The following is a 70,688-nucleotide window of genomic DNA, read 5'->3' on the forward strand; positions in this document are numbered from 1 at the left end:
TTTTGAAGCAACCTGCATTGGATCCCTCAGAGTTAGGCAATTATAGGCCTGTCTCCAATTATAGGCAATTATAGGCCTACTTCCAATCTTCCGTGGCTGGGCAAGGTGATTGAGAGGGTGGTGGCTTCTCAACTCCAGTCAGTTTTGGAAGAAACAGATTATCTGGACCTATTTCAAACCGGCGGGCTTTCGGGCAGGCTATTGGGTGGAAACTGCCTTGGTCAGCCTGATGAATTGTCTCCAATTAGGAAATGACAGGGGGAGCGTGACCCTGTTGGTCCTCTTGGATCTCTCAGCGGCCTTCTATACCATCAGTCATGGTATCCTTCTGGGCCGCCTGAGGGGGTTGGGTGGGAGGCACTGCTTTGCAGTGATTCAGCTCCTACCTTTTGGGTAGATCCAGATGGTGTCGATTGGAGATGGTTGCTCTTCAAAGTGAGAGCAATTGTATGGAATCCCATAGGGCTCCATTCTATCTCTAATGCCTTTTAACATCTACATGAAACCACTGGGAGAGATCATCAGGAGATTTGATGTAGGGTGCTATCAATATGCCAATGACACCTAGATCTATTTCTCCATATCAACTTCATCAGGAATGCTTGCTTGGAACCTAAATGCTTGCTTGGAATCAGTAATGGGCTGATTGAGGGAGAACAAACTGAAGTTGAATCCAAACAAGACAGAGGTACTTGTTGTGGGAGGCCGTAACTTAGGAAGTGGTTTAGATCTGCCTGTTCTGAATAGGATTGCACTCCCCCTTAAAGATCAGGTATGTAGCCTGAGAATATTTCTGGACCCAAACCTCTCCCTGATATCTCAGGTTGAGGCAGTGGCCAGGAATGCTTTTTATCAGCTTTGGCTGATTTGCCAGCTATGTCTATTTCTCGAGACAAACAACCTTAAAACAGTGGTGCATATGCTAGTAACATCCAGGCTTGACTACTGCAATGTGTTCTACGTTGGGCTGCCTTTGTATGTAGTTTGGAACTGCAACTGATGCAGAATGTGGCAGCCAGGTTGGTCTCTGGGGCTACCCGTATAGCCCACATGACTTGTATTTTAAAAGAACTTCACTGGCTGACAATTAGTTACCGAGCAAAATACAAAGTGCTGGTAATTACCTATAAAGCCCTGAACATCTTGGGCCAAGGGTATGTAAGAGAGCACCTTCTTCTTCATGAACCCCACCGTCTAGTAAAATCATCAAGGGAGGTTCGGTTGCGGTTGCTACTGGCTCACTTAATGGTGACTCAAAAGTGGGCCTTCTCTAGGGTTGCCCCGAGGCTCTGAAACACAATCCCAAACAAAATCAGAACCTTCCCATCTCTGGGTGTTTTTAAACAACTTTTGAAAACTCACCTGTTTCGTCAGGTAGTGCAGGACGTTCTAAAATGTTAAAGTTTTAAAGTTTTATTTATGGTAATTTTAATCTGTTTAATGTGGTTTTTAGGTTTGGACTGGATTGTAAACTGCCCTGAGATTTGATATAGGGCAGTATATAAATGTGACAGACGAATGCATAAATAAAGGTGTGAGAAACAGACCTGGTGTTGCTTCACCATGTGCCCAGGCCCTGCTTCAAAAATGCCACACGTGGTGTTGTGGAAGATGTAAGTGGAGCAGCAAGTTAGATGTCTTGTAAGCAGCCATGCATCAGCCCATGTCAAATGTCGCAAATGTATCAAGCATGCCATGCACTCACATTCCAGACTGGTCACATGAGTTGTCCAGGCCCTCAAGGCTGTTTACATCAGTATCCCCAGATCAGCACTTCTGGCTGACCCAGAAACAGCCCAGCTCAGTGACACCACTCAGACCTAAACCCAGCATTTTGGAAAGATGCACTGGGAGGAGCGGTGTGGGCCTAGCACGTTGTTGGGCTGGAAAAGGAATCGCTGCTTCCCTCTGCAAGAGGGAAACTCACCACCCTATCAGAAAAAAGCTGCTGCAAAAGCTGACTGCCAGGGGCAGATTAACCTCTTTGCCACCTATAGGCAAGTAAGATTTTTGCCGCCATGGGGAGGGGGGGAGCCCCCCTTTTTGTCTCAAAAAATCGCGGCTGCCACGGCGGGATGGAAGCGGTATAGGTGGTTGGCTGCAGAGAGGGTGGATTGGGGTGAGGAGGGGAGAGTACCCCCCTTTACCTTTTAAAGAAAGTAAGTGCTGCTATCCCTGATTTTGCACGGCAGTGCAGTGGCCTCCGGCCCCTCCCCTCCAGTAACAGGGAGGGTAAATTGTAAAGGGGGCATCAGTAGCTCTTCAGAGAGCTCTCCCCTGCATTTCAGGCTGCGTTTGCTGCCTGAACACCCTTTATTTCTCTTCCTCTCCCTCCAGCAAGGGAGAGAAAGCGGGGGGGAACTGTGTTCAGGAAGCAAACGTCTCGCTCAGGCTCTTTAGAGCGCAGGCCATGCCCCCTTTGCGTGTGACATCATGCATAGTGGGGGCATGGCCCAGGCTAGTGGCAGCAGCAATTTTTTGAGACAAAAAGGGGGGGGGTTTGAGACAAAAAGGGGTTGAGACAAAAAGGGGGGAGACAAAAAACACCAAAAAGCAACAATGAATACAAAACAGAGCAGCCAGAAAGAAGAGACTGGCAACCCCTAAGGGGTAAAAGCCTGAACAAATAAAAGTGTTTTCAGTTGTTGTTTTTTAAAGCAACCAAAGACGCCAGCAAATGGACACCCAAGACAGCATTCCAGAGCCTTGGGGCAACAACAGAGAAGGCCCTGTCCCACATCCATTACAATTGAGCCTTCCTCAATGTCGGCACACAGAGCAAAGCCCCCTCTGATGACCTTGTTGGGCGGGCAGAAACATTTGGGAGCAGACAGTCCTTCAGATATCCAGGGCCCAAACAATTAAGGGCTTTAACAGTAATAACCAGCACATTAAATATCTCAAAGGGCAGAAATGGCAGCTGGCAACTAGGCTACGTTCAGCCTTCTGAATAGGGTTGCCAACTGTCCCGCATTGTGCGGACGACCCGAATTGCAGTGGGGAAATGTGCATCCTGTTTGGGATGAGCTTTCTCCCACTTTTAATTTTTTTTTTTAAGAAAAACTTTTAAAAAAACTTTTAAAGCCATTGCTCTGTGGCGGTCACCGTCCCTTCTCCGCCACCGCCACGCCGCAGCAGCAGGAACAGCCAGTCCCCAGCCACCGCCAAGTAAGTGTGCCCAGCAGCTGCCACCTCTAGGGGCAGGGAATGCAAGTCCTGGCCCAGGTGGCCCCGGCCCCCAGCCCCCCTCAGTGTCCCGTTTTTGGCCACCACAATGTTGGCAGCCCTACTTCTGAGGCAAGCATAGTTGCAAAGTCCGCCACACTTCGTCTCAAGGGATGGAGAATGCACAGAAGTAGGAGAAGGGGTTTCAGTCTCTTCTCTCCATCCCTCTGTCAGGGCTATCTTTCATCAACCCATGACAGATCACCTTGCCCTAGGTGTGCTCGTGTCTCCAACACATCCCTTTGTCCCTCCCAACATCTCAGGTCATTTCAAGCAGCACCTGAGCAAGGAGTGGGACTGGGGAGGGAACAGCCAACAGGGCTTGCCAGCAGGCCACTGGTGGAGGGGTAAGCTACTAGCCATCACCGCCCCAAACACTCACTGCTAACAAAAGCACACTGTCCGCCAAGAGAGTCGCCAAAAATGCATCGTAGGAGTCTTCAGTCATGCTGAAAACTTCTTGCAAGGAGAGAAAACCCAGAAGCTTGTTTATCTTTGCAGATCACCATCACATAACCACAACTGCCAGCCCAAGCCGTGAGGAGCCTTAGTTACTAAAACCGTGTCTATTTCCTGCCCTTGAATGCACAGGAGGTCATCCCAGGTTCCAGAAAGTGGTTGGAGCCCTGCGGCCTAGTGTCAACTGACTGTGGTGGTTAGCACTTCTGGCGGGCTGGGGCCCTGTCTGCTTGGTATGCTGATGACTTTAACCTAAAGCCAGTTTGCACCCTCTCCTTCCTCCTGGCTCCTCTGTTACCCAGAGCAACAGCGGAGCAGTGGTTAGTGTCATGACCTTCTCTGGGCCCAAATGCCTGAGAAGTCACGGGGCGGCACACATATCTGTGCCACCTGTTTGAGGGGGGAAAACAAGACACCACTCCCTCGTCTTCCCACACATACCAGAGCAGGCAGAAAAATCTTGCCACTCCAGATAAAACCACAGCTATTCCACTGGAGCTGCCTGCTATCTTTTAGGCATGGGGGGAGAGAAGGAAGCAGGGGTCAGTGCTGCAGGGGTGTGCACGAACAGTTCGTGCAGAACCAATTCGCCTCAAACCAGGCCAAGTTCGGGCAAACCAGTTCTGCCCAGTAAGAGGGAGGCCAGGCAGGGGCAGGAAGAGGTGCTGGCGTGGCTGCCGGTGCATCTGCTGTCCGCGCCAAGCACACTTTCCCTTTAAAAAATATATTTATTTATTTATTTATTTATTCGATTTCTATACCGCCCTTCCAAAAATGGCTCAGGGCGGTTTACAAAGAGAAATAACAAACAAATAAGATGGCTCCCTGTCCCCAAAGAGCTCACAATCTGAAAAGAAACGTAAGATAGACACCAGCAACAGTCATTGGAGGTACTGTGCTGGGGGTGGATAGGGCCAGTTACTCTCCCCCTGCTCAATAAAGAGAATCACCACGTTAAAAGGTGCCTCTTTGCCAAGTTAGCAGGGGGATTTTACCTCCTTTTACCAAGCCACCGGTTCTCGCCTCCACGCCTGCATTACCAGTGGCTTGGTAAAAGGAGGGGTGATCGTGCTTCAGGTGGCCAGCATATTTGCACTGCTTCAGGGCCTTGTTGAAGCCCTTCCATAAGGTCAGGTCGCTCCAGTTCGTAGCACACACCAAGAATTGCAGCCATGCCAGCAGGGTAAGCAGGTCTTGACATCTCTCGCTATCCCCGCCCAGCCACCTCTTCTCTCCTGAAGGCCCCCCCCCCCAGCCCCTGTACTTGTAAAGGGGAATCCTCACTGTATTCCCCATTACAGGTATATCCCCTGAACCGGCCTGCGAACCGGTTGGGCCCGGTTCGATCGCCAGGCAAGAGCCAGTTTGGCTGGACCCGAAACCGGACCGGATTCAAACCGAACTGTCCAAACTGGTTCCATGCACATTCCTACAGTGCTGTGACCCAGACATTTAGGGTTTCCAAGAGGTTATTTGTATCAGCCAAAAACTGACCTGGCCTGGGCACACATTGAATTCAAAGTGTGTTCAGAGTAAGAAACACCACCCAGCAAAGAAAGCAGGCCTCCAATGGCTTGTTTGTATCAGGGCCTAAGCCATTTTCAGCCTGTGAGGAGGAGGAGACGAAAGGAAAATGGTAAACATATACATCTAACTTATACTCTCAGACAGTGGCCCACTCAGATCATCAGTGCTGTCTCCTGTGACTTGCAGCTGTCCTCCAAGGCATCACATAGAGGTCTTCCCTACACCTGCTTCTTTTAACTGGAGATGCCAGGGACTGAATTTGGTACCCTCTATATGCAAGGCACGACCTCTGCCACTAAGCTACGGCTAGGGGATGACCCTTCCATGAGGCAGGGTGAGGTGGTTGCCTCAAATGTAGGTGTGAGGAGGGGTTCAGGGGGCAACAAGTGCCAGGCCTCCACGGAGGCCACCCAACTAGTCACAGCCCCTGCCCTTCCTCATCCTGCTGGGGTACCCTGTTCATTTGCCTCTCGTCACCCCATGGAGATGCATCTCTTCTTCCTGACCCTAAGGTTTTTAGTGCCCTCAGCAAAGCCTGATTTTTGCAACCCCTCCCCAGCTGAGAAGTGCTGAGCCTCGACTTTAACAGGAGCCGCGCAAGCTGCTCATTCATTCGGTTGAATGACCAGCCTGTGTGGAGGGTCCGTGTATGGCTAGACTATGCTGGCTTGAGGATGCTTTAGGAGTGAGTCCCCACCAGGCTGTTATGGGAGCAAAACTCTAACACTTCAGAGATGAAAAGCTGCTGCTGTCAGTTTGGAAATCCAGTCTGAGACGACCTTTTTCTTCCTGGAAATGAATGCTGAGGCAGGCAGTTCTTACTCAAGAGAGGGAGTGTAGCTTATTATTGGGGGCTGAGGTGCAATGAGCAAAGAAGACTGTGCTTTGGGGTACAGAATGTGCCGGACCTCTGGGGAGCGAAGTGAAGCATTACATCTTACATTGTACATCTTACATCTTACATCACCATGCAATATGTCAGTGATAAACCAGAAAAGAGAGAGAGAGAGAATAAATTGGGAGTGCTATATTCTGGTACTGTTTATGTCCACCCCCCACCAAGAATTGGTGCCTAGGTCTGGTGCTGACCCTGCTACCCTGACTTGAGCTAGGAATTGCCTGGCTGGGTGGAACAGTCTGAGCATGCTTGTGTGTCCATCTCTGCCTCAAGAACATGGTCTGAGAATGCTGAGCACTCACCCCCAGATGGGAAAGGGGTGCCATACTGGCCTTCATCTCAGGCAGCAAAATGTCATGAACTGCCCTTGCCTTGACAAATTCTAAGAGGAAAATTGATCTGGCAAAGCAGCAGGGCAATTCAACGACTGCTTCACTACAGAACTGTTGTTGTTGTTGATGATGATGATGATGAAAATAAATAAATAAATTGTGTGTGTGTATAACACTCACTTAATGGCGCAATGGGGAAATGACTTGATTAGCAAGCCAGAGGTTGCCAATTCGAATCCCCACTGGTATGTTTCCCAGACTATGGGAAACACCTATATATGGGACTATGTTTCCCAGACTATGGGAAACACCTATATTGGGCAGCAGCGATATAGGAAGATGCTGAAAGGCATCATCTCATACTGTGTGGGAGATGGCAATGGTAAACCCCTCCTGTATTCTACCAAAGCCAACCATAGGGCTCTGTGGTAGCCAGGAGTCAAAACCAGCTCAATGGCACACTTTACCTTTCTTACCTTTTCCAACAAAAAATATGTTTTCCTTTTTTCCAAACTAAAAAGCCCCAGATGCTGTAGCATCTTGCCCCATAAAAAATATGTTCTAGGCCCCTGATCACCTTGGCTGCCTCCTTCTGCACTTTCCCCTTTTCTATAATGTCCTTTTTGAGATATGGTGACCAGAAGTCTGGTGTCAAATGATATGGTGTCAAAGAAGGCCAGCAATTATAACATGCAAGAGTAACAAGAAAAACCAAAAATGTAGTAGTAGTAGTAATTTTAGGCAAGTGAAGAAAGTCTTGCCTGCAGTGTTACCAAGACAGAACTTCAGGTATCCTTTATGGTGGAAGGATGTTTTCCCTTATTACTAAGGATTTTGGAGTCCCTCTAATAGCTCAGAGGGGGAGTGGCTTGCCTAGGGAGCAAGAGGTCGTTAGTTCAAATCTTTTCTGGTACATTTCCCAAACTATGGGAAACACCTATATCGGGCAGCAGCGATATAGGAAGGTGCTGAAAGGCATCATCTCATACTGTGCAGGAGGAGGCAATGGTAAACTCCTCCTGTATTCTACCAGGAAAACCACATGGTTTTTTGGACTTGCCAGGAGTCGATACTGACTCGATGGCATGACCTTTCCTTTCCCTTTCCCACTCTTTCAGTGTGCATGTGAATGCTGTTGAAAACAGGCAGAAAGCAGAAGATCATTGGAACATTATAAACTTGATATTTAAAATTAAGGATTTAGGAAATGCAAAAACCAATTGAAACATAACACATCAATGTCTCAGTAAGACCCCTAATTCAGATTTGTAGCCTGTCTAATTTAGACTGTTCCCTAAGTTTAACACTCGCCCTTTGGAATTGGCAGTTTCTCTGAATGTGAAGTTAAAAATGCCTTGTCTGGTCATTATCCCAAGATATACTTTTTGTCTCCTAAAACATATTGCTTGGATATGAACCCTATTTATGTCAACTGGATTTGTTCAAAAGCAATGAGAGACTCAATGTAACCAACCTTGTAATTCAGGTATATAATTAGGCCTACATTTTGCCTCAACCACCGTTGCTTGTACTATCTTTAGAAAAGACGTGTCATCAACACATCATCACCGTGAGCCAAATGACTGTCACAAGCCGACTTTTGCCACCGGAGCTCCTCTTTAAACAATCCGATGGTTCAGATGAGAAACAGGTTTTGTGGGTTGGATTCTGCTCTCATTCAAAACTGAGTGTGCGAAACTCTTGTAGGCTGTGTTTGCAGGCAGAATGCAAACTATCCTCACAAAGAATATTGTATTCGTTTCAAAAATGTACCTCTCACTTGTCTTCCACCTGGAAACTTAAAGCCGCTAACAGCATAGAAATACAATTAAGGCAATATGATCTGTTTTCAGCATGCTCTGGCTAAAATAGCATACTTACCCCTCACACACACACCCTACTAGTTCCACTGCACTGCGTTTAACACAAGGGTCTCAAACTGCAGACTTCCTGCAGACATGGCCTACAACTCCTATCATCCATGGCTGTTGGCCATTGTGACTGGGGAAGATGGGTGTTGTAGTCAAACACCAGCTGGCGGACCTAAATTTTAGACCCCTCTTTCAATAGTACCCTGGAACACAAAACTTAAGCGGATGAATTTTTTCCTGCTAGAGACCAACGAAAGGAAAATGTTCGCCTGCTTGATATCTGCACACCAAGCTAGTGTATATGAATCAGAATACTACGGCAATCACAAAAATAAATGAGTAGTGCCTTTCACACCACAGTGATAGTGTGAACAGTTTGCCAAAGCCATTTCCAGGACATGCAAACGATGGCTTGATTTTATTCTATTTCTACAAGATCTGCAGCATGCAAGGTGCAGTTGCCTTTTGCACCTGAACTCCCACTTAGTACTGTTATTGGGACTGCTCTGGGGTCTTTGGTCAGCACCCCAATGTTCAGGCTTTGTGGGGGAATTAACGCTAAAAGGGGGTCAGCTCCACGTCAGTTTTAATTTGTGCAAACGTTTGGACTCAAGGAATGACTGGACTGAGACAAGGTTGTCATTTCAAAATAAAAAGAAGATATTTATTGTAGGGAGGGGTACAAAGAAGAGAGGAATGTGGTTAAAGCGATTTTACTATCAAAAATAAATTTAACTACAAGGAGGTGTTTTAGCTTAAAGTCTGAATTGTGTAAGTTCCCGGGTGGGCAAGAGAAAGAAGCTTTTAGAGAAGAAGAGGTTTACATTTAAGAAAAGGCAACAGACATAGATTATGGGCCCAAGGAAGGGCGAAGGCTCATATCACCTGGAGGCTTTACACACATGGCCTTTAATTCAAATCCACTCTGGATTGGAGTGTGCCAGTCCACATATTAGTTGCATTTACCCCGATGTATCATGGACCAGTACAGACATGACTCTGTTTTCCCCCCAAGTGAGGCTGGGCATTCTGGCTTAGCCCAAAGTATGTCCGGCTTTAAAAAATCCTGAATTTCCAGTGGCTTTTGAAGAAAACCTGACGTTTTCCTTTGTTGTGTGGAGGGACCATTGCTGACAATTCCGCTTACTTGCACTTCCATGTTGTTGTTTTTTAAATGTCTGCTGGGTGGATTTCCGTAAATCTACCCAGGTGTCAGCAAAGGAGAGTTTGACTGCTCAGTCTGGTGTGTTTGAGTGATTTGCAATTGCATGCGTTGGGGGCAGGGGGAGGGGTTGTTGCAGATTGATGCAATTCTAAGGAGTCCAGAAGGGGAGGGGGGGAGGAATTCCTAAGTTAAACACAAGCACAAGCAAAATGTGTGTCTTCAAAGTATGGTCACCATAGCAACACAGCTTACATATGCAGATGTTTGGAAGCTTAACAATGGAGACTGCAGGTTCGGGTTAAGTTCTGTTGCTTTGACTTGTCATTTTTGCAGACATCCATCTGGCTGTCAAACTAAAACAAAGTAAGACTGAAGTGCGGTGTCTTGTGCCTTCTCCTGGGATGTGATTGGTTGGAGGGGGGAAATTGAAACCAAGAGTGGGAACTCACGTAGGAGAAAGGTCACAGGGAGTGCGCGAGGAGGCCACAGCTATGTAAATTGTCAGTTTAATCCCCGAAGTAAACATCTTGCAAATCTGCTGCAAAGCGGATTCGGTCTTCAGATACCCCGAGGCATAAAGCCATGTGTGAAAAACCTCCTGGTCTGGACGGCGAGACCTCAGGGCTCCTGGAAGAACTGCAGAATCTCACTCCGCAGGGACAGCATGGAGGCAGGGAGGTTGAAAGGAATCGTAGGGAGAGATGCATCCACAAGGATTCTTCATCCGTGGGGCCAGCTTCCTATAGCTGTGAGGAAGGCTGGATGGATCAGACAGAGTACTGATCTGGGGAGAGGCACGAAAAGCTGGACACCCCCTGTTGTGATGGCGAGTGGGCAGCAGATCGCCCAGAAAGCCGACGGGGTCCCAAGAATAACACACACAGGGGAGCATACAAGGAAGCACACTGGATCGTGTCGTTGTGGATACTTATACCCAAATTAATGTCCTGGGGCAGAATTCCTCTTGCCCTTTCCTTCTGATTAGAAATGTCAGGATGAACCTGCATGGAATGCACGGTTGCTGATCGCTCTTCCTGGGTGTAACAATTGGGAATTGCCTAGATTGGCCAAGGCTTTTGTCATGAAAACAGAGGGCATAGACGTGAGAAGGTGGATCTGCATAAATGGAAAAATCCAGTAATCGAATCAGTCCTTTTGATAGAACCATCTTTTGGGTTTGTTGCTTGGTCCTGTGTGTGTTTGGGGGTTGGGGTTTACATATGCAAGCCTTATCTGTGTTCTTCCTGTTGAGCTAATTGGTCCATTAGCTGACTACTATCCTTTTTGTGGAAGGAAGGGAAATTCAAGGCGGTTCACCCTGAGTGCAGAGTGGCCTTGGCTGAGTTAACCTGCTTTTGTTAACTTCAGGAGTCTGCTTAGAGCTGGGGTGTGTGTGCATCTATTCCCCTTTACAATTTGCTTATTTTGGGAGCCGAATCTAGGAGCGACTGTCCCACTGTTACTAAGTTACGTGTCCCCATGTGAATAAACAGGGAGCTCACGATGTAGTGAGACTCCTGAGCATATACAGAGTGAGATCTCCAAGCGTGGAGACTCAAACACGAACTATGGGGCTCCTGAGAGAAAAGCTTTGCTAGTAACAGTACCTTGTTCTAAACAGATATCTTTTATTCCAGAATATCTCCACTTCATGCGTACGTTTCATTGGGACAACTGGAGAATTTCCCCACTATGCTATCTGTCCAGCTGAAAGATTTACATACTGCAATGATAAGCCTAAACCTAGGGTTATTAAATCTAGTTTTGTCCTCTGGGCAATGGTGTAGCCATCATTGGACTAGGGAGGGGGGAATGTCCCAGGGCCATTGGGGTCTGGGGGCTGCCTTGGGGCCCACTTGGTCTCCCAGGGCGCCCCTTCCACCCCAGAGCACACAGCAGGCGATCAAACTGCACTCCGAGTGGGATAAGGTGGGTAGCACTTCTGCATTCGGATGCTGGCCATGTCCCTGCATAGACATCAGAAGCATGCTGATGCAGGAGGCATGGCCAGCATCAGGACACAGACACGCACAGCTATTTCCTGCCCCTCTCCCAGCCAGCCAGCAGTTCCTTCACCTCTGGGTGCTTCCTTTTGCTCCCTACAGAATGAGGGAGGGGGAAAAGAAGCACCCAGCCAGCAAAGGAATCACAAACCCGCTGGGAGGGGCAGATGATGGTGGTGCATGTGCACCCCAATACCAACCATGCCCCCTGAGTCGGAGTGCTGCTGGTGTTGACGCAATGGGCATGGTGGCCAGCACTAGGGCATGCTTGCACCCCTGTCACCGCTGAGTAGGCAGCAGTGGCCAGGGGGCAGTCAAAGGCAATGGGGTGGGCTGTCTGGCGGGGTGGAGGGGTAGGCCATGAGGCAGCCGCACATGCAACCTTCCAATGTTTAAATTTTGAGCTAGCTAGAAAACTGAGAACTGCAGCCCTCTTAACAGAACTCATATCATAACATTTCGCTTTGTTTTATTTATGTATATTAAAAATCGGGGGCAGCCCAAAGTACTGTAGTGCCTGAGACAAGGTGCAAAATGCAGCCTTGTCCCATGCCCCTTTCAAAATCAACCCTCGAAAGCTTCAAACGTGCATGGAGCCAGGAGGAGGGAAGGTTGCCAGCAGCCTCCTCTCCTCAGGCTTCTTGCAAGTTTAGCAAGGAGTGTGAGGAGAAGCACTCCTTGCAAATTTTGCAAGAGTCCGGGGTGGTCCAAAAGAGCTGTTCTGATGGCAGAAATGGGGGGTGGGATCTAGCTGCACTGCTGATGCTCCAATAATCTGCTGCCTGAGGTCACTGCCTCACTTTGCCCCATGAAGGGGCCGCCCCTGTTAAAAATCTAAGAATGGTCATGCTAGATCAGAATAATGGACTGCCTGTTCAAAGAACTATGTTTCTACCAGATACTCCCAGGAAGCTCACCTGCAATCATGCACCTTTGAAAGATGGCACACTTATACACTCTTTCCAGCTTCCTAGTTTTTTCTTTCACAAACCAATCACACACCCTTGATTTAAATGAGCATATCAATAAGAATTTTATTTACACTGCCATTTAAATCAAGGTGACTAATGTGAGCAATTACTTAGGTGCTTGCAAGCCCTTTGGAATGCTGCTACGAAACACATCACGATGAGCTAAGTTTCTAGTGAGCGAGCACATGGTTCTGCAATGGAAAACATATTCGTTCAATTATCATTTGATATGGAAATAGCAATTGATATAAGTGCTTGATGAGTCAGATCTGAAAAGGGAATGTCCTAAGATCGGGTACTTTTCCAACATGGAAACAACTACTACTAGCAAAAAGAAAAGAAAAAAAGACATCATGATTGTTCTTTTTTTTCCTTCCCCTTCCTGATTCTGCCAAAATCTGAATTAGTCTGCAGAAAATCTGCAGAAAAAAGCTCCCTGCCTAATGTTTGTCTGCATGTGCATAGAGGAAGTAGTGGTGTACCCTGTGAGAGAAATCTTAGAGAAATCTTAGCTGTATGTCTATGTTTATAAGATAAATTAAGATACGTCCCATTCACAGAAAAAATACACATATTCTAACATATATATTTTAGTAACAAAAAGGGAAAATGGAGTGTCATTTTAATATTATGTAATCTAAATATCAGCTAAGATTAATTGCAGACCATCTTTTGTCTTCTGGTTTGCAAAGACCCCATATGTTCTGCCTGTGCTGGGAATAGATCTGAGCAACTGCTAGATTTTTAAAAATAATAATAATTGGGAAGTAGTTGTTTTTGCTTCGTTGTCCCTGTCACTCTTGATGCAAATCAAGATCTGCCTTTCATCTCAAAGAGGCTAATCAGCTTAAATCTGCCTCCTGATCTCCATCTTGAAACGGCTACAAACTGGAACATGGAAAGGTGCCTCATACCGAGTCAGACCATTGGTCCATCTAGCTCAGTATTGTCTACCCTGGCTGGCAGAGGCTCTCCAAGGTTGCAGGCAGGAGTCTCTCCCAGCCCTACCTGGAGATGCCAAGGATTGAACCTGGGACCTTCTACAGGCAAAACAGATGCTCTACCACTACAGTCCCATCCTTGCATTACTTTTGTGTGGGGGTGCAGAGACAGAGGGAAAGCTTGAAGAGCAGCTTCTCACTTTTTTACTTTTTTTGCGGGGAAGGAAAGACTTTGGGGGAAGCGATAAGTTATTAGGTCAGATGGGAGTAGCTCCTCAAACGCTTGAAGGAGAGGAATCTGCACTCCAACTTTTGTGTATACTTGCCTAGAATACTTTTTGTGTAGAACTGCACATGTGGATTGGCCCTAGGACACTACACTCAAGATATGTGTATATCTTGCAGGAGTTTTGCCATCTAATTCCAAGTGTTCACCATTCACACAATACCCAAGGGGGTGTCCAAACTCTGCAACATGTTGTAATGCCCATGTATGGAGTCCTACAACACTTAGGTATGTCTTTCTATCATATGTCTATGACAATGCAAGTAGTATTGTTGATTGATTGATTGATTGATTGATTGATTAAGTGCTGTCATGTAGGTGTCGACTCTTAGCAACTACATAGATAGATTCTCTCCAGAATGATCTGTCCTCAACTCTGCCTTTAAGGTCTCTCAGTCGTGCATTCATTGCTGTCGTAATCGAGTCCATCCACCTTGCTGCTGGCCGTCCTCTTCTTCTCTTCCCTTCAACTTTCCCTATTAGAGCACATTTCAATATATGGTGTGGGGTAGTGGAAGAGAAAGAGCAGGCGAAACTGAAGTCTTGGGGGAAGCCGTGGTTTTTACCAGAGCAAAAAAAAAAAAGGAAGGAGAGCAGGGCACCGCTTGCTGTGAAGATGCTTGCAGTGTGTTCCGAAACCTGGTGCTGAGTTGCTTGTTAGCAAGAACAAAAGAGGAAGGGAGACGTTTCTTCCTCTTTACAAGCATCACTTTTTCCAACCTTTTCTCTATCTCATGACAAACTCCTGTGGTTATTGGAAAGCTGGGCGGGGAGGGAACAGTGCAACCGAGACAACCTAAGCAGAGAAGCCTCCCTCTTCAGTGTCACAACTCAATACAATTGTGCAGATGTCAAACTTCACAGCCTGCTTTTAAGGAAGCGCATGGCGGCTCTTTCGTGGGTTCATTGTTAGGTAAGAGATTTTCAGGGTCCATTAGAGCCCTAAGTAAAGGTAAAGTGTGCCGTCAAGTCGATTCCGACTCCTGGCACCCACAGAGCCCTGTAATTTTCTTTTGGTAGAATACAGGAGGGGTTTACCATTGCCTCCTCCCGTGCAGTATGAGATGATGCTTTCAGCATCTTCCTATATCACTGCTGCCCGATATAGTCCCAGCGGGGAATCGAACCGGCAACCTTCTGCTTGTTATTTGTTTGTTTTAATTTAAAACATTTCTATACCGCCCAAAATGCAAGTCTCCTGGCGGTTCACAACACGTCATTTACACAAAAACATGTATGAGTGTACAGACATCGGAAAGCATAATGAATAGCGCTTGTTGCATGTTACATTAAGCAGATGCTTAACACAGGTGTGCATCTTTTTCCTTCACTAAACATCAACCCAACTGGGATTGTGATATGGATAGCAGGGGCTCTACAGCTTCACCCCTGCGGAGGACCTGATGTGGATTCTGCCTCCCCACTCAGCTACTATTAATTTTGGAAAGAATTCTCCCCTTAGCACCAGCGGAAATTTCCTTTCCAAGGAAAATAGCAGCTGCACAGGCCCCAATCTGGATCAAGAGCACCTGTGGAGAGACTAAAGCTCCCTCTCCCTCCCACACCATGGTCCCAACCTGCCTAATATATCTGCTATTTATTTCAGAAAAACTTTGAGCTGGTTCAGATGATTCAAGGCACACACAGTCAGGATGGGGATGTGCTCAGAGTGTGCCTGTCTTGATGTCACTGCTGGGCAGGGCATCCCGATGTGCTGTCATGGCATCCTTTCTTTAATCATGGATCAATTTGGATTGCATGCAGAGGAAGAATTCAGATGACTGCCCCTCACACTCAAGGATGCCCCATGATATGCTGGCCTTGGGCCGAAATAAACCAATACAGTTTGCCCCATGAGGGCATCACCAGCTACATCTTGGTGATGAAGTCAGTGATAATTGAAACCAGGCTAAGCACATCAGTATTAAGCTAGGCACATGGTTAATTAAACATGTAATCTGACTCATATTGAATCAGGCTGCTGGTTCATCTAGCCCAGTACAGTCATCCCTTGCCAACCGCTAGGGTTCCATCCTGGCAAAACCTCACCCTTGGCAAATTCGCAGTTGGCGAGGCATTAATGTCTACGGTAAACAGGGGGTTAGGGAATCACGGCCGCAAAAAGACCTAAAAACAATGGGGGAAATGCAAACAAAATTCTAAAAAGAATCATCCTCAAAAATCGTCTAATATCGCCAAGAATCACCAAGAAGAACGAGCAGTTGAACCTCTGGAAATTTTTTGAACTCCCCCCCCCACACACACACAAATCACTCAAAGGCATTTTAAATTGGCAAAGGACAGCAAGGTCAGCAAGGGTCAGCAGCACCAGGGAAGCACTGCAAATTCATCAGGATCCGCGTATCAGCGGCTGTGCTGCTCTCAGGACTGGCTCACAATCTGCCACCTGAAGCAGATTGGACCAGAAGCACTTCTTGGTAGGGACAGTCTCTATTTGGCAACTCCAAGTATAATTCACCAACTGATTTTTCAGCAAGGAAAGGGTTGATTAGGCTCTAGACCTGCACATATTGCCACATTTTGTTTTATGCTTTGCTATCCCGGAACTTATGTTTGCATTTCCTGTTCATGCACGTTTCTGCTTCCCAGAATCAGAGGCTTTTAAAAAATGTGTTTAAAAACAAAAAACATCCACTTTGCACAGCTGCATCCAAGAAGTGATACAGTGTTCCAAGAAGTTACATGATTCTGGTGTAGCTTCTGCTTAAATAGTAATTAGCTAACAAAATTAACAATGCATCTAGTAGAAGGGGTGCATAGTGCAATGGTACAAATCCTCCTTACAGTAATTCCAGGAGCATAGCTAGGGGAGAGGGGGCCCATGTTTGCCCCTCTCCACAGCAGCCCCTTGGAGTGAGGGAGATAATGAAGAAAATAGGGAGGGGTGGAGCTGGGGGGGCCCTCAGGAGCTGGGACGCTCAAGTTCTTTGAACCCATCCACCCAATTACAGCTACACTCCTAAGTGATTTATCATGTAGGAAATGTGCGCCTTTTCAGCAAAGCACAAGCTTTTCCATGAGAAAACCTGGAAGTCAAGTGATCAGAGAGCTGCAGGTCACCAAGTGCAGAGCGTGGACTGTGTCAACCTTGCATGGCAGACAGTAGCAGTTCAACAGAGAAACCAGGGAGAACAACAACCTAGATGCCCCCTTAATCAGAAGCACAAGGCTTTCCAGCTCGCAAGTTTGCTCACTCACTGACTCCATTCCAATTACAGGAAGCCTTCAGATCCGGAGCAAGGAAGCTGTTGTTAGGAAGCTCAGTATAAAGAACAACATTTTCCTTGCTGGCATAAGCTATCTTCACAGCAAGAACCATCTCTCTGCCCATTAGCATTAAGAAATGCGAATAAAAGGGGGAAACTCTATAGTCTTGAGAATGATAGACTTATAGAGCTGGAAAGAGCTTTGTATAGTCTCCCAGTCCAGTCCCCTGCTTGACACAGAAAATCCAGCATTAGAACATCTGTAAACAGCTGTCCAGCTGATGCAGACACCATTTTAAGTTTCCGCCGCTATTTTTGCTTCTGATTCTGATATTTTCCCAATTTTTCTGAACCAAAATTTTGTTTGATTTCTGATCCTTCCAAACCAATATAGGCTTCCGTATATTGGATCGGAATTATTTCTAAATATATCTGACATCTCCTATATTGTTCTGATATCAGATAACAGATATATCTGATGCACAGGCTTAGCAGGTTGCAGTTATTAGTTCTCCGTTTCATCACCAGATGGTCATTAGCCTGAAGGAGCTGATATAAGACCCCCTTCCATGAAAACTGGGTACCTGAGTCAAGCATCGGCCAGGTAGCTGTGCTCTCCCCAGATGCTTCAGTCCCTGGGATAATCCATTCTTGAAGGGAGTCTCCACAGACATAAAACTAGGACAACCAATCCACGTAGGTCAGTAGAACATAAGGAGTTTAGATGAGACAAGATAGTGGCCTACTGGTCAACCTTGGAAGTTATTATATGGGTCAACAGAGATCACATGGCCAATCCTAGCCAATGAGGTGTTAGACTGAATGTTATAGAAAATGGACAGGGTCCATCTATATAGTATGTCACTCTTTTAAAGGCCTCCCTCTCCTGTGTCACATGATTTGCCAATTTTAACCAATATCTAACTCTTTCTTTCTCACAATTTTGCTACCCTCTTCTTCCCTTTGATCTGTGGCCTAGGTTATGTCCTTGCACTACCTTCTATTCAACAGACTTTAGTAGTGGCATACTGGCTTAGCTCCAGCCAATCGGAAATGCAAAGGAAACCCAAAGTTCAAGAGTGCTCTTTCTCTCTCTCTAGCCCTGGCACCAGAAGGCAAAGTGGATGAAGTTCAGATTTTACTTCAAATGTACAGCGAACAAGGTTGGCTGGCTGACATCCTTTGGATTGCCTGCCTGAGCTCTTGACTCAAGTCAACAGGCCTTTCTTGACAACTCTGAGATTATCTCTAAAGATCTCTGACAGTGAATACAAGTCCTAAGGGTGCGCTGCCTAGAGTAGGGATTGACAACTGGAGGACCCAGGCCAAATCCTGTCCTTGAATGATTTTCCATTGACTCCCGGCATCATTCTCTCTCTCAGGGGTTCTCTTACCCCTTGACTTCTGGGCCAAAGTCCAGGGCCCTCACATCCTCTGGGGGCCCCCAAATCTTCTTTAGTCTGTCCCAGGTGGTGTGTGTGTGACTGTGACCTGTGCCGGGCAGCTGAGCATGACCTCTGCTTTAGAGACAGAGCGGGGAGTGGGGAAAGAAATATGTAGGATGGGAGTATGTTAAGTTGCATGTTGAAATGTTCCTGCAAATGCACATTTGCATAAATATACCTGTTTTATATTCTTACATTCTTGTAAATTCAGTTGTTGTTTGTGCCCTCAAAAAAACCACATGTTAAACATACTGGATGTGTCATGGTGTGTGTGTGTGTGTGTGTAGGGGGATATGGCGGGGCCTCCAAAGGCCTTTAGGTCCAGGCTCCAAAACTACCTAGGTGCACCTCTACGTGCTCTCTCTCTCGCACACACACACACACACATGCACTTATGCACCTCAACATCTTTCATCCAAGTTGAGACAAGAAGGTTCTTCACCTTCTGCCCTACAATGAAGGTTCTTGACCTTCTTCCTACAAACAACCTACAATGTGACTGAGCTATCCCCAAGCTATGGCCCCATCCCCAAGGGACAGAGGGGCACTCATAGACAGGTTGCAAGAAACATATGATTTTACACAGAGGCGTAACTAAGGAAAACGGTGCCCGGGGCAAGCACTGAAATGGAGCCCCCCCCGCTGCCCCCTAACATACTACATTATACTTAGGTTTTTCATCACAAGCACCCGCCGCCGCCGCCAAGCCAGGCCATTGACTGGCCGCCAGGCGCCAGCAAAGTAATGGGGGGGCACACAGGCAGCGCGGAAGGGACCGCTCGTGGGGAAGGGGGCACCGACGCGCTCCCTTGACTGCTGCAGCGCTGCTGCACTGAGCAGGAAACATTTGTATTAACAAAAAAATAATTTTTTAAAAAAAATTGGTCATGGCGGCGCCCCCCACGTGACCAGAAAAGATGGCACCCGGGGCACGTGCCCCCCCTGCCCCCCCTATAGTTACGCCTCTGATTTTACATCAGTTTCCCCACCCCGCACCCCTGATGTAAACTGCTTTGAGAACTCTTGTGGAAAAGTGGTATATAAATATTCATAGTAGTTACTAATACTGGAATCACAGCTGAAAGTAATGAATACATATTGTGCACACAGACAGCCTGGCATTTATTTTTTAAAAGAGGAATGTTACTTTATTAAGAGTTCTATTTACATCATACATAGTATGCCACTTCAAAAAACCGTGCTTAAAGAGACACTAATCCTTAGTATAGCATAATTTTATAAAAGTTTATAAACATTCATCCCATGGGATGTACCAAACTATGTTCTTGAAACAGTTTTACTGCCATCGAAAACATCATGTTATAAAAGTATTCAACATCTTCAAGAGAAAAGGAATTCTGTTTCCATAGGAACATCAAATAAAATTAATGGCATTCAAATACACATTTATTTTAACAAACATGTAGTCCTACAGCCATAAATCAACCCACCATCAGAACTGGCATAAAGTTCCAAACATTGTGCAACAGTGTAATGCAAACGTTAAACTTCAAATGGCTCATACCTAACAGTTATGATTTCTTTCTGATCTTCACACAATGCATTTCATGCTCTCGCATAGCCTCTATTTGATTCGATGAGTCTTGCACAAGAGGACTTTCAGGAGAACTCAACCCAATACGGCTAACCCAATCAATAATGCAAACGTGCCACTTCAAGTGTTTTTCTGAACAGCAGCTTAAGATGTACACAGCTTCAAACAAGACACCTGCCTCTCGTTAGGATGGACCTTTTGCACATTGGTTTCCCATCCTAGCAATCTCATTTTGAAAGAGTTGCACTGGCTGCCAATTTGTTTGGGGGTCCAATTCAAGGTGCTGGTTTTGACCTTTAAAGCCCTTGACATTTTGAGCCCTGAACACTTGAAGGACCGCCTGCTCCTGACGGTTTCAGCCTGCCTGACAAGACCATTAAAGTGGCTCTGCTCCATTGCCATTCACATGGAATAGGGCCTTCTTGGTAATTGCCCCCAGGCTTTCAAATGCTCTTCCAATGGATGTCTGCTCTTCTGTCTCCCTCACTGCCTTTAAGAGGCAGGTAAAGACCAGGCTTTTTACTCATACGTTTTTATGTTAAAGGATGCTGTTTTCTATTTTTGTTGTCAGTGCTGCTTCTGCATGCTGTATTTTTTATTGTTTATTGTATATGGTTGTTTGTTTTAAATTCTGATAAATTGCTGTTTTTAATATGAACCACCTTGGGATTTATTTATTTTTTTTAATGAAAGGTGATATAAAACTAAATAAATAAAATCTGTCCTAATCTGGTCTCAGCCAGGAGAATAGACTCAAGACAGCTTTTGAGTCTTCATAGCTATTTCTCTATGATGTGGTTGTTGTTGTTGTTGTTGTTGCTGTTTACATTTATATCCCACTCTTCCTCCATGGAGCCCAGAGCGGTGTACTACATACTTGAGTTTCTCCTCACAACAACCCTGTGAAGTAGGTTAGGCTGAGAGAGAAGTGACTGGCCCAGAGTCACCCAGCTTGTATAATGGCTGAATGGGGATTTGAACTCGGGTCTCCCCGGTCCTAGTCCAGCACTCCTAGTCCAGCACTCCTGTTATCCCTTCTCAATCAATCAGTCAATCAATCAACACCAGGTTTCTCAAAACTCTGCTAGATGTGATCCTCCTCAGGTCAAGAAAAACAGCCCCAACAGTATTCCCATATGTGCTTAGAGCAACGTAACAACAGATGATGTGACCGAGCTGGCAGGCCTTGTTTTCTCTCTCAGTCTGAAAGCAGGCAGATCAAAGGGGCAGCACTGAGAGTGCCTGGGAAGTATGCTATGGAACCCAAGGGAGGCAGAAAGGCAAAAAGGGAAGGTTCTCAAAAGAGAGGGAGTTGCCTGCCCTGGTATCCAAAACAAACAGTCAACAAAACGAGTGGGTGGTTGGGTGGGGATGAAGACAGATGCTCGTGCAATGATGATTTGTGGGTCACCAAGCTGCCTCCAAGTCCCAGAAGAGAACATCCAGAGCCTGGCAGGATATGAGGGGGCAGGGAAGGGTTTGCCACTTCAACTCACAATGCTCTCAGTCTCCTTAGCACCCAATGCTGTAATCCAAGCGCTTGCAAAGACCAGCACTCAGAGAGCCAAGCCAGCTCTATCACCTGTCCTTTTGAGCCATCCTCCAAAAGCTACATGGCCACTGGAAGCTGGTGCTGTGTAAAACCAGAAGAGATTCAATACACACTTTGATAGTTGTTCATAGAGAACTTCAAGGGGCCTAAATTAAGTTCTTGGGGAGGCAGGGTGAGCATAGCTCAATTAAACTATTCTGATCCACTATTCAGGTTGTTTGTTGCAAAATGTGTATACACACACGTTTTATAGTTATACACACTGAGCATTAATCAAATGATAGGTACATGTAAGACACATATCATATGCCAAGTTGCTGAGCAGCAATATTTCTCCCCCAACAAAACAGTTATTGTAGCCTACATATTGGTCAAAACTCCTGAAAAGTTTAGCTTTAGAAACTCCTTCAAATGATAAGAAGAATTTTACTCCTCTTCCAATAGATATATAAGAGGAACCATTTCCTTCTGTCCAGCTGCAGCACCCAAGATCCTTATTTATTCATAATCTAGTGTTGTGGGTCCTCGGACAATGTTAAAGTAGCCAGCTAATGCTCCAATGTCTATGTACAATGATCGTTGCCTCTTCAGCAGGTCGGATTCCTCTGTAATCCCAAGGCACGAAGAATCTGACAAAGAAGATTAAAAAGAGAGCAATATCAGCATGTGATACTATAGGATGCCAACCCAACTGAACATGGTTGGCATTTTGTTTCTTTGTTAACTGCTTTTTTTTGTTTACGCTTACTAAATATGCTTTCTCGGCCCTACCAAGCCATATAATAAGCTGTCAACCTTTGCAAAAAGCAGGTCAGGTTTCGCTTAGCCACCAGGTCAAGGTGGATGAACCATAATAGCTGGTTACAGCTTCCCAACAGTCAGTGTATCAACAAAACGTTAGTGTGAGCAAAAATGATGCTGCATTTCTGTAAGCCAATCTTCCTGGCAAGTGTGTGCCACCAATCAAGTCCAAAGGATGGGACAGTATTATTCTAGCTTGTGCTATAGCTCATAATATAGGCCTTCTGTGACTTGGTACTGTTTGGCCTCTAATCTGCTAAACCAGAGACCAGGAACAGCACAATTTAGAAGAATCAGGCAGGAGTACAAGCCTGCCAATGCTGCAGTCAGAACAACCATGCTCTTAGCCAGAAGTCCTACCAACCCAACCTGCCTGTGCTCTACCTTGGTCATTTATGCTGTAAGCTAGAGGTGGGCAAAATGTAGCCCATGGTCTGGTGGACCACCTAATGCCTGATGGTCTCTAAGATTCTTACAAAGAATGCTGAATTAGTTGACTCATGACCTGATCCAGGAAGGCAAACCTTACATACGTTTTTATTTTTGGCATTTATATACTTTAGCAGTGACCCCATGTTCTTGTGCATATTCTTAAGCATGGAGACATATACAGGTCACTTAGCACAAAGCATTTGTGTCAGTAGTTAAAGGAGATCTTGAGCAATGTGCTCTTACTTTGTAAATTAACACACTGTGGTGAATGACAGGGATTCCAATTAAAAAAATAAGTAGACCACTCAACACTGAAGCTAGTCCATCCTGCTGTATGCTGACCAGAGACTTTATAAGTTCACATGGAACCTGAGAACTGATACAGAACAAAATTCTTCCATACCTCTTTTCTTCCCCAGACTGTCAAACTCCAGATGGACAAGTCTGTCTACTAGTTTTGATGGCTACCTGCTACCTCAAGGTTCAGAGGCAGGATGCCTCTGAATATCAGCTGCAGGGGAGCAATGGCAGGAGAGGGGAATTGCCTTCATCTCCTGCTTGTGGACTTCCCAGGAGCAGCTGGTGGGCCACTGTGGGAAACAGGATGCTGGGTTAGATAGGCCTTGGTCTGATCTAGCTGGCCTCTTCTTATGTCCAGATTAAAATTCCAATGGCCATCTGGCATGTGTGTGAATAACAAAAAGCAACTTTACTGGGAACAGCCTCTATTTTGCAATGATATCTATAATAATAACAACAATATTGATAATAAAATTCAGCCATCCCAAGTCCTTGGGAAGGACTTGATGTCTGGATAAAACAAACCAGTCAATAACACCTGTCTGCCTGTGTAAACAAGAAATAATAGCAGCAGCAGCAGCAGTAGTAGTAGAAGTAAAGGTAATTATAATAACAACCTTCCAAGCTGTGGTTCTTAACAGGGAGATGGGCCACAACCAAAGATTTGGGGATCTCAGAGGAAAAGCTTTGGAAATGGCAGGTTTAGCACACAATCCTATAACAAAGTCGAAATGGACTTAAAAGAAACATTTTACATGGCACGTTGGTACACTGAATGTCCAGGCAGGGTTCTCCAAAAGCCAGATGTCCCATGGCACTCCTAACACAATTAAATGCCAATGACCCTTTTCCACATGGTGACCTTTCTGTAAGCCTTTCCTCAGCAGGTTTAGAAGAGTAAAAAGCCACTGCAAAATAATTCAGGATATCCACCACAGCCTATAAAGAGGGAGTTCCCAACAATAGGCCTCTGAAGTTATTGGACTCCAACTCCCATCATGCCCAGGCACAATGGCCAAATGTGGTGTGTTCCAACAACATCTTGGGGCGCAAGGTTGAGACTGAGAATCCCGTATATACAGGTATACAGGCTTGAATATATATTAGGCTGTTGTCTTTCGACACACTGTTTAAGATTATAGTACAAAGAACATTTTAGAGGACTCATAGCAACAGGATGCTTGGTGGGAAATCTCTAAACAGTCAGATATAATCTTGGCAAACTTGATTACTATGAGTTGCAACAAGCAACAGATAATCTCATACTTTGGTTTATGTGTTAATTTTGTGGCTTTTAAAAAGAGATCACTTCCCTTCCCCCACCCCATCCCTCACCAAAGAAAATGTGCAATTAAGGATATTACAGCATTTAAACAAAAAAACTTCTGCTTTGGCTTGTTGATGTTGTTTTACCTCACTGCAGAAAAAAACAACACCCCAATATCCCAAATTCTGCAGAAAAATATTTCACAACTCTTGAAACTCCATGGTCCTCTTCAAGAGCTTCCTGGATGACTTATCAGGGTTTGCTATGGAACTGATACTACAGGAATGACAGAATAAAGCCTTATTCTATGGAGAGAAGTCAAAAGGATTTCTGACGTTATTTCTCTGTGTAAACCGCCCTGAGCCATTTTTGGAAGGGCAGTATAGAAATCAAATCAATCAACCAACCAATCAATCAAGTCCTGAAGTGTGATTTATGTCTGACCTTGCCTTGCTATTGGCCAGTATATTTCAGTAGGAGGCCCTCAAGTTCTAAAGCCAGGGCTTGATAAATCCCAGGCGCCAGGAAATCACAGTGCCTAGAAATTTAAGTGTGGCACCTAAACTATGCCATTCAGAAGTAGGGTTATTTCATACAATCTTTGTTTACCCCAAGCAGCCCTACTTCTGTTCTAAGTATGTTACTTGTAAAGAGGATAAAGCGAAGCCCATTTCTCTCCCTCCCACTGCACAATGTTGGTTACTAAGTCCACTAGTTTTGTCAAGTGTCCATTGTCTGGCTCCCAAATTTTTGGGCTAGCTCCTCAATCCAAAGAAAACTTGTCAAGGCCTGCCTTAAGTCAATCTTGTTGTAAACAGAGGACTAGAAAATAAGAACAGCGCTGCTGGATCAGGCCCAAGGCCCATCTAGTCCAGCATCCTATTTCACACAGTGGCCCATTAGATGCTGCTGGGAAGCCCACAGGCAAGAGCTGAGGGCGTGTCCCCATGCCCCTCTACTGCCGTTGCTTCCCTGCAACTGGTATTTAAAGGCATCTTGCCTCTGAGCAGGGGAATAGCAAGGTTGGAGTGGGCCCAGAGACAAGATTTTAAAATGGGTCCCCCACCCCACTGAAGCTCAGCTCAAAAGTTTTGTAAATTGTGGACGATGCAAGTCATTTAATGGTACTAGAGAAAGACATGCTGTTCTGGTAGCTCCAGGTCTTAACACTCACATCAGTTTCGGAGGATGAACACAACTGAAGGAAGCCCAGGCGGGTGCGTGGCTGCGGGAGTCAGTCATGTGACTTGCCTCTGGGGGGCCCCCAAGGCAGTGAGCCCCCAGACAACTCTCTCCCCTTGCCCTACTATAGTTATGCCCCTGCCTCTGAGGCTGGAGGTGGTTACACACAAGCAGACACAAAAGATCTAGAACCGAGGTTCTCAACCCTGGGTACTCAGATGTTGCTGGACCACAACTCCCATTATCCCCATCCAGAATGGCCTTTTGCCACTGCAGATGGAGATGATGGGAGTTGTAGTCCAACAACATCTGGGGACCCATGACTGAGAACCCCTGGCCTGGAGGGAGGAGGATCAGATGTGCAGTCAGAGAGGAGGGTCTCCTGGCTGGCACTCACTCCTCAGCCTCCATCACCGTTTTTAGAAAACAAGTAAGATGTGGCTCTTCACCCAGGCTTTCATATGAGAGTACAGTTTTTACTGCTGCTGCTTTGTGTGCTACTGTTTTAGATAGGTGTTTTAAAACTTTTAAATAGGGATATGTTATTTTTAGATTTATATTTAATATCCTTACCGCTTGTATTTGAATTGTGCATTGTTTTAATTATATCGTGCACTGCTTTGGGGTCATTGTAATGAAAAGCAGTATAGAAACTGAATGGAGGAATGAAAATAAATAAATAAATATTTTTTTAAAAATACATAAACCAATGTGTACCAGCAATGTTCTCTGGCAATTCCAACTCCTTCCCTGTCAGCAGTCTTTTCCTTTCAAACAAGGCTGAGTCCAGGCTCTGGCACCGAGGCTGCTCCTCCCTCGGGGGATGCAAAGCCTCGTGCTTTAGCAGCTCCGTCGCAGAGGGTCTTTGGTTGGGGTTCCTCTCCAGAGCAGCTTCCATCAACTGCCTCATGCTGGTACTGCAGTCTTCTGCAATGTCCTCCAACGGTGGCGCTTGCTTATGGATCTACCAAGAAGAAAAACCACAAGCCCCACAATAAAGAAGCAGCTTGGACATACATGCTAAGAGGGGGAGAGAAGTGTGTTTGCAAGTTATGTTGCGTTCTGAAGGTACCGCCCTAGGAATTTCCTCACCATGACTCACCATTTGGAAAGCTGCCATCGTACTGCATGATGAACGGACACAGCAAGACGGGAAAGCAAGCCAGTTTCAGATTTAAACGAAAAACTGAAAACTGGCTTTGAGTTCCTTCAAAGGTTTGCAATCCTCGCTCTGTAATCTGGGCGTACAGATACGCAGCAACCAGGATGCCGTGACCCAGCTCCAGGGCCAAAAGGGAAGGCTTGCTGACGTGACTCGGCAATCGGCTTCATGCAATTTGGGCAACACTTTCAGCTCCATCCACGTGACACCATGTGATGACAGCAGGGGCAAGACAGATGCTCTACATCAGGGGCAGGCGACGTGCAGCTCTCCAGATGTGGCTGAACTACAGCTCCCCTCCAGTGTCCCCTCTAACAGGGATTCCCAGATGTTGTTGACTACAACTCCCAGACTACTCAGCTGCAATGGCTTTTGCTTGGGGATTATGGGCGTTGTAGTCAACCATCTCTGGGAATCCCTGTTAGAGGGGACACTGCTCCCCGCACCCTCAGTCACAATTTTAATAAGTTTGAGACAGCTCCATTTCAAGCGCCAACTTTCAAAAGCCAAAATCTTGGGGCAGCATAGACAGCAGCCCCTTTTAAAGCACTCCTGGGAACTTCCCCACCAGTCATTAGGAACATCGGAAGCTGCCATATACTAAGTCAGACCAATGGTCTATCTAGCTCAGTACTGTCTACCCAGACTGGCAGTGGCTTCTCCAAGGTTGCAGGCAGGAATCTCTCTCATCCCTGTCTTGGAGATGCTGCCAGGGAGGGAACTTGGAATCTTCTGCTCTTCCTAGAGCAGCTCCATCCCCTCAGAGGAATCTCTTCCAGTGTTCACACTTCTAGTCTCCCATTCATATGCAACCAGGGTGGACCCTGCTTAGCTAAGGGGACATGTCACACTTGCTACCACAAGACCAGATCTCCTCTGGCCCCTGGCGCCCAAACAAATGTCAGAATTCCCCTTAGAGCTCACGCTTCTGCAATCCCATGGAAGCAGCTTATCAAGTTTAGAAAAACAGGAACACGAAAGACCTTAGAAGGAGTACAGAAGCATCTGGGCTTTCTTTGCCAATTTGCCATGTGTGAGGCCATGCTCACTCTGAGGCAGTAAAGCTGAACCTGGAATGCACCACTTCAGACTGGAGCTGGGGGCTGAATGCACCTTCAAACAACAACAACAACAATCCCTATGAATAGTAAACCAGCATCTCTGGGAGAAGGGTTGCAGACAAGGCTTCTCTTTGGCACATTCATTTTGTATGAAAGACCTTTTTTAAAAAAAAAATTAGCAGGGGGAGCATTCTGTCTGTCACACGTGTCCCTACCAGCAGTCTGAAATGTTACAGCCTCGGACACAGGTTTACCAGCTCAGTGACAATCTGGCCTGCCACAGACTATGATATCCTGTGGTAGCTAATCCAAAGTACTCCCACTTAACTAGAAGAAAACACCTAGGGACAGGCTAGAGAAAACCAGAGAAAAGCAACTAAAGGAGAACATGATAGAACTCACAGGATTATCAACAGGCAGAAAGTAGAAGAAAACAAAATGTCTCCTTCTCTTAAAGTAAAATTAAGTTGTGCCGCCGAGTTGGTGTCGACTCCTGGCGACCACGGAGCCATGCGGGGTTGTTGGTTTTTTTGGTACAATATTAAAAATTGGGCTCACCCAGTGAATGTGATTGTCAGTCGATGCAGGGCAAACAAGAGAAAGGGCTTCTTCATACCACACATAGGGCCCGATCGGACAATTGGCAGCCAGCACACCAGTGTTGAATCCTCTAACAGGGATTCCTAGATGCGGTTGACTACAACTCCCATAATCCCCAAGCAAAGGCTATTGCTGCTGGGGATGCTGGGAGTTGTAGTCAACAACATCTAGGAACCCCTATTAGAGGGAACACTGCAGCACATGCAATAAGATCAGGGATGCTCCAAAAGTGTACCTTTTGGAGCATACCTGGCTCCAGGTACCTGGAGCGTACCTGGCGCACTCTCAAGGCATCCCTTTATCATGTGAAGGTGGGGGTGGTGTTCATCTTAATCACCTCTCTCTACGTGCTCCAAAAAACCATGTTTCAACAAGGGCTGTTGCAGCTCTGGATAATGGAGGTTGTGGTCCAACAACATCTGAAGACTCAGGGTTGGGAACCACTGCTATGTACAAATACTGTGGGTTGTTGTTGTTGCTGCTTTGTTTTTCATGGTGGACCATGCTAAGATGAGAGCTCCCAACCAGGGTTCCCTCTAATAGGGAATCCCAGAGGTTGTTGACTACAACTCCCACAATTCCCAGCCAAAGGCCATCGCAGCTGGAGATGCTGAGCGTTGTAGTCAACAACCTTTGGAATGCTCTGTTAGAGGGAATGCTGCTCCCAACTGCAACCCACAGTGTTGTCTGGGCTGTTCAGGTTTTGCCAGCTCAGGCCAAAACAGTTGTGCCACGAGAGCTCAATGCCCACATCACGTTTTATGAGCTGAAACATGAAAGCCGTTGCAGGAGGCTCCAATCTGGATCAGAGAAATGGCACTAGAAAGGGAGGGTGTTGTTCTCCTGATCAAAACAGCCCCTTCCCTGAGCTGTTACTCATCCTGCTGCAAATATTCTTAGCCGTGATGAGTCTTAGGAATTCCCTGAGACTAGGTATTCTTCGTGATACTAAGCCATGCATACTGTTCTTTAGCCACAAAAATCTTAGTTAAAAGAATCACCATATTTAAAGAGCAAATACAGTGAACCTTGGAGACAGTGTTGAGGCTTGAGGTAGAGGCTAGAGGCTGAAGTACTTGAAGGTAATAAAACCGTGCAAAGTCAAGCCAAGGAGTCTGAAAGACTCCAGGCTATACAGTTTTGAATGGGACATCTCTGTCTCCAGCGTTGCCTTTCTCTCTTCTGGCCTGAGCCAAGTGCCTTGGAGTTCAGGAGAGGGGGTTGTAGTCAACCTTTCCCTCCTTCCGTGGACTAGAAGGGTCATGGGCCTGCCCCCAGCCGACCCGTCGTTCGGTTCCCTTCGTTCCCCTCATCTCCGACACCGCCCTGTTTAAATAGCCCTGTACACTCCCTGCATTCTGTTGACCGCCTCCCAGTCCTGTCCTCCTCCCACCCACCCCCATGCTTGCGATATCCCCATCCCTCTGGCCCCATTTCCTACTTCCCTGGCCTGCTGCTGTGCTCGGGCTGGAGCTCAGAGGCAGAGCATCTGTTTTGCATGCAGACTGACTGGCAGCAGGCTCTCCTTGGTTTCAGGCCAGAGTCTTCCCCAGGCTTAGCTGAAGATGTCAGAGTTTGAACCCGGGACCAGGCAGACAAGAGCAGCCCTGGTGACTTCAGAATGCATTGACTCTCCACAGAATCAGCCTTTTGCAGCTGGTCTGTGCCTTACTTGTGGCCTCTGTGTGTGTGTGTGTGTGTGTGTGTGTGTGTGTGTGCGCGCGCGCACTTGTGCTTTGATAGGAACATAGGCAGCTGCCATATACTGAGTCAGACCTTTGGGCCATCTAGCTCAGTATTGTCTACACAGACTGGCAGCGGCTTCTCCAAGGTTGCAGGCAGGAATCTCTCTCAGCCCTGTCTTGGAGATGCTGCCAGAGAGGGAACTTGGAACCTAGATGCTCTTCCCAGAGCAGCTCTATCCCCTAAGGGCGATATCTTACAGTGCTCACACGTCAAGTCTCCCTTTTGTATGCAACCAGAGTGGACCCTGCTTAGCTAAGGGGACAAGTCGTGCTTGCTACCACAAGACCAGCTCTCCTCTCCATCATCCTGGCATGTTAAATACAAATCGACACACTACTGTAGTCCTGTTAAGCATTATAAAGCAACTGATGCTCTCCATATTTCTCTGTATCTCGGCTGATGAGCAATTGAGATTTGTGTTCGTGTGTGTCCCACTCAGCTACAAATCTACACTTTGCCTTTTACCGGTCCTGCTGAGGCACCCGCATAGTCTTGGCTCCACCTCTGCAGCTGCCCACAATTGGCTCTGCCTCCCACAAAACCCACCATTGGCTTCACCTCTCACTACCTGTGGCGCCACTCATCACCTGCCCTGCCTAGCGCCATGCTGCACCACCACCAGCCGCCACTATCTAACAGCAGATGGGAGAGGGGGCTGTTTTGATCAGGGGAATGGCATGGGAAGGAAAGGTTAAACACCCCTTCTGGCACCGCTGATCTGATCGAAACTGGACCCTCCAGTACAGCTGAGCATTCCCATTCCCATGCGGCCTTTCAGAGATGAGGAACACCCAGCAATGCCACTCGGTCGGCTGCTTCTCAGAATCCTAATCAGGATCGGAGAGTCGGGGGCGCGTAAAGCGAGTCGGCGGTCATGGAAACCCAAACAACAAGGTAGGAGGCAGGGGGAGTGATCAGGTGGGAGGCAGGAGTTGGGTCAGACGAATCTTCATCCACCCTCGGTAAAATGCTGGAGAGGGAATCTGAATAGGGTGTATCTAATAGGTTGTATCTAATAGGGTGAATCTGAATAGGGTGTACCCATAGGGCATACCCATAGGGCGTACCCATAGGGTGTATATCTGAATAGGGTGTATATCTGAATAGGGTGTATCCATCTGACCCAGCACCTGCCTCCCACGCAGTTGCTCTCCCTGCGTCCAACCTTGTTTGGTTTTACACAAGTGCCGATCGAGAGTGTGCCCAGCTCCCCTATCCTGATTAGGATCATGAGAACCAGCCTAGTATGCTGCCATTCTGGATCTGATTACTGGCACCCCAGAGCATGACCCGACGTGCAGTTTTGCTCCTCGGTCTGTAGTGGCATCCAGTTGCCGTCAGAAAGCTGTGCAGGTTGGCTGCTCGGCCCGCTCAGCAGTTCACGGACCAACCCAAGTCTATACTTACTATATAGAGGTAGGAGGGGTACGCAGCGCGGGGGTACCGATTCACCCACGGCGGGAAGCCAGTTTGCATGTGAATGATCGTCGCTCCCAGGCTATAGATGTCAGCTTTGGTAGTGTGGCCCCGGCAGAGAATCACTTCTGGACTCATGTAAATCTGCAAATGGCATTCAGGGGGAAATTAGCTTCCCTTTCAGGCTTGCCCTTTCCTCCTAACAGCCACCACTTCACCCCAGCTGTATTGTCAGGTTTATGATCCGATGGGATCTCGCACGAAAGCCACGTGAAGCCTTGGCGAGGCATGTGGAGGCCAGAGAGGAAAACAGCCTGCAAGGGCCGCAGAGAACAGCCCGTTCTGCTGAAGTGACATTCAGGGAGCTGCTAAGGACTTAACTAACTGCCGCATGTGAACTAGGTGCTATTGAGTGAAAAAAGCAGGTGGTTAATGTGAGTCAGTTCCATTTTGGAAGGCTGCAGACCAAAATTCTGCACCAAGGGAGCCTCAATAATATAGCCCTGGACTGTAGCCCTATTCAGGCATTAGGTTGTATGTGTATACAGCTGTCTGTAAAAACTCTACATCTTTTTGTGTGATTGATTGTACATGCATTCATTGTAAAAAATGACAGGGGTGCAGCCCCCCCCCCCCGCCCCAATGTAGGGTGCAGAAAGGAAGTGGACTGCGGGACCCGAGTTCAAATCCCCATTCAGCCATGATACAGTACTTGCTGGGTGACTCTGGGCCAGTCACTTCTCTCTCAGCCTAACCTACTTCACAGGGTTGTTGTGAGGAGAAACTCAAGTATGTAGTACACCACTCTGGGCTCCTTGGAGGAAGAGCGGGATATAAAAATGTAAATGTAGTAAATATGATATAATAATGTGTTGAACATAATGTCTGAATAACTGTACCTGCGAGGGCCTGTACCCAGGTTCGCTTACAGTCATTCACACAAAAACATGTACAGTACATGTGTAGCGACACCTGAAAGCACATACAGCATATTAAGGTGATTCACACAACCGGTTCAGGTGGGCTGGGGATGGGGGGGGGGGAAGGCAGGATCATTCCTAGCCTTCCCCCACATGACCGCTGGTTCCTCTCAAGCCACGCCACTCGTGTGCCCACATGATTCACACCACAGCAAGCAGCGCAACCATTGGGAGGCCAGGGGAACGAAACCCAGCCTCCAGATATCCCACAATGCACTGCATGAGCAGCGCAGCACGTTATGGAAATCTCTGAGGCCGGGACGCTCCTTTCCCCAGTCTGTTTAGTTTTAATGGCTGCCAGCAGCCCAAAATGAGGGGCCAGCAATCTATACACCCACATGACCAGGTGGTGAGGTGGGAGGGTGCGCATGAGGCTCCTACCTCATTTTTCACCCTGGTAAAAAACCTAGGCTACCTGGTGGAGGAGCACTGGAATCAGTCCCGATCCTGGCGGTTCTCACGATCAGGTCTACCCAGGTAGGGCTATGCTAGCCCGGGAAGACCTGGTCGTGAGAATGCCCTCAATGGCAGACATGAGTAGAATTACTCAGTCCCATTGAAATTAAAAGGAGAAGTTAGCTAGGGAATAGGGCTATAATCTAAAGGTAAACTGTGCCATCAAGTCGATTTTTACTCTTGCTGCCCACAGATCCCTGTGGTTTCCTCTGGTAGAATACAGGAGGGGTTCACCATTGCCATCTCCTACGCAGTATGAGATGATGCCTTTCAGTATCTTCCTATAGCGCTGCTGCCTGATGTAGTACCAGCAGGGATTCAAACCGGCAACCTTCTGCTTGTTGATTCTATAGACTCTAGACTCTATCATCTACAAGTGTATTGTTTAGCCTCCCTTGGTGCAGAAAATGAGATACTCCCACAGCAGCTTCTCTTCCTGCCCTCCCCAATAAGAATGCCTGGCGGTCCGAGTCTTTTGGCAGACTCTCTCCACCTCTACCACCACAAAGGAGTTGAGTCAGTGTAGGCCTTGAGTGAGTGTGGAGAGGTGTGGGCCCTTGGAACCATGACCCGACCCAACCCAACCTGGCCCACCCGTGACATCAGCCCTGCACACACAGACAATCTGTTAGCCAAAGAGTAAGACCTGAAAGGATTTGGTGATGTTACTCTTAACTATGGCTAGATTCAAGGTCTGACCATTGGAATAAAATGGTCTCTGACCCAAGAAGACAAAGGGGCACCGTTTTGTAGTATAAGTTCTGCAGTATACATTCTACTGAAATGAAGAAAGTTCATGGGACAGCTTCCTAGGGGATTATACGCCCAACTGGCTCTTTCCCATTCACCTATATTTACAGACAGCATGTCATTCTTCTTGTTACCTCTGTTCCTCGGAGGTCTTTGGGATAGTAAATGTCTTCCGTCATTTGAACACTTAGACCAAAATCAACCAGAACTGCTTTGGTGGACATGAAAACAATGTTGCTTGCTAGAAGGAAAGGAGAGAAAAGAGGTCTTAGGCAACGGGGTAGGCCATTCAACGTCCACTTTAATAAGAATGGCATTTTCAGCATGCCAATGCTATCAGGTTGTTTTTGCAGGATCGATCAAATAAATAAATAAATAAAGCAAGCAAGCAAGCCACGTTAAGAGGCTCTTGTTTTATTACTGGGCCAAGTGGGATACATTTGTGCAAAACAAAACAAAACAAAACCGCTGCCTGAGATCTGGTAACAGTTGCAGGCTATTCATCTGAATGGCCCCTAAACACATGCTCCAAAACCCAAAAGCAAACTCACCAAAACATGGTGAGTTTCAGATATTTCCATCCTGATCAACCTTATTAGCAAGACTCAGAAATGTCTAGTTAAACAAGTGATTTAAAATATAAAAATAATGCCCAACTTATCAGTTTGCTTATGCAACAAAGTTGCACTAGCACAAGATCGCTGCATTAAAAACTATTTTGCTCTTGCGCAAAAGTTCTCTTGAAAAGAGACGGTTGTGCAACTGTTGTGCAAGTACAAACATGATTGCACTAGTGCGATATTAACGTGGAATGCGGGCTCCAGGCTTAGCACACGTCTCTAGAGCAACAGCCTTCTGCTTGCACAATGTCCGTTTGCAAGTGCATTGTTGGTCAGGATGTCAGTCAAGAACAACAACAATAATCTGAAGCACTGCAAAAAAGCAAATTGCAAAAAAGCCAGTGTGGTGTAGTGGTTAAACTGTTTGACTAGGCCTGGGGAGACCCAAGTTCAAATCCTCATTCAGCCATGAAAATCACTGGGTCACTCTGGGCCAGTCATTTCTTTCTCCGCCTAACCTACCTACCTCACAGGGTTGTTGGGAGGATAACCATAACCATGAACCACTCTGGGCTCTTTGGTGAAAGAGCGGGATATAAATGTACAAATCAAGTAGCTTTTGTGAACAGCTTTAGGGCAAAGACCAGCAGATGAAGATTTTGAGGGCAACAAACTGCAAGTTCATGGCAAGGAATGTCAAAAGACACCAACTTTTGTGCAACTTTCAACAGAAGACACCTTTCGTAATTAGAGTGATTTGTTAATCCCAGCCTAAAATTATAGTTGTAGAGGAGTACTGCATATACTTCGAGTTGTTTGGTTCTTTTGGATGCTTGCATTTATAATGGGGCAATTATTAACTGAAAGATTCTGCTGCACATCCTGTCTGCCAAAGACAGGAAAAATGTATGAGTGATTGGTGCCCAAAAACTTGTGTGCAGTTGTGGACTTCTCTAACTGTTATACAGCATAAATAAAGAAACCTCTACTTGCAAAGGAGGGCTGTCTCTTTTTAGGAGGATATTTCCTGCTTCAAAATTCTACTTTTGGAATGAGGATTTCCAACTTTTCCACCTTTATGGAGCAATTTCCAGACCCCTGAATGCTGTAGTGTGCACATTCAGGGGCATATTCTAGGCAATACACTCAGTTTATATGGGGCACCATGTAACACTTTCTTCTGACTGTACATTGCAATGATGGTGCAGAGATGCTGTAGCTCAGTGGCAGAGCATCTGTTTTGCATGCAGACGGTCCCAGCTTCAATCCCTGGCAGCATCTCCAGGGACTTTTACACACAGCAGGCTTTACTGAGAGTTTACTGGGAGGCTTTAGTGCAAACTCCAAGTTGTCCCAGAAAACTGAAACAAATAATGTATTTTTATACCCCAGATATAAATCGGGTGACACTATAATGTGCAGTGAAAAACCCGAATTGTGTGTGAATTGCTCCCCGACAACTCACAGGGACTTTGGGGTAAATCTGGCCGATATGCAAACGCACCCCTTCCATTCTGGAAGAGATGCGAGTTAAAGGGCTTTAAAAGCCCCATGTAAAAAACTTCCAGGTAAGGCTGAGAAAAACTCCTGCCTGAAACCTTGGTGAGCTGCTGCCAGCCAGTGTAGACAGTACTGAGCTAGATGGACCAATAGTCTGACTCAGTATAAGACAGCTTCCTATGTGCTTAGGATATCACTGTCTTATTCTGTTTTTTATTTGAACTGTTCTTCAGGGCTGGACCAAAAGATGGGACAAAAATATTTTAAACCGGACTGCAAGGTGTAATAGAGGAACCATTTACACTGATCAATTAAAACCACTGTTAATTGACTAAAAGGCTGCTCCTGGTTAATCAACTCTTTAAAAGTAAATGCAAACGTACGTTTTATATCCTGGTGTATAACTCCCTTGGAGTGAAGAAACTCCAGTCCTTTGAGGATATGCTTTGTCACAAAAATGATCTCGAATTCTCTCATTGGCCCACAGCTTTCCAATTTCTCCAGGACGGAGCCTCCTTCTCCTGCCTCCATAAAGAGATGGATCGTCTCGTCCCACAAGATTGCTCCATAAAGCTCAGCGATGTTCTCGTGGCGAAAGCAGGCCTGGATTTCAACGTCTGATGATTTAAACTGCTCCACAGGGACCTAAGGTGACAAAATATAGGCAGGCTAAGAGAAGCAGCCAGAGCAAATACAGGCAACCGACTCACCTACAGCACTTACCTTGATCCTGCATCTCTAGGGTGATCTCCTGTCCTCACATAATGCACTGGACACCTGGAGTGCATAGCTTTAAAACAACTTCAAAGAGGCGAGAAAGAGCAAGATGGGGAAGTGAAGAGACTCACAACATTGTGGTGCTTTGCTAAAGGGGAAGGGCATAGCCAGGGCTGAAGAAATCCACTAGTCTACTAGACTGTGCCGAGTGAAAAGTGATGCCTGGCGAGTGAAAAAAGTCCTGATGTGCAATGTACCAACATAGCTTGATGAGTAAAATATTTTGTCTGGCTGATAAACTGAGCCAACATTTCTTCACCCCTGGGCATAGCTTTACTGGTATGATGTAACTTTACTGACTTCTTTCTTTAAAAAAAAACTGTGAGGGCTACCCACTTCAATAAGTGGGTCAGTCCTTGAAAAGGTTTTCTTAAAAATAAAAAATAAAAAAGTTTTTTAAAATCCTGGCATGGGTAGGGGAGTGTTTCACTGGTCACACAAGCAATGTCACAAGTGTGACCCAAGAGAGGTCACAGGTACTGTCTAACAGGCGCTTGTGATACTTCCTCACAGTATTCCTCACAGCATTCAGATCCCTCCAAACTAGTATTCATTTGCTATAAAGGATTCAAATATCATTCCCCATAGTAGCGCTTCTGTTACAATGGGATTCCATTCTTCCAGCATTCCAAGAGCAACTTTCATCACTGAGGAAAATGCCATTTTCTCCACTAGCTATCATGTCCCTGGGAACAGGACAGAGTTCTACATAAGCAGGGACTTCATTATGCTCTTCAGTGCTGTAGAATGTTTACGCATTCATTTTATCACACCTTTCCTCCTCCACAGAGCTCAAGTTGGTGTGCGTGGAGTTCCCTTCCCACGTGGTCTCTCATCCACGCATTGACCAGACCCAGACCTGCTTAAACAGCAAACCTACAGACCATTCCCTGTTGGACCTACAGACCATTCCCTGGGCCCCATAATCATAATTCATAAACAGTGAATGCACCCCTTACTGCACATGTGGAGCACTTCTCAAAGCATAAGAAAACAGGACAGACCCTGCTGACATGGAGCTCCACATGCATATTGAATCCAGTGTTTCCCTCTAACAGGGAATTCCAGATGTTGTTGACTACAACTCCCACAATTCCTAGCCAAAGGCCATCACAGCTGGGGATGCTGGGAGTTGTAGTCAACAACCTCTGGAATTCCCTGTTAGAGGGAATGCTGATTGGATTCCCCCCCCCCCCCCGCCCCGGTGCGCATGTTGGAGTGTTTCCATTTAGATTGCTCTTTCTGACATCATAAAAGCAACATCTCCATGTATCAAGGCAGAAATAATCCAATGAACCCCTGTGCAGCCCCCAAGCCCAGTGAACCCTCAGAAAGAAAACCCTAGTAGCATACCAGTTTGCAAGCCATTCTTTTTTTGGTTTCCGTATCTTGCGCCAAGTACACTTTCCCAAAAGCTCCCCGTGGAATGAAGTCAGACCCAATATTTCGATAGGTTAGTTTCCATGGGAACAGGAGCACATCTGAGTCAATTCGATAGCGCCCATTTTTGGGACTGATCTGTTTTTTAAAAAATTACAAGATTGGGGAAAATTAAAAAACATGCCCATTTTTCATGAACCAATTACACTTAAGTAGACACAGACCTATTGACTGAAAATATATATTCAGCATACTTTCAGGATGTGTTCAGAACATATATCAGTCTTCCTGTCCCTTAAGATATTCTGATGAGACCCATGGCCCTCTAAGGACCAGCTGGTGGTGACACGTAAGAAAGCTTTCTCCATGGTGGCTCCCATCATGTGGAACTCCCTGCCACATGACATGTAGCCTGTGACCTCTCTGCCTCTGTTTTGGCTCAAGTTGAAGACCCTGTTGACGAGGATATTAGCACTCTCTCGCTGCCTCTCTCCTCTTTTTACATTTTGAACTTTTATATTTTATTGCTGTTGATTTGCTCTTTTTGTTTTTGTTTTTAAATATGTTTACTGTAAGCCCCTTTGGGTTCCTTGCAGGGAAAAGCAGGGTACACATTTTAAAAATAACTCCATAGGTATACATATATGTGAGACTCCCTGCATCAGACCATTGACTGGCCCACCACATGCTTTTGACCAGTGTTCCCTGCAGCAAGGATTCCCAGACATTGTTTACTACAACTCCCAGCATTCCCAGCTGCAATGGCCTTTGGCTGTCAGTTATGGCAGCTGTAGTCAACAACATCCAAGAATCCCTGCTGCAGGGAACACTGCTTTTGACCCGTGCAGGGGTTCTCCAAGGTCTTCCCAGAGCTTTATCCCAGGGCTGCTCATGAGATATTTTTAACGGGAGACAGGGGTGGCCCAAAACCTTTTGCTGCTTGAGGTGAAGGACAATATGATATGATGTTCCCCCTGCTCCCACATCGGCAAACGAATACTCAAAATCCTCATCTCCAAACAAATCCTCTAAACTCTGCAAAGGCACCGGTGGCATCACATGAGCACTCTCAGATGACGCCACCAAGCCAGGCAGTGGTAACAGGACATTCCTAGCCCAAGATCAGTCGAGGAGGAGGAGAGGTGTGCCCTAGAAGGCCAAAGAAAGGAAAATGAACAGTGTACCCCAGTGCTGCCCGCTGTACCCCTTCCTGCGCGCCTAAGGCAACAACGTCTGCCTCACCCGGCCTCTTGGAAGGGACATCCCTGACTGCAGATGCTTGGGTTGGGCTCTGCATGCAAGCTCTGCTCTCCCACAGATCCAGGTCCTTCCCACAATTGCTTCACTTTGCCTGATTCTTTCCCTTCTCAATACACGGTGTGGCCTCGTGACATCAGCAGCAGTCTTTATTTAGACCGATCAAATAGGAACAGCATGTGAAGCATTCAATTCACTCTGGAAATGTTTACCATTCCAGCCGGCAATCAACCTCTATGAGGTTGTATAAGTTGCAATTAATTGTCTGGCAACGAGAGCTAGACCGAGGGACTAAGAAGGAGGGGTTGTGCAATGAGTCTACCTGGCGCTTTGTTTGTGCATTCCTGGAATCTGTTGCTCCACCAAGCTGTGGGTTAGACCACAGGAGGTAAGCAAACAGTTTCAACACTGCTTATCATCACAGGTTGTGCTGGAGGGGGAAGAAAGCCTTTCCAAAACAGACTGTGCAGTGGAGTATAGAGGTATCAGGCCTAATTATAGCATGAATCCCAGAAAGGGTTGGGACTGGAGGATGTACCAAGAAATGGCAGGCATCTCTGGCCAGCAATCACTCTATAGCTCCCTTCAGTCGATACATGAGTACAGCATCTCCCGAGAGCATCCTTGAAGCCCCATCCCTGTACTGATATGCTCTGAAATTGGACCCCTTTTGTTAGATTCGCAGGGTTCAAATCTCTGGGTCAATTAAAAAGGTGTCCTCCCAAGTAATCAGGAAACGCATTTTTAAAAATCGTATCCATTTTCAATGCAGATGGCGGCGCCACCACCTTAGAAGATGTATTTCCACCCCTCTTTCACATAGGAGAGGGTGCCTCTTTTAGAACGGTGCTTGCCGTAACTTATAGTTGCATAGTCTTAAAATAAAGTGTGCCCCCTGCCCCCCATAAAAACTAGTGTCCTATTCATATGGAAATGTATTTAGATGTGATTGTTTAAAACCCACAGAACTAGTTGATCAAGATTTGTTTTTGTCAAAAGATGGTCCTTGTAAAAAGCAAAGATAGCCTCTTTCACACATTAAGAACATAGTAACAGAGGAAGCTGCCATATACCGACTCAGACCATCCACCCTTCAAATTCAGCATGGTCTATTCTGACTGGCAGCGGCTTCTCCAAGGCTGCAGACAGGAGTCTCTCTCAGCCCTATCTGGAGATGCCAAAGAGGGAACTTGGAACCTGCTGCATGCAAACATGCAGAAGCTCTTCGACCGAGCTGTGGCCCATCCCCTAAGGCAGGCCTGCTCAACTTAGGCCCCCCAGCTGTTTTTGGACTACAACTCCCATAATTCTCAGCCACAGCAGCCAATAGCCAGGGATTATGGGAATTGTAGGCCAACATCTGCAGGAGGGCCAAAGTTGACCAGGCCTGCCCTAAGGGGAATAGCTCACAGCACTCACATGTAATCACCCTTCCAAATGCAAACAAAGGCAGACCCTGTTTAGCAAAAGGGACAATTCATGCTCACTACCAGAAGACCTGCTCTCCTCCCTAGAAAGCTGCAGGGCAATCCTTGGTCTGCTACTGCATCAGGCATATACTATGCTGTTTTACTGGCTTTTAAACTACTGTTCTATTAGCTTTTCAGTGACCATATGCGTTATCTGCTGTTTTGCTTGCTGTAATTTTTAAAGTTTCGTTGTTAGCTGCTTTGTGAGGCTGTTTGCCTTAAAGAGCAGGAGAAAAATATTCTAAATAAATAAATAAATAAATGTGACACCGTTTTATTTACTGGGGATTGCAGGGAGAGTCACCCAAGGTCATGGTCAGAAGAGACATGATACAGTCACCTTGCTGAAGTTAAGTAGGTCTAGGTGTGGTCAGTGTGTGGATGGGCAGCTGCTTGGGAACCCTCTGTACCCTTCCTTGAATTCCAGGATGGAAGAAAGGCAGGATATATATGTATTCAGTAAAAATAGTCTGACTCAGTATAAGGCAGCTTCATATATACCTACTAATTTCACATTTGCATACTCAAAGGTTGTTGTTTTTTTAAATACAACTGCAAAATGCATCTTAAAGTCAAGACATCAGTCCAGAGTCATAGGAACATAGGAAGCTGCCATATACTGAGGCAGACCATTGGTCCATCTAGCTCCGTATTGTCTACACAGACTGACAGTGGCTTCATCAAGGCTGCAGGCAGGAGTCTCTCTCAGCTCTATCTTGGAGAAGCCAGAGAAGGAACTTGGAACCTTCTGCTCTTCCCACTCCATTACAGTGCTCACACTTCTAGTCTCCCTTTCATATGCAACCAGGGTGGACCCTGCTTAGCTAAGGGGACAAGTCATGCTTGCTACCACAAGACCAACTCTCCTCTCCTGGTTCTGCTGGATCAGACCATCAGGGGTGGCCCTTTCATGAGGCAAGGTGAGGCAGTTGCCTCAGGCAGCAGATTACTGGGGCTTCATCAGGATGGCAAGATGCCCCATGCTCTGCCCTTGGAGCAGCTATTTAGGACTGGTCTGACCCTTGCAATCTTTGCAAGGAGCGCCTCTCCTCACACTCCTTGCAAAGCCCGCAAGAAGCACAAGGAGAGAAGTGAAGGCTGCAGCAAGCAACCTTTCCTTCTCCCTGCCCGCCCCCATGCTCTTTCAAAGCCTGCAAGGATTGGTTCTCAGAGAGGTCTGGCCCCCACCAGGGACATGGGGCAAGGTAATAATTTGCATCTCGTCTCAGGCGCTGCAATATTTCAGGCCATCCCTGTAGACCAAAGGTCCATAGTCTAGCACCCTGCTTCCCAGAGTGGCCAACCTGATACCTCCAGGAAGCCCAGCATGAAGGCAACTGTCCTCTTCTGCTGCTGTCCCCAACAACCAGTATTCAGCACACTGCCTCTGAATAGGAACCTTCCACATATCCCTCATCATGACTAACAGTCACTCGCAGACCTCTCTGTGAATTTCTCTAATCTCTTGTTCAAGCCATCTGTCCTAGTGGCAACATAGCCTTATACGGAGTCAGACCATTGGTCCAGCTTAGCTCAGTATTGTCTACACCAGGCCTGCTCAAGTTAGGGCCCGCCCCAGCTGTTTTTGGACTACAGCTCCCATAATCCCCAGCCACAGTGGCCAATAGCCAGGGATTATGGGAGTTGTAGGTCAACATCTGCAGGAGGGCCGAAGTTGAGCAGCTCTGGTCTACACTGACTGGCAGCATCTCTCCAAGTTTTCAGGCGGGAGTCTTCCCCAGCCCTTCCTGGAGATTCCAGGGACTCAATCTGGGCCCCTCTGCATGCAAAACAGATGATTTGGCTACACCTTGGAGAACGTCAGTTTTTATTGTGATGTGAAAAAGTATGCTGGGTATGCAACCAGCATTCCCTCTTACAGGGAATTCCAGATGTTGTTGACTACAACTCCCAGCATCCCCAGCTGTGATGACCTTTGGCTAGGAATTGTGGGAGTTGGACTCAACAACATCTGGAATTTCCTGTTAGAGGGAACTCTGTATGCAACCCATCACAATCTGGATCTTGGAGACCTTCACCTTAATCCTACTCAATTCAAAGCTTGACAAATCCCAGGTGCCAGGGAGTTATGGCACCTAGAAATTTAATTGTGGCACCTGGACTAGGATATTCAGAGGCAGCGTTATTTAATAAAATCTGCATTTATCTCAGGCAGCCCTCTTTCTGCTCTAAGTATGTTATTTGTTAAAAAGTAGGGTTGCTCAGCTTCTGCCCTCCAGTTGTTTTTGGACTACAGCTCCCATCATCCCCAGCCACAGTGGCCAGTAGTCAGGGATGATGGGAGGTGTAGTCCAACAACAGCTAAAAGACCAAAACTGTGCAGTACTGTGTTAAGTGGATAATGAGAAGCCTATTCACCCACTATAATGTCCACCACTAAGTCCAATAATTTTTTTCAAGTATCCATTTCAAGCACCTAAATTTTGGGGCAGGATCGTAGATCCAAAGGCAATTTGTCAGGGCCTTAGTACACTTCACTGGTGATCAGTCTCCAGCAACTGTGTTCAGGAGAGTGGCCAGATTCCCAGAACACAACATACCATATTTAATATGATTCCAGACTCCTGTCTTCTGGGCCGGCAGAACTGCTTTGCAGTGTTCGACACCTGATTTGCAAAAGCAAGCAGGTCTTCCACAGTCCCATATTTGACCGACGACAACAACGAAACTTCTCGTCCACTGAACCGTAGGGATTCTGTCCGTTCCTCATTTTTATTCGTCTCTGGACGTAGCGTGATGAGGCTATCTTTATAGACGGCCAGGTCTCCACTGGGATAGAGGTTTTCCATGATGTCGATCACGTCAGACATATTTAGGTCTCTTAGCAATAAGTCAATCTCCTCTTTATTGTCACTGTCAGTGCTCATATACTCCATTACGGTCTGTCCTCTTCCCCTTATCCGACCTACGGATGGCAAAAAAGAGAGCAGAATAAAACTGCACTTCACAGCTGCTGCAAAATGGAGAGGTTTCAAAATAGGAAGTATTTTGCATGTGTGACTAAAATACGCATGCCTGTGCTCTGAAGGAAGAAGGAAATGGTACAGTTTACACAGTCACAGAATGTTAAGAGTTGGACAGGATCCTGGAGGCCTTTCTTGTTCTGTCCCCCGCATGGTGCAGGAATCTGCAACAGCATTCCTGACAGATGCCCATCTAGCCTCTAGCTGGAAGTCTGCAGTAAAGGAGAGCCCAACGTGGTCGGTCTTTCTAAAAGGAAAATTCAAAACTTCATAATGGTACACCCCTGCTAACTGGGCAAAGAGGCACCTTTTACCATGGTGATTCTCTTTATTTAGCAGGGGGAGAGTAACTGGCCCTATCCACCCCCAGCACAGTACCTCCAGTGACTGTTGCTGGTGTCTATCTTATGTTTCTTTTTAGAATGTGAGCCCTTTGGGAACAGGGTTCCATCTTATTTGTTTGTTATTTCTCTGTGTAAACCACCCTGAGCCATTTTTGGAAGAACGGTATAGAAATCGAATAATAATAATAATAATAATAATAATAATAATAATAATAATAATACATGAGAGCCATTCGCTCATGGGGGCAAAGCCACAGCAACACACCCGCGGGCATTTCCCTGGTCTGTGCACACACACCTTGTTGCCTAGAGTCACATTCCAGGACATTTAGAAGCCTACATAAAATGGGAGGAAATCCTCAGAACTGGGAATTTGACAGTAGCATTTCTGAAGAGTGTTATACTCATTGGTGTAGACTCTCTAGGGAGTAGCAGTGGAGTTTCCGGGATGTGTCCTTGGCAGAGGAGAAGTAATGGGCATGCCTGATCAGGGTCTAGGTTCTAGAGGAGCCTGGACTACTCACTTTGCTTCTCTCGTGGTTATTTCTTGTGGTTTTCTTGTGTTACATCATCTAACATATATTTATTTGTTTGTTTGTTTGTTTGTTTTAAATATTTATACTCTGCTCCTCCAGTTCACTACTGCTCGGGCTGGCTCACAACAATAAGAGACATACAAGATACAATAAAAGTAATAAAATTAACTAAATTAAACAAAAAAGTGGTCAGATTAAAAACTACAATCATTATTAGGTTCAAATTAAAGTTTGTTTCAAAAGCTAAAAACTGAAAATTATAAAAAAGCTACATAATGCAACTTTTGCATGACTTGAACTGCACAACTGTTATTTTACAGCTGCGTGTGTGTGTGTGTGTGTGTGTGTGTTCATTTTGTGTCTTGTTGCACATTTTTAAAAAACCGTGCACCACTGAATGAGGCAGACCGCTTCGCTGTCAAACAGGATCATACAGTCATGGCCTTGCACATGTGAGCTCCAGGCCACAAGGCAATGAACACTTACTAGGGACAAAGCCAATTGAACTCAGTGGGAATTACTTGTAGACGAGGATGCAGACAAGCTGAGAGTTTCATGTGAAACAGTGGGACTTGTGCTGCCATAACTATGGAGAGATTCTGACACTGGGGGTGCAATTCAAAGTCACACTGAAGACCCACTGAGTTCAATGGGACTTGGATGATTCCTGTGTGCTGAGCTACAGTTAATTTCAGGTGGATGTAATATGGCGAAGGGCCTTTTCCAAAGGATAGTCAAGAGCAGCTTTAATCAGACAGCATTACAAAGGGTGTCACAAGCTCACGGTGTGTACTATCCACTGCATGGGGCACGGTCCGTTGGAAGGAGATGTTCTCTGGCATGACAGAGGAAAACAGATAATTCATCCAAGCTTGCATCAGCTACTGCTGGGTTCTCAACTCACGCCTTAGACACACTGCAGCTGGATTACTGCAATGCACTCTACATGGGACTGCCCTTGAAGGATATTTGGAAACTTCAGTTGGTGCAGAATGCAGCTGCCCGAGCTCTCTCTGGAACTGGAACACCTATTTTGAAAGAGCTGCACTGGCTGCCAATTTGGTTCTGGATCTGATTCAAGGTGCTGGTTATTACCTTTAAAGCAGTTTGGGTCCTGAATACCTAAAGGACTGCCTGCTCCCAAGGGTTTCTGCCCGCTCAACAAGATCCTTTGCTCTGTGTGCTGATGTTGAGAAAGGCGAGATAATAATAATAATAATGTTGAGAAAGGCTAAATAATAATGTTGAGAAAGGCTAAATAATAATAATAATTATTATTATTATTAATTTAATATTAAATAATTATTATTTAATATTATTTATTATAATATTATAATATTAATAATTATTATTTAATATTATTTATATTTATTATTATTATATTATTATTATTGTTATTGTTATTTTACATTTTATATCCCGCTCTTCCTCCAAGGAGCCCAGAGCAGTGTACTACATACTTAAGTTTCTCCTCACAACAACCCTGTGAAGTAGGTTAGGCTGAGAGAGAAGTGACTGGCCCGGAGTCACCCAGCTAGTATCATGGCTGAATAGGGATTGGAACTCGGGTCTCCCCAGTCCTAGTCCAGCACTCTAACCACTACACCACACTGGCGTGAGAGAGAGGCTAGAATATTGTGCAAGTGGGACTGGGCCTTCTCTGTTGCTGCCCCCAGGCTCTGGAACGCTCTCCCAGGGAATGTCTGCTCTTTTATATCCGTGGCTGCTTAAAAACAACAACACTAAAGACCTTTTTACTTGTTCAGGCTTTTACCCCTTAGAGGCTGCTGGGGTCTCTCAGCTTCCCTGCTTCTGCTTGCCTTTTTTATATTTGATGTTTGATTTTTTTTGCGGGCAGCATTTTATGGTTTTTACTGTTTAACTGGTTTTAAGGTTTTAAATGCGATTCTTATGGAGGTTTATTGTATTTCAACTTTTGTAAACCACCTTGGGATGTCTTATGAAAGGTGGTATAAAAATGGAATAAATAAATAACCTTCAGGTCCCAGATGTTGCTGGACTACAACTCCCACCATCCCCTGCCACAATGGCCTTTGGCCATCTGAGGGCCCAAGGCTGGAAACTTCTGAGCCACTAGAATACTGAAGGGTGAGTGAGGCAGGGGCAAATATCAGATGGATCAGACTCACAAGTGCTGGGCAGAGGGGTGTGTGTGTGTGTTTGTGTAAAGAGGGAGGGAGGGAGGAACAGCCCTGCAAGGCACTAAGTACTTCTTCACATCAGGAGGAGGCAGTGGAGATAGCTGCTGCTATCCACTTGTGATCCACTTGTGGAACTCTCTGCCACAGGATATGGTGACAGCCAAAAACCTGGATGGCTTTAAGAGAGGTCTGGATGACTTCATGGAGGAGAGGTCTATCAATGGCTACTAGTCGGAGGGCTGTGGGCCACCTCCAGCCTCAAAGGCAGGATGCCTCTGAGTACCAGTTGCAGGGGAGTAACGGCAGGAGAGAGGGCATGCACTCAACTCCTGTCTGTGGCTTCCAGCGGCATCTGGTGGGCCACTGTGCGAAACAGGATGCTGGACTAGATGGGCCTTGGGCCTGATCCAGCAGGGCTGTTCTTATGCTGTGGGGCCCAGTCTTTAAGCTATCCTGCTCCTGCAAGGGAAGCAATGCACAGTGCAGCCACTGGCTCACGCAGAACCTGCCCGGCACTTCTCCAGGCCCCCTGTGCCTGACAGCAGGGCTCGGGAGGAAAAGAAGGCTCCAGCCATCCGCAGCTGTGCTGAAGACGACAGAGGGCTGCCTGGTTGTGACAGGGGATGCTCAAGATCCTAGTGGTGAAGCTGCCAGGGAACTCCTTGAAGCCCATGGCACCTCCTTCACCGTCTGGCTGAAACCCGTCTCCTTGCTCTTGCTTGAAGCGCCAGCTCTTATAAAAAGCAAATGCCCCAGCTGGAGCAGTCTTCCGCGTCCATCCAAGAAAGTAAAAGATGAGGAATACTGTATGTAACAATAAAATTCCTATAATAAGCCCTTGGGTGAGGTGTGTCTTTTGTCATAAGTCATGCCATGAACACTAGCCAATGTGCATGAGGTTCCAGTGCCAAAATCCACACTGTTAGACTAGCAAGCCTGAGGAGATCTGCTCGGAGGGACACAGTTTCCCAGCAACCAAGAAGTACTAAGAAAATGTGATGTCCCAGCTCTCTTAGGAGAAAGTGTCTGGATCTTGAGGTTTAGTCCTCTTCCACCACAAAAACGTCATCTGGAAAGGCCACCATTCAGTCTGGATTGTGTCTGTAACAAGGATCAGGATCACAACCACTACCTTCTCCACTTTGACAATCCAAGATCCCGATGAAGTGACCGAACCACAAGAAACATCATGCAATTGGGCTGCAAAATACATGCATTCCAGCCAAATATGATGCAACCTTTACAAAACTGCAAGACTACCAAAACCATTCTTCAGTCATGCAGAGAAAGGATCACAGGGTCAACACTCCTCCTGCTGTGTTTGCCATTTCTAACTGCTTCCTTTTTCTGCATAAATGCTTGGCAGAGTTTCAATAAGAGGAGTAGGGGGAAAGGAACAGAAACTTATACGAATCCAAAACTGACATGTCAACTAAAAGTAGTCCAAAATCAGAAGGAACCTTCCTAATTCACAACACTCTAAAACCCTGGAAAGACAGGGATTGCATTATTGTAGATAATCAGATGACTGGAAATCCCCCAACACACACAGAGTTCCATAGACAATGCTCACATCAGTTGTTTTTTTAAAGGAAATTGGATTTGAGAAATTTCTGAATGCAGAAGAGCAGGATTTATTCCCTGATATGTTATAAAACAAAGAGGTCAAGTCAGACCTCAACTCTTAGCAGTCCACAGGTAGAGCTGAGTTTCAGTGTTCAATAAGAAAAGTAACACTGTTTCTAAGAGACAGCAGATTTCTTTGAACAGCCCCCTTCTCATGAGATCATCTGGCACAGAGCTCACGGGGAGAAATGTTCAGAGAAAAGGGAGATTTCTGAAGGAAAAATGAGGCTGCTGGCTCTAATTAGGATATGATCTGACCACCAAGGACTTCCAGGATGGATTGAAAATAGATCCTGTTTTGAAATAGGTTGGTTATAGACGTTGTCCCTTCCACCAAACCATGACAATTCAAAGATACATCTACATTGCTTGCAGCTGCAGGCAAGTGTCTCTTGATCCACCTGGCTTGCTGAGAACAATCACCTAGGTGTGACAAGAAAGAAAGAAACTGGACAGTGGGAGAGAAAGAGAGGTCAACTGACTCCTCCCAAGGTGAGACAGGTGACACCTGACCTGCTGAAGCGTAGTGTGCCTTGATATAATTCCTGGCCAAGATTCTTATCTTCGTTTGTCTCACTGCATAACTGCAGGTGCCTTCTGGCAAATATCTTCACACAGCATATGTGGGAAACACACCCAGCAGAATCGATGTTAGAGTATCATGTCATGGCTGGGCACTACAGACCATAAAATACCTTAACCAGGTTTGGTAACTTGTGGGTTTTTGGTTTTTTTAGTAAAATTCCCATCATCCCTGGCCACAGTGGCAAAAGGCTGGGGATGATGGGAGTTGTAATCCAAAAACAAGTTTGGATTACACCAGACTTTGGGGGGTGGGGAGCGGTCTGGCCTTGCACAATCTTTAAATCTGAAATGGTTTTAAACAGTTTTATGTTGTTTTTCGGTGGGTTTTTTAAAATATTGTTTTTAGGTGGGGTTATTATTTTTAGGTGGGTTTTTTTTAATCATTCACTGGTTTTAATGGATTATGTTGGTGAGTTACGTCTTGTGAGCCTGCCAGAGGTGACAGATGGGGCGGCATAGAAATAAAATAAAATAAAATAAAATAAAATAAAATAAAATAAAAAAGTTATCCAAGACCGAACCTAACAGAACAAAAACCCATGGCCACATAGCAGACAAGACATTTCCAGAGCTGTGTCAAATAGAAGGGATGAGGCAAGTCTGAACATAGTGCTGTAATGTGCTGGGGAAAGAGTCTCTCACTGTTCTGATGACTTCTGTCCAATTAGGTCATTTAGAAGCAGAGCAAGAAGTCTGACTGTTCTCTTTTTGCAAGAAACAGCAAAAAGAAGAAGAAGAAGAAGAAGAAGAAGAAGAAGAAGAAGCCACATCTTACTGATCTTGGGAATCCAAAAACTGTTCTTTGGTTTTGTATTGGGTTTTGTGGGCTGGTGTTTTGCAAGGCTCAGGGGATGTCCTTTCAAGAGGCGAGGTGAGGCGAGACGGTCGCCTCAGGCGGCAGATTGTGGGGGAACCTGCAGGGTGGCCAGATGCCGCCTGCTGCTGCTATCGGAGCAGCTCTTTAAGACTGATCTAAGCCTTGCAAGCTTTGCAAGGGTGCCTCTCCTCACACTCCTTGCAAAGCTTGCAAGAAGCGTGAGGAACCATGAGCAACCTACTGCTGCTGGCAACCTACCTTCTTCTCGGCCTCCCACGGCACTTTCAAAGCTAGTAAGGGTCAGTTTTGAAAGGGGGCTGGCCCCCATCAGGGTTGTGGGGCAAGGCAGCACTTGGTGCCTCACCTCGGGCACCACAAGACCTTGGGCCATCCTTGGAGAAGCTTATCAATGCCTTTTTTAAAGGAATAGTGTTGCTCCGATTACTGCTTCAGACAGCAGCCTAGACTCTTGCATTGGGGATTCTTCCAGAGAGGTTTCCATTGCATCAGTACAGAGAGCTTTGTATTTACAGTAGTTTACACCCACTATTCAAAAGCAGAAAGCACTGTGTTCTCCACCTGGTCTATGTTCTGGTGGTTTGGTTTGGTTTGGTTTGGTTTGGTTTTACAACTTAGATCACTAATTCTGCCAGTGGAGTTACGCACTCTGGGCTAATAGACCACTGACTTCAATGGGCTTAAACATGTCTAGCACTGCACAAAGAGGGAAAAGGTGCAAATCACCACTTTATATATTTATATATTATATATTTCGGCCTTTCTTCGACCCTAAACCATATAGTGCCCCAAAGTCAACCAGGCCAGATATCACTGCAAACTGAAGGAACTCAGTTTCAGGAATTGAAGGAATACAAAAACTTCATTGTTCCCTTTAATTTTTTTCATCCATGTGCGGAATGGGATTTCTTCTGGGTGGCAGTATCATGGCAATGTGTGCACACATGCATTCAGAGTGGGGCCCTCCTGAGTCACCCTGAGCGGGATCTGAAGTTAACTGAGCTGACATCAAAAAACTTGTGTGCACATGCACACGCCTTAAAGGGAACACTGTTCAGCACTACAGGATTTGGGAAATACGCCCTCTCACCTTGAAAAAGAAAATGCAGAACTTCCCCAGTGAACAAACTCCAACAGTTTCCTCATAACTACAAAAGATAACCTCAAGCAGAGGGATACGTTTGATCTGTGAGTTACAGCTTCCAGTTAGACTCAAGAGATTTACCTTGCTGCAGAGCGTGAGAAATATCAGATATGCAGGATACACCTGATCATGCTTACACTCTTGATACAGGTTAATAATACTATGAACCAGGGCTTCCCAACCTTGGGACCACAAATGTTGCTGGACTACAATTCCCATCATCCACATCAGCCACAATGGCCTTCTCTTGTAGTCCAATAACATCTGAGGACCCAAGGTTGGGAATCCCTGCACTGCACAGAAAAAAGGGTTCCTGGTACACATACTTCCACTAGGAGTGTGTTGACATTCCAAACTCGGAATGTTCTCACTCGCAACAGCCCGTTTCAAGTGAGAACATTCTGAGCTTGGGATGTTCTGAACATCTCTAACATCCACACAAGATCCTAATGCCACCATTCAGAATTCTGCGGTTCAGGAGAGTTCAGGAGAAACTCAGGAGCTCAGGACAGATTTAGCCAACAAATTCTGACAGCACCAAATGACTTCACAGAATCTCTTTACAGTGGAGTTTCATGCTGAAACGGGTAATAGGAAAAATTCAGCGGATATTGAGATAAAAAGGGACACAAGCCTAGGAAGCCTAAGTATTGGCTTGCCAAGTTCATGCTGACTTCTGAATCCCAAGATATATATAACATGATTCTTCATGAAGCACCTGAAGTGACAACATGAAGAACTGCCTCACAATGGACAGGATAGCTGGTTAAATTTGCCCTTAGTTCCATCTGAATATTAGGCTTGTCGGGCTGCTTAACTGTTGATTTGTGGTTATCATGAATCATCAACCCTTGATTACACTGGCAGGGAATCCTATGGTGTTGAACAATACCACTTGTATCACTGTTTCACTTCACCCTTTGGTTACCTTCGCAGTGAATTCTGAACTCCATCCAGTCTTCTCTTATATAGAGCCCAGAGAGGATAATTTTGCTATTTCTTATACAGATACTTATTCCAAAATGAGTCAAGAGTCCCTAAGTATCCCTGTTCCCTTTTCCTCTCAGCTCACTCCAAATTCTGATTATCCCCTTGTTTATAAAGAGAGAATTTATTATCTCAAAGCAATGATGAATGTCAACAAGTTCTCGAGGTAAAAGAGTTTACATGGCTGACATTTAAATTCCAGCATAACTTTTTGATTTGGCATAAGAGCCCACAAGTGAGAACTGTACATCTACATGGGAACAAACAGATTTCATCTGATATTATAAGATTTATATGCAGAATGAGTTCCAGTAGTGCTGTAAATGGCTGTGTGATTTGTCAGAAGCTACAACATATATTGACCTTAACAACTGAACTATCATGACTTCCCACAAAGAACACAGGAACATCGGAAGCTGCCATATACTGAGTCAGACCACTGGTCTGTCAAGCTGAGTATTGTCTACACAGACTGGCAATGGCTTCTCCAAGGTTGCAGGCAGGAATCTCTCTCTCAGCCCTATCTTGGAGAAGCCAGGGAGGGAACTTGGAACCTTCTGATGCTCTTCCCAGAGCGGCCCCATCCCCTGAAGGTAAATAGATAGATAGATAGATAGATAGATAGATAGATAGATAGATAGATAGATATAGAGAGTTATTACGGTCAAAGACCCATTAATCTTTACATTTTACCCCTTAAGGGAATATCTTACAGTGCTCATACATCAAGTCTCCCATTCAAATGCAACCAGGGTGGACCCTGCTTAGCTAAAGGGGCACGTCATGCTTGCTACCACAAGACCAGCTCTCCTTCCCCACACTTCCTCTCCCACAGAATTCTAGGACTGTATTTTAGGGAGACCCTGACTCCTTCCTCTCAGAACTACAGCTCCCAGAATTCTGTGGGAGTGACTGTTAAACCAGGTTAAACCTGCAGTGCAGACTCCCTGCAATCCTATTTTGCATCTGGACTGAAGCAGCACCTGCTGCTCTTTCACAGCTTCCAGCTGCCCATTATTTCATTCTCTCCAGAATTACTATTATTCCAGGTTGATTCCAAAGCATCAGCACCAATGTAATGCACAATATGACTGATATTATTATTACAATATTATCAATATCAATGCACAACAGTACTCCACTGAGAACATTTTAAAGAACAATTATAAAATAAAAATCATTTTCAACCTTTCAGGTCCTGCATACACAGATTTGTTTATTTATTTATTTGCATCCATAAAATCTAAAAAAGTTAACCAATGCTCCAAAAAGAAACACTTATAACTGACATTTTAGTTGGGAAGAGAGCTTGTCCTGTACCAGCTTCCAGATTTTATCAAACCAACATTTAATTGTTGCAGGGTTCCTCCTTTTCCATTTTTTGGCAGATAATGGGATGTATTTTACAGGAAAGAAGCTATGCCAGGAACTTCTGGGAGGATGTCTGCAAGGTTATTCCAAGCAAAGCTACAGCCGCTTGCTCAATAAAGTACAAAATGTGACCTCCTTTGCAAGAATGCTAGCTTGGACAACCACTTGCTGTGCAATGTGGACAGCTTGAGAGGGCATTGCCCAGTTACTACACCAGGATGCTTCCCACAGCATTTGGCTAAAGCCCAAGGGGCCGGAGAGGTCACTGGGCCCATTAAGGCGACATTCCAGTTAACTCTGTCTTCAAGTGGCTGACCAGAAGCATCATTAAGAGAGGCGTAAGTAAGCATTCCTTTATCTGGGACACTCATGTATGTTCCTACTGCGCAGAAACGTGACCCAATTTTGAGGCAAACATTTTCCAACTGCATTTCTCCATGCATCTGATTCACGCCACACACTCCTGTCAGATAAGCACTGCAGGTGATTCAGGACTGGGGCACCCAGACAAGGATTACACTGGAGACTGAGGCTGGCAGCATATTTTTAGCCACTCCTCCCAAAATGGCCAGACAGGGGTTTTCGGAGGATGCCATTCATGTTTCAGAGCTGGCTGTAGGGATGTTTCCTGAGTCAGACTGTTGGCCCATTTAGCCTAGGACTGTGAACTAACTGACTGGTAGCAGATATCCAAGAGGGTCTCAAGCCAGGGGTCTTCCCGAAGCCTGCTATGCAAGACTCTTTTAACTGGAGGTGTCAAGGGCTGAACTTGGGGCTTTCCACCTGCACAGCATCTGACTACCCACAGGCCGCCCTTCCATGAGGCGAGGTGAAATGGTCACCTCAGGCAGTAGATTATTGGGCACCAGCGAGGTGGCAAAATGCCATTCTTCCCCTGCTTTTAAAGATGGGAGGAGGAGGGTGTACAAAAGGGGGGCAGCACTCAATACCCTGTGTCTGGCACACAGAGGCCTTGAGCATGTGCCCTCCCCAAAGGAGATCCCATGAGCCTAAGAATCCATTCCATCTCCTTTGTATATCTCAGGATTCACCCTTTCTTTTCTCTGGGGACTCAGCAGTCTCAGATCCACAAGTGAAAAAGCAAGGGATGATGGGGCAAACTGGTGTGCCGTTTCCAAGAATTCCCCTGTGAAATCTTCACTGGGAAAATTGTCCTTCATTTTCCTTTTCTCTGCAGTCCTCCCCTCCATGGCTGATGATGCAACAGCTCTTGTGTTGGAGCCCAACAAAAATGGCAGATGGAGCCATTAAACCACTTTAACAGAGTCAACGACTGCCCAAGTGTCAAAACCCCATAGTATCGATTTCATTTTTTGTTTTTTTGCTTAACCATCTCTATCCAGAGTTATAACTGACAACATAAGAACATAAGAACAGCCCTGCTGGATCGGGCCCAAGGCCCATCTAGTCCAGCATCCTGTTTCACATAGTGGCCCACCAGCTGCTGTCGGAAGCCATAGGCAGGAGTTGAGGACATGCCCTCTCTCCTGCTGTTGCTCCCCTGCAACTGGTACTCAGAGGCATCCTGCCTCTGACAAACAAGATGTACCTGGAACTCTTCCCCAGAGCATTGTATCAGATTCCAGACTGCAAGCCCTTCAGCGCATGGTACTTTGTAAAGTACCAAGCACACTGATGGCATCATCATCATCATCTGGTGGAATGAAATCCTTGGCTCTAAAGCACACCTGACCAAAGCAGTCACTACTATGGAAAATCACAACAAGAACAATCTGCTTCCTGTTTCTTCACTAGCTGCAGTTAGTTTATGGCAAGGGTTCTCAATTTTTGGGTCCCCAAATGTTGTTGGACTACAGCTACAATGGTCTTTGTAGCAGGGGATGATGGGAGACGTAGTCTAACAACATCAGGGAACCCAAGGTTGAGCACCCCTGGGTTATGAACATGTTCCTAATGAAACAGAGGTGTCTGTTTTCTTAAAGGATTCCATTAGAACTAACTTTACCACACATCTTTCCATGTATCTGTCAAATAGTACATCTACACAGAAAATGCAGCAATCAGATTCTTTAAAAAAAAAAAAAGTAAATAGATGGGCACTTGTTTATGTTTATTTTTACATTTGATATCCCACTCTTCCTCCAAGGAGCCCAGAGTGGTGTACTACATACTTAAGTTTCTCCTCACAACAACCTTGTGAAGTAGGTTAGGCTGAGAGAGAAGTGACTGGCCTAGGGTCACCCAGTAAGTATCATGGCTGAATGGGGATTTGAACTCGGGTCTCCCCGGTCCTACTCCAAGACAGGGGATGCACTCACTATTTTGATATAAAAGATATTAATATCCTGACTCCAGGCATATTTAATAAAACTTGGCAATACATCACACTGTTGATTATTTGAAGTATCTCACACACATGATCTCATCAATACTTACAACCATGCTGTAAGATAGTCAGTGTTATTATCTCCAACCATTTTGTGCCTCTGTGTGTGTGTGTGAGGCTGAGAAAGAGAGAGAGGCTTGACTGAAGTCCAATGTTCTCATTTTTTTCATCTGTGTGCAGAATGAGTGTTGTTCTGGGTGGGAGTATCGAAGCAGTGTATGCGCATGTGCATTCAGAGCGGGGCCTTCCTGATTCAACCTGAGTGGGATCTAAAATTAACTGAACAGACATCAGAAAACTAGTGAGCGCGCACACATGCGCATGCCTTAGAGGGAACACACTGCTGAAGTCATCTCATGAGTTCATAGCAGAGTTGAACTTAGAAATGGGGACTTCCCTGTCCACAGGCACATTCATTTTCATAAGCAAGTCTCAAGTCACTTGTGACCCTTAATCACACTAGTTATCATGGCTCGGTATCAATATAGCTCAGAGAGAGGCATCTGTAACGCAAGTGAACCTTCCAGGCAAATGTCCATGTATATCAGGGATTTTCAAATGCAAGTATCGAGATTGTGTTAGACCACAATTCTCTCAAGGACCGTTGTGGCTGGTGATGATTGGAGTTGTAGTTAGGGAAGTGCGTGAACCACATCACAACTAGAGATGAGCACTTTGGGGGCAGGGGGACCGGGAACTTGAAAGAAAAAGGCGAGCAGGTCCTTCCTTACCTGCCCTCTGCTGCCCCATGCAGCTTTCTGCTGGGGCAGCGCACACCCCTAGAAGCCCCACGCGGTGTCAGCATGCACATGGTGTCTGCGCATGCACGGGCGCCATGTGTGTGGTCAATATCATGCCGACCATGCAAATGGTGCCCATGCATGCACAGACACCATGTGGGTGCTGCGTGGGATTCCTAGGGATCCCTGCTCCCGCCCCCCCCTTTTTTAAGGTCCCCGGTCCCCCTGCCCAAAAAGTGCTCGAACTGTGGTTTGTGCACATCCCTAGTTGTAGTACAACACCTGAGGAGCCAAAGTTAAGAACCACGGATGTACAGATATATAGATGGCCAACTTGGTGCATGGAGAAGATTGACAAAGAACCTGAAAACAGGTCTCTGTTCCAAGGGGTGCGCAATCTAAAATATTGGATAGCATCCAGAGTACATAAATCACAACTAAATCCCATTGAAATTAGTGGGAACACTGAACTGTATGGGACAAGTTCGTCATGACTATCTTGTCATGACTAACTTGTCTCAGTCATTTCAATGGTGCTTAGTCATGACTCACAAGTCTAGATGCTGCCCAGAGGTTTTTGCTTCACTTTACAAATGGATGGCCGTTAAAAACCGCTTTAAGGATATTTAATGTCAGACCTGTTCCTCCATCCTCGCCAAAGGAAAATCCTCTGATCAGAGTGTAGCTGCTAAGTACCAGGAACAGACTGTACTACTCTGGGTAAAAGGATTTGGCCCTGCAGTCACCAGATGTTGATCGCTACCATATTGTTTACATTTGGATGTCTGCACAGTGTGATCTGCTGAACTGCATAGCATTTGGGGGCCTGGCTAAATTCCCACCTTTTCCATCAACTCATGATGGATTCTGGAGAGCATCCTTCACTTTCGTAAAGTAAAGTGTGCCATCGAGTCGTACCAAAGCATTAAGAAAGGATGCTGTCCCTATAATGTTTGCCTTTGGTGCTCGATGCTTTTCACAGGGCTGCTCAACTTTGGCCCTCCTGCAGATGTTGGCCTACAACTCCCATAATCTCTGGCTATTGGCCACTTTGGCTGGGGATTATGGGAGTTGTAGTCCAAAAACTGCTGGGGGCCTAAGTTGAGCAGGCCTGCGAAATATTTTAAATAAATAATAAATAAATAAAGGGCCAGGCACGCTCTCCTGGAGAAGAGTGCACTTCTCAGGAAGCCTTGAGCAAGTCACTCTCATAGCTTCCCAGCTGCAAAATGGGACACACACACTGCATGCACAAAGAGCCTCTGGGAAAGAATAAGAAAACTAGTTCCCTGCTCTCTGAACAAAGAGGCACCTGTCAAATGGGGCGGTTCTCTTCTAATATATAAGAACCTCATAATATATGAGTCTATCCCTATTTAACCCAAGACAGCCTCTCCAGTGACTGTTTGCTGGTGTCTACTACCTTGTGTCTCTTTTTTGATTGTGAGTTCCTTGGGGACAGGGAACCACCTTTTCACTGGATTTAATTTTATTTGCTTTAAACAAAAAGGCTCTGAGAACTTTTTGTCGCTGTTAAAAGCGTGATGATAATGATGCTGTAGCTGATTTTTTAAAAGCTGATAAAATAAAATAAAACAAAAGCACGTTTCAAATTAAGAGCGCTACAGAGATCAAGTGTCCATACAGCAATTTGAGCTTATATCCGCTCATCTCCCAGAAGCTCGAGGCCGGGAACAAATACACTGAGTAATATTGCAATAATAAGAACCAGAAGTCGAGGCGGAACCTAGAAACGGGGAAGGAAAGAAGAAGGACCCTTCAGCAGAGACCGCAGCGGGCGCATTTTCCAAAGCTGCGCTCTCTGTGGACGGCCAGAAGCGGACTTACTTTTCTCTGTGTGCGTCTCAGTCTCTCCGCTGCTGAGGAGGGGCTGGAGGACGGTGCCTCCCTCCCTCCCCGCAATCGCGTCCCCCGAAGTCAGCGTTGCGGCTCCCTGGCCCCTTCCTGGGAGAAAGGGGCTCCCGCCGAGGAAACAAGCAGCCAGGCAGGCAGGCAGGCGGGAGCGCGCTAGTCTCTCTCGAGCGCTCTCAGCAGAAGACGCCGCTGCACAGGCTACACGCTCTCTCGACCAAGTGCGTCTCGGCTGAAGCTGGAAAGCGGAGCAAAGGGGAGGAGTCCGAGTCCCTGAACGCGCAGCGGCCAGCGAACCTCTGACTCACGGCGAGGCGGAGAGAAGCGCCTAATGCTCTTGCTGCTGCTGCTGCTGCTGGTGGTGGTTTCGAATTCGCTTTTTTACCGTAATTCGAAAGAGGAAAAGGAGCAACAGGAACTCCCCTCCTCGCGGCTCCCATTCCGACTTGCGTCAAGAGAGAAGGGAGGAGGCGCCGGCCAGAGATAGGATCCTGGTCTGGGGATTCCCCCGGTCTTTTTCTTGCCAAAGAGCAGCCGCGCGAGGGGGCCTGGTCGCCATCTGGACGGACCCGACGGAGACAAGCTAGCCTTTCCATCCCCTGGGAGGGGTTTTTTCCCAGCTTGGAAAAAAATAGCCTCGCCGCTCCCAGAGGGGCACCCAGGTCATTTTGGAGCCTGGACCGAGTCCTTTTGCCGCTCCTCCCTACTCCCCAAATAAGCATCACACCCCCCCCCACACACACACACACGCACATCGTGAAACACGCAGTATTTTTAACACGGGGGCTCTTGAGGGCCCAAACAGCAACTGAACTCACAAGAATGTAAGGATGGAAAACAAGTATATATTTTTTGTAAATAGACAAGTACAAGCCACTCCCACCCTCCGCACAAAAGCACTCAGAAAACAGAACATGACAGTAGAAGCAACAGCTTACAGCTCCAAGTCCCAGCACACCGCTCTCTCTCTCACTCAGCCCCCACACCCACTCCAAGACCCCAACCCACATAACATGAGAACTCAGACTCAATTTACCTGTTGTTATCACGCTCACATGTTAATGGGCTGGGCTGGGGGTGGGTGTCTCGCTGCCTCTCCCGTCACTGGTTGTCGCCACCAGAGCCTCCCATCCTAAGCGGGATGGGAGACAGAGTCAGCGACTCGATGGATGTGGCTGCTGTGGCTGCCTGCCCTCTTGCCTCCCATCCCGTCCCGTCCTGCAGAGACAAACAGCCAGCCACGCTGGGCCCTGCTCCCTTGCAGAATACCCTTCTGCGCGCTGGCTCACTCATGCGCCATGTCAAGTGGTGGGTCATGACATGCGCTCATGCAGGCATGCTGCTAGGCCATGTGGGGAGGTACATAGGAACATAGGAAGCTGCCATATACTGAGTGAAACCATTGGTCTGTCTAGCTCAGTATTGTCTTCACAGACTGGCAGTGGCTTCTCCAAGGTTGCAGGCAGGAATCTTTCTCAGCCCTATCTTGGAGAAGCCAGGGAGGGGACTTGAAACCTTCTGCTCTTCCCGGAGTGGCTCCATCCCCTGAGGGGAATACCTTACAGTGCTCACACAGTTCTAGTCTCCCATTCAGATGCAACCAGGGCAGACCCTGCTTAGCTAAGGGGACAAGTCATGCTGGCTACCACAAGACCAGCTCTCCTCTCAGTGACTCAGGCTGCCCTCCTGTGCCTCCTGCCCCCACCCCTCCCAAGGCCACTACAATCTCAGAAGAGCCGCTGCAGGCTGGACGCACTCAGCCCCCGGGGCCCTGGCCTCACAAGGGGTAACCACAGCCCACCCTCAGCAAAGTTGCACTGTGTGCTTGGCCAGCATCACACAGGCAGGTGGCACAGCCACCCCCCCCAAGCCACTGGGACATTCTTGAGGGAATTTGGGGGCCTCCCAGGGAGTATGTGGGACCAGACATCTGCCCAGAAGTCCAGGGATAAGGGCACCTCTGCCCCTCCAGAAGCTGTGATTTGCTGCAGATTGCAACTGGGGGTTATTTTCCACAAGGAAAAGTTGTGGGGGTGGACAGGTTAGCGCCCCTCTCACTGACCCAATCTGGATCGCTTCTTCCCACTACCCCAGATAGAAAAAAAGATGTCAGGAATCCTAAGCATAGAATTCAACTGGCCTTTAATGGATCGGTTCATTTGGCCCAGAGTTCCGCTGGGTTCTGAAGTCTTCACTAGCTTCCAGTTTGGTTCTGGGGGCAGTTCAGGGCTCATTTGCCCTAACCAGCCTGGGATCATCAAAAGAGCGGCCTTTCAGTATTCCCATGCTTCTTTTCTACAGCTCAAAGGGGCTTCATTTTAGCCATAAGGCCCTGCAGAGGGCTAGTGTGGCGGAAGCATCTGTTGTATTTTCTGGCCTTTGTTTTCATGCAGATTCTGTAAACTTGTTTAGAAAAAGGAATGCTGTTACTGTAAGTACTATGATAAAAACTAGAAAAGGCCCCATAAGTGTGGGAAGCCTAAGGTGGACAACTTTGGCCGTCTCGTTTTCATTGAACTACAACTTCCATCATCCCGGTCTATTGACCACTGTGACTGGGGACGAAGCAAACTGTAGTCCAATAACAGCTGCAGCCCTGTCATCAATTATACCTTTTGCATTTTGTGGCATTTTGGTCCCATTGGTTACAATTGTTTTATACTTGTGTTGTGTATCTGCTATTTGAAGGCATGAATCTAAGGGACTGGGCTCTAGTCCATGGCCACTTCCAAACAGCAATAAAGTGCGGGATGTTCAAAGCTTTCGTAGAAGTTCCAAGCATGAACTTACTCCCCATACACACTCTGCTTCAGGCTTCTCCTCTACTTCCAAGCGCAATCTTATCCTTGGCTCACATACCAAGCAGGAATCTTGAATGATTTTTGCAGTGCCACCTGCTGGCCAGCTCTTGCATTCCAAGACAAACCTGCCCCTTTTCATTACTTTTCTGGCAACTGGGGAACAGAATGAGCTCTTCTCTGAATACAAGAGATGGCCAGCAGGTAGCGCTGCAAGAATTGCAGCCTAATTGGCATCCTGCCTCTAGAGGGCAAGGTGCTGCTGCTAGGAAGTAGTGCAGAAGCTTGCATTGTGCTTACAAGGTGTAAGATTTCACTTGCATGGAAACTGTGCCTATCTCCACAGTACTGTCACATGGAAGTGTCCCATGAGAGATAATGATGACACGCTATATTTGTTAGTCTTAAGATGGTGCACGACTCTTCCTACAGTTCGGTCCACACATACTTTTTTAGTGAAAGGGAGCATTAAATGGAGAAATGTGACCAGCTCATTTCAATGCAGCAATGCTGTGCTACACTGCATCTATCCCAGTTGCTAGATTTTTTTAAAAGATCAAGAAAGTACATATTGTATAAGATGCACATGAAATGTGCTTGAAACAGGCACAGACCTGTACAAAGCCTTTGCTGAATAAGGTTGCAGCTTCTTTGGAACTAGAGACATTTTGCCTTTTAACAGCTGTGTAACTACAGACCTGGTTCAGATGACACTTTATCCGCTGGCCCCTGCAACACCTGTGCTAAGGACATATGCATGCCATGCGCATACATGTCCTCCCCTCCCAGCATGCTTTCCTTAATTGTGTGGGGGACAAATTGCCCCTCTACAAACACTACAAGTACTAGCGCCACTGATGCACACAATTTGGGAAAGGCACATGAATGCTCACAGTATGCAGTTTCCTTATGGCATTGCTGAGGCCAGTCGAAAAGTATTGTCCAAACTGGTCACAAAAAGTAAAGAGCCATTTTTCATCTCTGCACCAGGATTCACACTGCCTGCTGAACATCTTGTTTTGCAGTTGTTATCAAACACAATGTCCAACACTCGTATGGCGAGTGTACAGTGTACACAGATACAGATCTATACACAAGTACAGTTATTCACATGTTGTGCTGAATGCAAGTACTGTATAGCAGTTCCCTTCCTATCCATACCATGCATTTGTGGGATCTGTTGCAGTTTCACTTTTACAATGAACACACATACAGTCATTCACATAAAAATATGGACAAGTGTATGCAAATTCGTGGACATATGTTCACTTTTGCAACATAATGTCTGAATGTAACTAAAAGCTGTCAAGAAAGTAGGTAACATTCTTACAAGTGAGAGCCAGTGTGATGCACTAAATAGAGAATTGTACCTGGATCTAGTGAGGCTCTATTTGAGCTTTCTTCCTGTCTTATTTATTTATTTTATTTAGTTAGTGATCATATATATATATATATACACACACACACATACATACAAGAAGTTCTGGTAAGAATAGGGAAAGCTCAAGGTACAGGGGTAATCTGCCTGCTTTCCTTTCACTATCTCTACATCTGACCTAAATTTGGTCCAAATTGATTAGGCAGTCCACAAGTTAGCCCACTTGCTCCTCAAATGTTCATGTGTCCACCATCTTGAGTCAGGGTGGATGGCATCCTTACAAACTATACCCTTGAGCTGTCCCTATGGGTCCCTACAGCTGTAGCAAATTTGTTTCAAAGCAGTTAGGTGGTTCATAAGTTAGCCCAGTCACTCCTCAAACGTTCATGCATCCATCCACCATCTTGAATGGGATGGATGACATCATCACAAACTCCGCAACTGAGGTGACCCTATGTGTCACTCACCACAACTGTACCAAATTTGGTTCAAATTGGTTAGATGGTTCACAAGTTAGTCCACTTGCACTTTAAACGTTTACACATCTACCATCTTGAATAGGGTTGGATGACATCATCACAAACTAAATCACTGAGGTGACCCTATGTGTCACTCACTACAGCTATACCAAATCTGACAGTTAGACAGTGCACAAGTTAGCTCACTTGCGCCTCAAACGTTTACGCATCCACCATCTTTAATTGGGGTCGGTGACATAATCACTAACTACGGCATTGAGGTATACCTACAGCTGTAGCAAATTAGGTTCAACTCAGTTAGGTGGACCACAAGTTAGCCCATTTGCACCTCAACTACACCACCGCTGCCGCTTTCCTCTCCCCCTGCCAGCAGCTCTCTCACGAGAACTGCCACACATGGGATTAGCACCAGGTACGCCTTAGAGAAATAGATAGATAGATAGATAGATACAACAAAATCAATTATATATATATATATATATATATATATATATATATATATATATACCTGCCCACCCTCCCTCCCTTCCTTCTTTCTTTTTTTATTTTTCATTTCAGTTTCTTTGTTCCCCTTTTTGACTTCCTCTATTTTTGTCCTTCTCTTCAAAAAAATAAAAAATGACAATGGTACAACTATGTGACCCATCTTAAGTTGGGGTGTGGCCCAGCTGAGCATCACAACACACACCGAAGCCCAATTAAAGTGGTTTTTGTTTTTGTTTTTTTACTGTACCAGCTTCTATCTATATGTGTATGGAAACTTTTGAGATTTTTTAAAATGAAGAGTCTTGGGTCACTTAAAATTTGCATAATCTTATTGCATTAGATACTGAAAGAAATCATACCTTAAAAAAAAAAACTTCTTTCCAACTAGTGTTGTAGTGGTTAGAGTATTGGACAAGAATGGGAGAGCTGGATTCAAATCCCTGTTCAGCTATGAAACTCACTGGGTGATGCTAGGCCAAACACTTATCTCTCAGCCTAACCTACTTCACAGGGTTGTTCGAAGGATAAATACAACTATGTACACTGTTCTAGGCTCCTAGGAGGAAGAACAGGATATACATCTAGTAAATAAATCACATTTTTATAGCATCCTTTCTTAAAGGAGCTCAAGCCAGTGTACATGGTCTTCCATGTTTTCTCGCAGGACTGTAAAATACACTTTATTACATTCCCTTCTTTTATTCTCACAACAGCCCTGTGAGGCCAACATCTCCTGGGTGGGGAGCTGGTCTTGTGGTAGCAAGCATGAATTGTTCCCTTTGCTAAGCAGAGTCAACCCTGGTTTGCATTTGAAAGGGAGACTAGATGTGTGCTCTGTAAGGTATTCCCGTTAGGGGATGGGTCCACTCTGGGAAGAGCATCTAGATCTTCCCTCCTTGTCCCTTCCTTGGCATCTCCAGATAGGGCCGAGAGAGATTCCTGCCTGTAACCTTGGAGAAATCACTGCCAATCTGGGTAGACAATACTGAGCAAGATGGACCAATGGTCTGACTCAGTATAAGTCAGTTTCCTATGTTCCTAGGTTGGGATGGGAGATAATGACTGGACTGGTCTATGATTATGTAGTGAGCATTGTGGCTGAGAAGGGAATTGGACCTAGGCCTGAGTCCCACACTGACTAAAACTGACTATCCACTGAACATTTTGCAAAGCTTGGATCAAGGAAGTCCTGTTCACAGCTTCCTTGAGATAATACCTTGAGATCAATATTAAAAGAGTGTGGATTGAAAACAAACACTCTTTTCCAGTCCAAAATGCCCATTAGAAGATTACTTTCTGTCCACCAGGGGCACGTAAACAAGACCTGGCTCCCTCCCAGATAACATACCCCGATTTTGTTTCTCCCAGCCTTGCGTTCCCAGACTCACCTTCTCGTAGATGGAATCAGGGGAGGCTTTCATCTCTGGCAGAGTCCTTCTGGCAGCTTGCCAGCCCCTCCAGAGATTCCGGATAAAGAGCGAGCACATAAACAGGCTGTGTCGATGGAAGCAGCCAAAGGAAGAATATGGAGCAAAGGCGCTTGAGAGGAATGCCGGGTGAGGCACAAACACTGAGATGTTGGGAAGGTGGAGGCCAGTAGGATCATTGGAATCGTAGCACAGCCTCCCTAAGCAGCTCGTGTGCAGCTACACCTTGGGGTATCATTATTTTAAAAACCTTGGCAGAGGTATTAACATTCTGAAGCTCATAATTAATCTTAATGATGCCATTCCGCCCCCCCCCCCCAGACCAGCCTCCCAGGAAGAAGAGGCGTTTCTTTCTCAAGTTGTCTTGGTAGATTTTAGAGGGAGTGCCGCAGGATTCCTCGGGGAAAGCAGGCAATGACTCCTGAAGGGAGGAGCCAGTGGAAACGTTTGGTCACATGGCATGTGTTGGGACACGTCAGTCAAGGCGGGTCACTCGGACCTGTGGCCCAAGGTGGCCCTCAAGATCAGGGCTGAGGTGGTACAGCCCTGATAATGGATAACTGACAAAAAAGGACATTGTAGAACTGGAAAAGGTGCAGAAGAGGGCAATCAAGATGATCAGGGGCCTGGAGCACCTTTCTTATGAGGCAAGGCTACAACACCTGGGACCTTTTACTTTAGAAAAAAGACAACTTCAGGGAGATATGATAGAGGTCCATAAAATCATGCATGGTGTGGAAAAAGTTGAAAGAGAAATTCTTCTCCCTCTCCCATAACACTAGAACCAGGGGTCATCCCATGAAATTGATTGCCAGGAAATCAAGGACCAACAAACGGAAGTACTTTTTCACACCACACATGATCAACTTGTGGAATTCTCTGCCATGAGATGTGGTGAGAGCCAACAACTTGGATGGCTTTAAGAGGGGCTTGGATAACTTCATGATGAAGTCTATCAATGGCTACTAGTTCAAGGGCTATAGGCCACCTCCAGCCTCAAAGGCAGGATACCTCTGAGTACTAGTTGCAGGGGAGCAACAGCAGAAGAGAGGGCATGTCCTCCCCTCTTACCTGTGGGCTCCCCAGAGGCATCTGGTAGGCCACTATGTGAAACAGGACATTGGACCAGATAGGCCTTGGGCGGGCCTGACCCAGCAGGGCTGTTCTTATGAGTGTGTCATATCTTATCCCCTGCTCGAATTTCTCACTGTTATGTTAGCTTGAGCTCAGGTTGAGACTCATGATTTGTGCCATCATCCTCTCTAATAAAACGCTTGGTGTCCGTCCGTGGACGGACACCAAGCGTGCGTTCGTGCCTCAACTGTTCTGAGCATGCTCAGAACAGTCCAAGAGAGACACGACCGCCAGCACCCGGCGGCCATGTTGGGCGGCCACAAACGGCCGCCCCGAAGAAGCCGGGACTGCGGAGGAGGGAGAGACTGGCTGAGGCGGCGGCAGAGCCGCCGCCTCGGCCATTAGCGGCGGCAAAGGACCGAGCGCCAGGAGCCACCAAACATCTTGGGTGGCCAGAAAGAGCCGCCCCAGGAAGACAGGAATGGGCCCGGGCAGCGGAGGGCCCGGCCAGAGCCGCGGGCCGCGGCGGGTGGCAGGCCCGCCAGAGCCCTGGGTGGCTGGCCCGGCCGGAGACACGGGCCGTGGTGGGTGGCGGGAGGGGGAATGGCGGCGGGGGTCCAGACCGGCCCAGGGAGACGAAAATGCTGCCGCCGCCGAAGTCCCTCCCTCCCTCCCTCCCTCCCTCCCAACTTCCGAAACCACCTTACCCTGGCCCGTGACAGTTGAGGAAAGGAAGAGCTCAATTGAAGAGGGAAAGAGGAGCTCGCAAGCAGTGCTCCTCCCTCTGCAAAGGCTCTGCCCGAACTGGCGCTTTAGGCGGAAAGGACGCAAGAGGCGTCCTTTCCGCCCCAAGCGCCAGTTCGGAAAGAGGCTTTGTAGAGGGAGGAGCACTGCTTGCGAGCTCCTCTTTCCCTCTTCAATTGAGCTCTTCCTTTCCTCAACTGTCACGGGCCGGGGTAAGGTGGTTTCGGAAGTTGGGAGGGAGGGAGGGAGGGTGGGACTTCGGTGGCAACGGCGGCGGCAATACTTTTTAAAAAAAAGGGGAGAGGAAAAGGCTAGCTCCCGTTATTATAACGGGCTTCAAAATACTAGTGAATATAAGGTTTCACTAAATGTCCAGACAGAGACTTTAGCTAAAATTCTAGGCACACAGTTAAACTGTGAAAGATGCTGCTTTAATTCCTCATGCCACGCCACAGTATGTTGACACACAGATCACCAGATTGCTCACCTAAATACCAACAGCTTGACTCTGCAGCCACCAAAGCAATAGGTGGAGTTGAATCAGGTGTCATAACAAAGCCTAGGCCTGCAAACTCTGGGGTAACCCTGCAAAGTGGAGCTGGGGAACTCCAGCTTCTGTGTTGCCCTGGAGCATATGAGAGCATAGTGCACTGTCCTATTTTTGCCTGTTCAGAGATTGTTGATACTATCAACAATTCTGGGAAAGCAGCTCTGAAACTCATTGCAATCTCTAATTGGTTTTCCAATTCAAGATGGAACTGAGCTGAGAGTCCACCACCCTTGACATGATCATGGGGTTTAGAGACTCATTCCTGATTCCGCCATGGAATACATAATCAAGGCTTTTGTCACAGATTGAGGAGGTGGAGGCCACAATGCCATAGAGCAGGAGTTCCAAACCTTGAGTCCCCAGATGTTGTTGGACTACAACTCCCAACTCTCATGTGGCTGGGAGTAATGGTAGTTGCAATCCAACAACATCTGAGAGCCCTTGACCCAGAAACACTCGATCCAGGATAGCAAGTAAGCTAAAACCCCAACATTCCTTGTTTGGGGAGGCAAAGAATTGAAGTTAACAATTTCTGTCAGTGAGCTGGTGTAATGTAAAGTTGTTGTGCCATTGAGTCGGTGTCAACTTCTGGCGACCACAGAGCCATATGGTTTTCTTTGGTAGAATACAGTAGGGGTTTACCATTGCCATCTCCTATGCAGTATGAGATGATGCCTTTCAGCACCTTCCTATATCGCTGCTGCCCAATATAGGTGTTTCCCATAGTCTGGGAAACATACCAGCGGGGATTCAAACCGGCAGCCTCTTGCTTCCTAGGCAAGTTACTTCCCCGCTGTGCCATTAGGTGGCTTGGTGTAATGTAGGTGTAGGGACTAAGAAAAAGAGCTGCAAATTAGCAAGTCCCTGGTAGAGCTCTCTTGTGTTAGAAACTCACTAAATGGCCCTAGGTCAACCGTAGCTCAGTGTTAGAGCATCTGCTTAGCATACCAAAGGTGTCAGGTTCAACCCCCAACATCATCTCCGGGTAGGGCTGAGAAAAAAATCTTGCCTGAAGCCCTGGAGAGCTGCTGCCAGTCAGTGTAGACAACACTGAGCTAGATGGGCCAATGGTCTGACTCAGTATTTGGCAGCTCCCTATGTTCCTAAGCCAATCCTCTTAATCCATCTGCAATCGGGATAATAGTACCCACCTTACAGTTTGTCGTAGGAATTCCAGCCTGATAGTACTGTACATATGAAATGCCTTGAACATTTGAAAGTGCCATACAAATGCTAAGTATTACTATCTTGATTGTGTAAGCTTTGTAAAGAGTCCTTAGAAGAGCCCAAAAGTAGTACAGCAGATCTGAGTCACCAGGGGCAATGAGAAAGAGGCAGTAAGAAAGAATAATAATTCTGCAAGACTATGCTGTTGGTCATCAGTGAAGAAATCTTTTAAACATTCTAAGAAGTAAGAATTCAGATGATGGATTTGTTTTTACCACTATGCCATGGGAGCATGTGCTATACTCTTTTCTCTCTCTCTCTTTTTTAGTGTACATCATGATGAGATCTGCATGCTCACATTTAGGGTTGATTCACAAGATCCTCAGGTATGCGGCTGGTGTTTGCAGCTCTTCAGGGTGGTTTGTGGTTTTAGGAGATAGCTCATAAACTGTTTTGCGTGAGTGCACTTGAGTCAAAGCTGTGTGTGTGAGAGGCGGGGGGAGGGAGGGAGGAGGCAGCCTGCCATTTCTCCAAGGCAGCAGTTCTCAAAGCTGGTCCCCAGCTATTTTTGAATTAGAACTCCCATCATCACCAGCCATAATGACCCTCTGTGATGTGTTTCCTCTCTTGAAGATTGCTTCTGGAACATGAGCAGAGTTACAAAGTTTTGCTCGCTTTGGCCACAGCATGCGTGGCATGGAGGAGGACTGAGGGAGTTGCATGCAGGCCCCCAACGCATCCCCACAAAGCCTCCTATGATGTGCCCTTAGTTAATCCGAATGTCATCTAGAGAATGTGGCACACACAACTCAAAGAGTTTGAGTTGGCATGTTATAAAAGACAAACCACGCAGTCTTGTGTGACTTGTTGCTTTTGGACTACAGCTCCCATTATCCCCAGCCACAAGCACCGAAGGCCAATAGTGATGGGAGCTGTGTGCAACAAGTGACTCAAGACTTGAACCTCCAAAAACCAGACACCAGTCTATGAGTTATTATAGTGATTATTTCATAAACATTCATTTTTTTGTCTTGCATGACGTCTGCTGATCTTCAGTCTGGAAGGGAAAAAAGGACATCCCACAAAAAAACCCAACAGGATGGGTGATCACCTGCATATCTGGGTGTGGACGGCACTCCGCCCCTTCAAGCTCACGTGTACATACTGGTCCATAATTGGCAGCCCAGAGAGCTCTGCTGTGGTGACTATTGCAGCTCGTCCATGTGATGGACTCCACCTCTTTTGAGACATCAAAATAATGCAGATGACAAAGGAAGCCAGAGACAAACAGTGAAAGCCCTGATGTCAACTCGCCTCCCAGTTTGGAAAAAGAGCAGCCACCTTTGGGATAATCATCTGTTTGATGAGGTTAAATAAAAGGCAGAAATCAGGTGACGGTTTAATGCCCACTGACACGTTCCTTTATTCATTTGGTTGAGTTATGTGCTCACATAAATCACCAGCTAGAAGGGGAGTATTTTATTTCACCTGATCAAATCAGTGGTTTGCCAAAAGGAGAGACAGACTGCCATTTTCCAGGCCAGTTATGAAGTGATATAAGCCATGCCTCCAGCCAAAGATGGTCTCTAGCCTAGTCTCTAGTGATCCATTTGGAGCATAATTTAGGACTGGCAAATGTTTCCCTGAATCTGTTGTGCCCTGACTTCATTAGCTTTAGCTTCTTGTAACAGAGGCTATATGCGTACATCAGTTTTCTAGGAAGCTTGTGCAGAACACCCCTTCTGACTGAGCAAAGAGGCACCTTTAAAAGTGGTGACCGGGGCAGAGCCACCATTGGGCAAATAGGTTCAAAGAACCCGGGCCGCCGCCTATCAGGGACCACGCCTTGTGGCCCCGCCACCCCACCCCCCACATCTGACGTCAAACATGGGGGGGGCATTATTTTGCTCCCAAACGGGGCCGCATGGCCCTGTTTAGAAACATAATTGGCCCCACGCTGCATTGGCAATGTGGGCTGGAGCAACTCTCTCTGCCTTTAGGGAGAGTCACTCTGGACCGCGCTGCCCAATGCAGCGTGGGCCGATCTCCCTTCAAAACGGGGCCACATGGCCCCATTTGGGATGGAGACCATGCCCCACATCTGAAGTCAGACGCGGGGGTGGCCCCCTGCGTCTGACATCAGATGTGGGGGGTGAGACCAGGGGCCCTGGTAGCGGCCGAACACAGGCCACCGCCAGCCTCGCTCCATGCCTGGTGGTGATTCTCTTATATTTAGTGGGGGGAGAGCAACTGTCCCTGTCCAACCCTGTATAGGTGGAAAGTGGGCACAGCCTCCCCCCCGCAAGGATCTTCACCTGCAGGCTGCCATGGTACTCACCTAATTATAATTTGCAGACATCATTTTGAATTCAGTAACATATGTGTCCTCCCTGTCTCTCAAATCTCTACTGCTCCAGGACCTGCAGTTTGTGTGGCTAGGGTGGGCTCCAGGCTCTGTGCCCTTAATGGACAACATTA

At 46.5% G+C, this 70,688-nt stretch overlaps 1 protein-coding gene across 3 annotated transcripts; it reads right to left on the minus strand.

The window, feature by feature from the left end:
* Positions 1-19,448: 19,448 nt before the first annotated feature.
* Positions 19,449-58,275, minus strand: MAP3K8 (mitogen-activated protein kinase kinase kinase 8). Of its 3 annotated transcripts, XR_008309382.1 has the most exons (9): positions 58,084-58,211; positions 43,115-43,479; positions 37,801-37,965; positions 36,054-36,315; positions 33,745-33,851; positions 31,416-31,568; positions 26,157-26,403; positions 23,094-23,280; positions 21,960-22,086 (listed from the first exon to the last, which is right to left on the minus strand). XR_008309382.1 is itself a non-coding variant. In XM_053258826.1 (8 exons), the coding sequence occupies exons 2-8, from the start codon at positions 43,448-43,450 to the stop codon at positions 21,956-21,958; spliced, it is 1,401 nt and encodes a 466-aa protein (XP_053114801.1). In that variant the 5' UTR covers positions 43,451-43,479; positions 58,084-58,275; the 3' UTR covers positions 19,449-21,955. The 3 variants fall into 3 exon arrangements, 2 of the variants coding, with proteins under 2 accessions (XP_053114801.1, XP_053114800.1); XM_053258826.1 differs by lacking the exon at positions 23,094-23,280 and having other exon boundaries at positions 19,449-22,086; positions 58,084-58,275; XM_053258825.1 differs by lacking the exons at positions 23,094-23,280; positions 37,801-37,965 and having other exon boundaries at positions 19,449-22,086.
* Positions 58,276-70,688: the final 12,413 nt, after the last annotated feature.

This window comes from Hemicordylus capensis, chromosome 6 (genome assembly GCF_027244095.1).
Source record: "Hemicordylus capensis ecotype Gifberg chromosome 6, rHemCap1.1.pri, whole genome shotgun sequence".
Classification (NCBI taxonomy): Eukaryota; Metazoa; Chordata; class Lepidosauria; order Squamata; family Cordylidae; genus Hemicordylus; species Hemicordylus capensis.

Coding starts and splice junctions, on each gene's coding strand:
- MAP3K8 (XM_053258826.1), bottom strand. CDS start 43,450: ATGGAGTATATGAGCACTGACAGTGACAATAAAGAGGAGATTGACTTA. Junction 31,569..33,744: donor AAGACCTCCGAGGAACAGAG/GTAACAAGAAGA, acceptor TGCCATTTGCAG/ATTTACATGAGTCCAGAAGT. Junction 26,404..31,415: donor ACCCCTCCTACCTCTATATA/GTAAGTATAGAC, acceptor TCTTCTTGGTAG/ATCCATAAGCAAGCGCCACC.